This window comes from Cervus canadensis, chromosome Y (assembly GCF_019320065.1).
Source record: "Cervus canadensis isolate Bull #8, Minnesota chromosome Y, ASM1932006v1, whole genome shotgun sequence".
Lineage (NCBI taxonomy): Eukaryota > Metazoa > Chordata > Mammalia > Artiodactyla > Cervidae > Cervus > Cervus canadensis.
In genome coordinates, this window is record NC_057420.1 from 1,207,372 (window position 1) to 1,279,460 (window position 72,089).

At 43.2% G+C, this 72,089-nt stretch overlaps 1 protein-coding gene and 1 pseudogene across 1 annotated transcript; both read right to left on the reverse strand.

Moving 5' to 3' along the window:
* Positions 1 to 23,753: 23,753 nt before the first annotated feature.
* On the reverse strand, positions 23,754 to 27,219 carry LOC122436473 (piwi-like protein 1). Its single transcript, XM_043460260.1, has one exon. It carries the CDS (start codon positions 26,996 to 26,998, stop codon positions 24,413 to 24,415), a length of 2,586 nt encoding a protein of 861 aa, XP_043316195.1. The 5' UTR covers positions 26,999 to 27,219; the 3' UTR covers positions 23,754 to 24,412.
* Positions 27,220 to 35,352: 8,133 nt separating this feature from the next.
* On the reverse strand, positions 35,353 to 39,697 carry LOC122436474 (annotated as a pseudogene).
* Between the last annotated feature and the right edge of the window lie 32,392 nt (positions 39,698 to 72,089).

The window sequence follows — 72,089 nt, forward strand, 5'->3', positions numbered from 1 at the left end:
GTGCCTGTCGGCCACAAGTTCCCAGCATACCCAGGTTATGGACCCACACTGGGTGGCGCCTATCCTGCCCCCGAAGCTCGCTCTGACCACAGTGGCAGCAGTACCCTGGGCCCCCTGTTGGGAGGAGAGGGTGCAAGAGACCTAATGTTGCATGGAAGCGGGAGGGCAGTGTGAGGGTGGAGGTGTGAGAGCCAGGCATTGAGATGGGCTGAGAGATGCAGCACATCCAACAGAAACAGTGGGAGAGAGGTGGAGGTGCTGGAGCTAAGGAAGGCACACTCAGCAACACCAGGTAAGAGGGAACAGGGTACATACAGCCGTTGGGGCTCTGGCAGTGTGGAGGGGTGTGAGGAAGGAGTAAGTGCTTGGTTGGGGTAGGGTGCCAGATGGAACAAAAATCCAAGATGCCCAGTTAAATTTCAGACAAATAACCAATACTTAGGAAACATACATGTGTCCCCAGTATTGCATGGGTCATGCCCATATTAAAAAGTTCTGATTATTCTCCTGAAGTTACAGTCTAACTGGGCGTCCTGTAATTTTATCTGGCAACTCTAGCAGGAGAGGTGAGAGGTGGGAGTAGGGAGTATGGGCTACTGTTGTGGGAGCGGGGTGGGAGGAGGGGGTTTACAAGGCAAATGGAGTGGGTGTTGAGAAACACAAGAAGGGCTTGAAGTGAAGGTACAGTGACACTAGAGAGAGGACACCAACTGGGTGGCCCCTGGATTTTTACTTGTTAGACAAATGGCACCCTACCCCAGTCAAAGCTGGGGATGTGGCAGGAACAGGCTCAAACTTGGACAGGTGGGTGGGGCTGTGGGGTGGGAGTTCCTGGTGCATAGGTGGGTAATGCATTACTGTGGCCTCAGTGCCAGACTGTGGCCATAGGCACTAGGGTCTAGGGCATACTTTTTAACCAGACACCACCCACCCCCCACCAGCAGCGTGGTATCCCCCAGGTTCTGAACTTAAGAGTTCAGTTTTGTTCAGTCACTAGTGGAAATGGTTCCATTTTTGTTTTTATCTTTTTAGAAAAGTGCTTTATTTATTTATTTCTGGCTGCACTGGGTCTTCAGTAGTTGTGACACTATCAGTTAGTGCTTTGAGCAACAGTGAGGCCCGTGTCCACTTCACTGGAAGGTGGATTCTTAACTACTGGACCACTAGGGAAGCCACCTATCCTTTTTAAATTCTAGGGACAATCTTTTCACACCCACTGGAGTAGTCGTTGTTCAGTTCCCTCTGACTTTTTGCTCACCTGCAGACTGTAACCCTCCAGGCTTCACTGTCCTTTGCTATCTCCCAGAGCTTGCCCAAATTCATGGCTGTTCATGGCCACAACTTGGTGATACCATCAAATCATCTCATCCCCTTCTCCTCCTGCTATCAGTCTTTCCCAGCAGTTGGGTCTTTTCCAAGGAGTCAGCCTTTTCACATCAGATGGCCAAAGTATTGGAGCTTAAGCTCCAGCAACAGTCCTTCCAATGAATATTAAATATTGATTATTAATATTCAGGGATGTCTCCCACTGGAAATGAAAATCTAAATTCTGTCACCATGTCAAGTGGATATGATTTAACTTTGTCGGGAGAAGAGGGATTTTTTTATTTGTTTGACTGTGGCAGGTGTCAGGGAGTGCAGTAGTAAAGCATCTGCCTGCCAATGCAAGAGATGCTGGAGACACAGGTCAGAAAGCTCCCCTAGAAGAGGAAATGGAAACCCATTCCAATATTCTTGCCTAGAAAATTCCATGGGTGGAGGAGCCTAGTGGGCTCCAAAGAGTCATGTGGGCTCCAAAGAGTCAGACATGACTGAGAGACTGATCACGCAGATCTTAAACAGGTCTTATTTGCTGGAGGCGGAATCTCCCTTGTCGTGTCTCTTAGAATATTTCTATGTGGGAAGATTCATGGGGGCAGAGCCAGGCTCTCTAGTTATAGTAAGTAGGTTAGTTTCAACTGGACATATGGGATCTTTTGTTCCCCAACCAGGGTTTGAACTCACATCCCTTGCATTGTAAGGCAGATTCTTTACCTCTGGGCCAGCCGGAAAGTCCTGAGAAGAATAGTTGACTGAACCCCTCTCCCTGGAGACCTGAGGCGAACTTCCTTCAGGAACTTATACTTTAAAGAGAGTACCTTGAAAGAATTAAAAATTGAAGGCACCTAGCATTTACTGGGGCTTCCCTGGTGGCTCAGTGCTAAAGAATCTGCCTGTAGTGCAGATGCATGTTCCATCCTTGGGTCAGGAAAATTCTCTGAAGAAATGGCAACCCACTCAAAGATTCTTGCCTTGGAAATCACATGGACAGCAGAGCCTGATGGGCCACAGTCTATGGAGTTGTAAAAATTTGTATACATCTGAGCAACTGAACAACACCACTTGCTGAGCAACAGTGTACTCTGTGAGCTGAGTGTCTCATTCAGTGTGATTTCTGGTTCTCTGCCCTAGAGTAAGGTCTGTGCTCAGCTGATGGGAAGAATATAGCTCAGAGAGGTGTGGGCTTTGGCCAGCCAAGGTGACCCAGGAGAATTTGGAGATGGGCAATCCCCTCGCTTCTAACTCCATGCTTCTTGCCACAAACTTAAGTGACAAATGGTGGGAGTTCAGGTAACACAAAGGAAAAAGTAATTTTGGATGTGTGTGTGTGCTCAGTCATGTCTGACTCTCTGAGACGCTATGGAATGTAGCTCACCAGTGTCCTCAGTTCATGGGATTCTGCAGGCAAGAATACTGGAGTGGGTGATCGCTTCCTTCTCCAGGGGGTCCCCCGAACCCAGGGATTGAACTCAAGTCTCCTGAGGCTCCTACATTGCAGGCGGATTCTTCACCCACGGAGCTACCTGGGAAGCGCAATTTTGGATGTGGTGTCTTCCTAGATCATGGCAAATGAGATCCCTCCAGATTAAACTCACAGCAGGACTCTGTTAGGAATGCTTTTGAATTCGTCTGCTTACCAAGCAGAGAGCACTTACAGCCTTTAAGTCATTCAGAATGTGGGACCGAGGTTCTTGGTGGAGCTGCATCCACAGCACCCCCTGCCCCGACCACCACCCTGTCACAGTGCAGGAATCGAGGCTCAGAAAGCGGAGTAGGCAGAGCAGCCCATGGTACTTTCCCATAGTTTCACCCAAGCTCACAGAATCACACGATATTATCAACTCCCCAGAGGTTCCAACTGTATGAACAGCTCGGGCTGGTGAGCCCAGCAGCCTCAAATCTTCGGCTGTTTCTTTCAGAAGGCATCAAGAAGGCAGTAGGTCTATGATCTCCCCTCTTGTCTAGGATGAGACGAGCCAAGGCATTTTGAATAGACCCAGGAAAAGGTCAATTTTCTGCCTCCTGGGGTAGAAGAGCAGAAAGGAGACATGAGGACCTGTTAGGAGGCAAGATATATACACATATGTATATATATATAATTTCTGAGTGATTTGGGTGATAAGGTTGACTGACTTCAACAACTGGTTGTGGTAAAGAGAGGTGTTGAGGGCGGCTTTAAAAGTCCAGTAACATGTACTGGATGTTTATGTGCCCAGAGGTACTGTTTTATGTGCCTTTCTTTAAAATTAATTTTTAAAACTTTTACTTCGGGTGGTTTAAAGTAATTGTCTCCTTTCAGCCTTATAACAGCCCAGTGGAGTAGGCAGTGTTATCACGCCCATTTTAGAGATGAGGCAAGCAGACAAGAAGAGGTGATACCTAGTTCCAACTTGCTTGGCTATGAAGCAGCAGATCTTGCATTTGAAACCTGGCAGTCACTAGTGGCTCAGACAGTAAAGAATCTGCCTGCAATATAGGACAGCCTGGGTCAGAAAGATTGCCTGGAGAGGGCCATGGCAACCCGTTCCAGTATTCTTGCCTGGAGAATCCCATGGACAGAGGAGCTTGGTGGGCTGTAATCATGGTATCGCCAATAGTGGGACACCACTGAGCAACTAACACTCACTTTTACCTTTGCAGTCTGGCTCCAGAGTATGATACCATATGGTGGCTTGAGAATGGGAGGGGCTTGAATCTATTAAGGCAGGGAAGTTGATCCCACAGGTGAAATGGGAGAACTTGACATCGCCCACCCTCGATTCAGTTATATTGCTGGCTACCTGCTGTGTACCCAGCTCAGCTGGGAGCAGTAAGGGTCAGAGGGGGACTCTGGTTCCCCTCTTGTATTCTAATTTTCGGGAGAGAAGGTGGAAGTGGAAGAAAAACAAACAATCTCAGTCAGTGCAAAATGAGGCTTGGAAATGATCAGTGAGACTTGGGTGGAGGAAAGGAGAGGATGGAGCTGGAGTGGCTAGTAAATTCTTAAAGGGTAGACTCCACTGCCACATATTTTTCAAGTTCCCTACTGAATGTTTCAATTATTTTATGCCCTTTAATTCTCAGTTCAATCCTGGAAGAATCAAAGCCGCTATTTACACACTAATGTTCTCATTGTACTAGTCAGTACATTGAGGGTTGTGACAGACTCGTATTCAGTTCAGCTCAGTGACTCAGTCATGTCCGACTCGTTGCGACCCCATGAACTGCAGTATGCCAGGCCTCCCTGTCCATCACCAAGGCCCAGAGTCCACCCAAACCCACGTCCATTGTTGGTGATGCCATCCAACCATCTCATCCTCTGGCGTCTCCTCTTCCTGCCCTCAATCTTTCCCAGCATCAGGGTCTTTTCAAATGAGTCAGCTCTCCACATCAGGTGGCCAAAGTGTTGGAGTTGCAGCTTCAACATCAGTCCCTCCAGTGAACACCCAGGACTGATCTCCCTTAGGATAGATGAGTTGGATCTCCTCACAGTCCAAAGGACTCTCAAGAGTCTTCTCCAACACCACGGTTCAAAAGCATCAATTCTTCTGTGCTCAGCTTTCTTTATAGTCCAACACTCACATCCCTACATGGCCACTGGAAAAACCATAGCCTTGACTAGACAAGACATTTTTTGGCAAAGGAACGTCTCTGCTTTTTAATATGCTGTCTAGATTGGTCATAACTTTCCTTCCAAGGAGCAAGCATCTTTTAATTTCATGGCTGCACTCACCATCCACAGTGATTTGATTTTGGAGCCCAGAAAAATAAAGTCAGCCACTGTTTCCACTATTTCCCCATCTATTTGCAATGGAGTGAAGGGACCAGATGCCATGATCTTTGTTTTCTGAATGTTGAGCTGTAAGGCAACTTTTTCACTCTCTTCTTGCACTGTCAGCAAGAGGCTCTTTAGTTCTTCTTCTCTTTGTGCCATAAGGGTGGTGTCATCTGCATATCTGAGGTTATTGAAATTTCTCCCAGCAATCTTGGTGCTTCATCCATGTGCTTCATCCAGCCCAGCATTTCTCATGACGTGCTCTGCATATAAGTTAAATAAGCAGGGTGACAATATACAGCCTTGACCTACTCCTTTTCCTATTTGGAAGCAGCCTGTTGTTCCATGTCCAGTTCTAACTGTTGATTCCTGACCTGCATACAGGTTTCTCAAGAGGCAGGTCAGGTGGTCTGGTATTCCCACCTCTTTCAGAATTTTCCACAGTTTATTGTGGTCCACACAGTCAAAGGCTTTGGTATAGTAAATACAGCAGAAACAGACGTCTTTATGGAACTCGCTGCTTTTTTGATGATCCAGCAGATGTTGGCAATTTGATCTCTGGTTCCTCTGCCTTTTCTAAAACCAGCTTGAACATCTGGAATTTCATAGTTCATGTATTTCTGAAGTCTGGCTTGGAGAATTTTGAGCATTACTTTGCTAGCGTGTGAGATGAGTGCAATTGTGCAGTCATTTGAGCATTTTTTGGGATTACCTTTCTTTGGGATTGGAATGAAAATTGACTTTTTTCCAGCCCTGTGGCCACTGCTGAGTTTTCCAAATTTGCTGGCATGTTGAGTGCAGCACTTTCATAGCATCATCTTTTAGAATTTGAAACAGCTAAACTGGAGTTCCATTGCCTGCACTAGCTTTGTTCATAGACTCCTATTACTTAACCTAAGAAAGGAAAGTATTGGTACGGAAAACAATTCATGGGTTCTGGCTTCACACACAGCTGGATCCAGGGACTCCAAGGATGTTGGCAGAACCCCCCACCTTTTAGCTCTACTTGTGTTAGCTTGAATCTCATGCACGCCATCACCTGAGTATTGACAAAAATAGGATTCAGTAACTCTAGATTGGTGTCCTAGTGGAATGGCAGGTCATTTTCCTAGTTATTCCAGTCAAACCCCTCAGGATGGTTCTCATAGGCCCAGTTTGGGATGCGTGCTCGTTCCTGACCCAATAAATCCCAGCCCTAGGGTGAGGGAATACGTCAATTGGTCATGTCTGGGTCACATTCTCAATCCCGGGAACAAGAATGTGAGGTCAGGTTCGTCCAAAGTATGTGGACTGAGTGTGGAGAGGGTGGTTCTTCAAAAGCAAGCCAAAGGGATGTTACCAGAAGATGGGGGTGAGGAGGCTGGGACAGCAATGGCAGCTCCCCACTTCTGTGGGGGCCCCTGCATTTCAAGTAAAGTGAAAGTGTTAGTTGCTCAGTCCTGTCTGATTCCTTGTGACTCCATAGACTGTAGTCCACCAGGCTCCCTCTGTCCATGGGATTCTCCAGGCAAGAATATTGGAATGGGTTGCAGTGCGCCCCTCCAAGGGGCCTTCTCAACCCAGGGATGGAACTTAGGTCTCCTGCATTGCAGGTGGATTCTTTAGCATTTGAGCCACCAGGAAAGACCCAAAGTAAAAGTGTGCTGAGACATCAAATAGGAGGAGGAAGCAGGGCCTAAGTGTAGATACATTGCAAGAACACTTTGATTTTCAACCACTGGACCTGGGTGTTTCTGATTCACTATCACAGAAGACCTTTTGTGAAACCACATCAATAGGAGACAGGATCCACTAAAGAATATCAGGCGACAGGCCAGAAATGTATTACAGAAAAAAAAATTTGGTAGAAAGTGAGGAGGATGGATGGTCAGGGAAGTGGGCAGTGAAGTTCAGAGAAGAAACGGGTTGAGATTGTCCAGAAAAGCATTTCCTTATGAGCCTGGGTCGGTTGGAGTCGCGGAAGAAGGATGCAAGGGGACTGTGTGAAGTTTAGTCTGGCTCCAGCAGGCATGACTTGCATGATGTTATTTGGGTGCCCAAGGCTGGAAGGGCAACTGCAAAACCCTTTTCAGCTGTGCTGATAGGCTAGAACTCCTTTTCTTGGGAAAAGGGGGAACGGGCTTTGTTTTGAGAAACACCGCCATCTGGTGGTAGCTTTGTGCAATGACAACTATTTCCTTTGTTACTAGGGCATGATGTGCTCATTCAGAGCTCAATGACTCATCACTTACTTGGTCCCTGTATGTCAGGCAGTGTGATTGATTTGGGAACTCAGGTGGGAACAAGGCCTCTGCATCAATGGAGCTGACGTTCTTGTTTAGGAGGCTCACAAGCTATGAATATTCACATGACGGTACATCTATGATGTCATCAAGCAACATGGAAAGAATATACCCAGAGCAGTGTCTGCCTAAATTGCTGCAAAATCTCTGACCTTCCTGGCAGGGGATCACTGAGATTTTGGTGCTCCCCCTTGGTCCAGGTTCCTGGCCAGTACCTGAATATGGTCTGCAGTTCCCTGCCAGGTTGTCCAACCACTGTTTGAACACTTCCAGTGACATGAAAATCTTTTTTTTTTTTTTTTTTTACTAGCAGTATTCTTTCCTTCTTTCTTCCTGCCTTTCTTTCTTTCTTTTTCCCACTGTATGTTACTCTTTCTCCTGGACAAGTGCAGTCGCATTTTTCTTGGTTTCCCTCCCTCTGTCCAGCCCTCAGCCAGCAGCAAGAGACATCCTGTTAAAAGGTCAAATAATGATAATATCCCTTCTCTGCTTGAAACTTGGAAATGGCCTTTGTTTTCTTAATAATAAAAACAATATTTTTGCTTGCACTGAGTCTTTGTTGCTCTGTATGGGCTTTCTCTATTTGTAAGCAGGGACTTCTCACCTCTGTGGCTTTTCTTACTATGGAGAACAGGCCATAGGATGCTTAGGCTTCATTAGTTGTGACTCTCAGGCCCTGGAGCATGGGCTTAGTAGTTGTAGGGGGCAGGCTTAGTAGTTGTAGGGGGCAGGCTTAGTTTTTCCATGGCTTGCGGAATGTCCCCAGACCAGGGTTGAATCCCATGTCCCCTGAATTGGCAGGTGGATTCTTATCAACCAGGGACCACCAGGGAAGTCTGGCAATGGTTTTTCTTCATGCTTAGAATAAAATCCAAAGTCCTTTCAATAGTCATCAAGGCCCTGTAACTACCTCTCCCTCGGACATCATTTCTCATGCCTTTTCTTCTGGCTTTTCATTCTCTAGCCACACTGGGCCCCTCACTATCCTTACAGCATCTAAACTGCACCCTGCCTCAGGGCCTTTACACTGCCTGTTGTCTGTGCCTGGAACATGTCCCCTAAGACACCTACACACCTCCTCTCTCACATCCTTTGATCTTCTTTCTCATGTAGGCCCTCCTTGACCCCTCAATCTGAAATAGTTTATCACCCTACCCCACCACTCTTATTCTGTGTTGGGATTATGTACTGTTTATCAGAGCATGGATCACTAGTTGAAATTACATCATATATTGTGCTGTCTCTTTCTTTTTTTGGCCCCTTCTGTGCAACTTGAAGGATCTTGTTCCCCAACAGAGACCAAACTGTGTCCCTGCAGTAGAAGCACACAGTCCTAACCACTGGAACTCTAGGGAAAGTCCTTGTATTGTGTCTTGCCTCTTTCCTCCACTGAATGTCAGCTCCTCCAGGGCAGGGGCTTTTTCTGCTTTGCTCCTCGGGCTTCCCGGCACCTGGGTTAGTAATTGGCACTAAGTGGACCCTAAATAGTTGTAGAATAAAACAGAGAGTCCCCTGTCATACTGAGTATTTACTGTCTTCCCAATGATTCACGTCGATCATCATAGGAATCCTGTGAGACTGCAGTTGGAATCCAAACTTGACAGACTCCAGCATCTTGCTTCACCTCAGATATTCAGTCTTCTTCAGCCCCATTTGCCTCTTCTGTGAGATGTATTTGACAATAGTGCAAATGTGTGCGTGTGTGTGTGTGTGTGTGTGTGTGTGTGTGTGTGTGTGTGTTGGGGTGTTGGAGTCCTGGAGAGCAACAGATGCTATGTCCAGAAGAGCTAAATGGAGAAGAATTTGATAAGGGCTCTATTTCTGATGGTGGGGGCAGGGGTAAAGGAGAAAAGTGTGTTTTAGGAGCCTGATGAGGGCAGGACCCGTGGTTGAAACCAGCCCCTCCCCTCCATGCAGGAGTGAGAGTGAGGCATGTGTTGACAGGGAGTAGAGTGATAAACACCTGTACTGTACCGTCTCCCCTGCAGGTCTCCTCATTGGCTGAACTCAGTCAGCAGTCAGGGGGCCATGTAGCCTCTGTGATGCACAGAGATGGATCCTAAGGTTGTTGTGAAGTCTGGTCCAGCACCGGTAACACAACTGATGTTGTTATTAGGGGGATGTTGAAAACAATAGTTGATTGTTAAGCCCTGATACATGATTTCCTCCCTCCCTGGTTCCCTCCCTCCCTCCTCTGAGCATTTCAGACCTGCTAAGTGCTGAGAAACCTATATGCCGGTCAGGAAGCAACAGTTAGAACTGGACATGGAACAACAGACTGGTTCCAAATAGGAAAAGGAGTACATCAAGTCTGTATATTGTCACCCTGCTTATTTAGCTTATATGCAGAGTACATCATGAGAAACGCTGGGCTGCAAGAAGCACAAGCTGGAATCAAGATTGCCAGGAGATCCATGCAAGATGTATACAATTTCCTGAGGTTCCAGAAGCAACACTGTCTCTTTTTATAACACAATCACCTCCTTCCCTGAGTTCAAGAATGCACCCTTTTGTTTTTCTTCAGCAACATTTTCAAGTTGCTGAGCTAGGACATGAGTCCTTGCTATTGACAGCTGCCATCAGGATAGACCTGATGTTTCTTGCTCTCTGTGGTGTCTCCGACATCTAACACAGTACCGGACTCACATGAGATGCTTGGTAAATATTTGTGGGATGAGTGATTAATTCTGATGGTTGTATTTCCCTGTGTGTGCTTGAGTGTGCATGTGTGTGTGAGTGATTGTCAGTGTACCTCAAGAAAGGCCTGACATTTTCTCATCAAGAAATTTTCTCCCTGAGTAAAGCTATAAAATTCAAATCTGTCCTGGCCAGCCCAGAGCATTGCTACTATTTAACATCAGGAAAGGATACAGAGTTTTCTTTCTGTCTTCTGTCCTAGAGTTCCAGAGGGGAAATGCTTCCTGAAATGACAGGTCTTGTGTTCTGCCCAGTCTCGACAAGCCATTTGGACCTCAGTCATCATGTTTGTGAAATGGAATTGATGTTCTCTGTCCAACCTCTTTTGAAAGAGAGGATTGAGATAGAAACTTGCTGAGAAAGAAAGAGAGTTTTGGAGTAGTGGAAAATGCCAGAAGCATCAAAGGCCAGAACTATGTGTCTTGCCAAAAACAACACGCAAGCTCCTTTTACCAAGCCCTCTCATGTCTTAGAGGGAAAAGAGAGAGAGGAAGAGCTTAAATTTTTAAATTGAATTTTAAAAAGACAATTGAATTCAGCAAGTTTTATGGTGCCTAATGTAGTAAAGACTCAGCTGATCACACATAGCAAAACCCAAGTCACTTCAGCAAACAATGAAAACTACTGGCGCTTGTAGCTGAAAAGTCCATGGTAGATTTAATTTCTTGCTATCTCTTGCTTAGAATTGCTTAGAATATCTCTTGCTTAGAGCAGAGACCATGTCTGTCTTCAGGATTCACCCTAAACCCCTGGGGACCAGGCAATAAACAGCCAACAAATCTATAAACAAGAATGCTTGTGAGGGTGAAAAGGATATGAAGAAAAGAAAACAATTAGGTGTGATAGTGAAGAAGTAGGGTCAGGTAACAGAATTCTCATTCTCGAGGGAGTCACAGAAGGTGTCTCGAGGACATGACACTTGAGCTAAGGCCTGAATGATGGCAGAGGTCAGCCAAGTGCAAAGGCCCTGAGGTGAGAACGAGTGTGATGTCTTGTATTATCAGCGAGGAGGTCATGTGACTGCAGTGGGTGAGTGAAAGCAGAGAGAGATGAGCCCGGAGAGGCAGGCATGAGCCAAACACAAGCCATAAACATCAGGGTTTATTCTAAGTGCTGTGGACAACCATGGGGTGGGGAGTGTGAAACAGGAAGAGCCCTGTGACCTGGTTTATGTGTCACGATGACAAGTCTGGCTACTGCTTGGAGAACAGGCAAGAGGAGGGGGAAGGGAGAGACAGGGGAGCCAACACAGAGGTGAGTGAAGTAGCTCCCTCTTTCTGACCCTGTGGGCTGTAGCCTACCAGGCTCCTCTCTCCATGGGATTCTCCAGGCAAGAATTCCAAGCAAAAGAAGAAAAATGGGTTGGAATGAGATGAGAAGACGTGTGCTTAGGGATGGCAGTAAAGCTGAGAGGCCTTGCTCACAGGTTGGACAAGGGCTTAGGTGGAGAGTGAGGAGTCAAGAGAGACTCCAGGCCTCTGCCTGACCTGGGTGATGGTGCTGCTCTCTGTGATGGGCAACATAGGGAAGATGAAGAATCCATCCTTCTGTCCAGGGTGTCTGGGGTCTGAGATGTCTGGTAGACTCCCGCGACGATACCAAGAGTGTGTTAGTCCTTCAGTCATGTCCGACTCTTGCAAGCCCCATGGACTGTATAGCCCACCAGAGTCCTTTGTCCATGGGATTCTCCAGTCAAGAATACTGGACTGGGAAACCAATCCCTTCTCCAGGGGATCTTCCCAACCCAGGGATTGAACCCAGTCTCCTCCATTACAGGCAGATTCTTTACCGTGTGAGCCACCAGGGAAGCCTGAGCCAAACTGTCAGGAAAATACATAAGCATTTGTGACTCTTATGTAGTAGAAATGCAGATACATAGTAGGGGGCCTTGTCCACTTTGGCTGAACCTGAGATTCAGAGCCAGGTATTTAGGGGGGACCATTGTGTTTGAGTTCAAGTCCATAACTTCAGAACCTTTCCCCCTCTGCTATTCCTCACTGACTTCAAAGTGAAAGGTGCACCTCTTAGAAAATGATCTTAATTACCTGAGCTGAGCTGAGCTACTCAGGGAAGCCAGTTGGTTGTGTTTTCTTTCTTTTCTTTTTTTTTTTTTAATCTCTACACTTTTTATTTTCCTGAAATGTCCCCAGTGCCAGAAGCCCTGAAGGCACCTGGGCAGAATTGAAAGCATGGTACTCAATGGAGAAGTTAAGACTCACACAAGTGAAAACATATTGCTTGCTGGTGCCTGGGGGTGGGAGGAAGGGTAGTCAAAATCTGACAAGCAGCCTCATGGAACTCCCTAGGGAAGCTGGGCAGAGGTGTGCTGCCTGCAGGAATCCAGTGTGAGGCCTGGCTTCTGGGCTGATGGTTAAATTATGGCATTTAGGGAACAAAGTCTGATCCCTTTCTGTTTTGAGCCTGCAGCACTGTCTGTAAATTAGGAGGTCAGTTTCCACAAGCAGCAGTGATTTATGTATTCACCAGGCCCTACTTTTAAGTGCTGTGAATTCAGTGGAAAAATAAAAAGAAAGAAAGAAACAGCAAGATCCCCCACCCTGGAGTCATTGACTTTCCAGTGGGGAAACAGACTCTAAACAATTGAATGTAAAATGTTAGATAAAGTGCTCCAAAGAGAGAGTAGTAGAGTCAGAGGAGATGTTCCCAGGAGCTGTTTTACTTGGTATAACCAGTTAAGTCTTCCCTGACATCGGAGTAGAGGCCTGAAGGAGATGAAACAGAGGACTATGTGTATATCTAAGCAAAAAGTGTGCCAGACAGAGAAAATGGCAGTGCAAAGGCCCTGGGGCATGGGCAAAGTTAGCAAGTTCCAGAATAGGGAGGAGAGGCCAAGGCAGCTAGAGCAAGAGCAGGAACTATTGTGGAGGACGGTTTGGGGGAGGGGACAACTGATCCTATGGCCCATGGTAAGGCTCCGGATAACAACCTGAGGGTGATGAGAAGCCACTGGATGATTTTGAGCAGGGGAGCAACATGACCTGACTCATGGTTCAGAGGCGCCCTCTGGCTGCCAGGTGGTGAAGACCAACGAGGGCAATGGTGGAAGCAAGTGTTTTTGCATTAAATCAGTGATTCCAAGCCTCAAGGGTGAAAGTGCTCACAGGGGAAAATCCACAGGGAGGAAAAAGTGGTCAGAGACAAAATAGGTGCCGAGTTCACCTTTCCCTCAGGACATTCAGGATGTGTCTCCTGATTTTAGGGCAAACACCTGCTCATCAGTCCAGTCTGCCTTTGACTTCTGGCTCCAGCATCTCCTGGCTGTGTCACCTGAACAAGTCACTGCATCTCTTTGAATGCCAGTTTTCTCATCTGTTAAATGGGTAGCTGTAAAGGCCCTGTATTCCAGGTTTCTCGTGTTGATGGGTGATATATGGAAGCTACCAGCACAGAGCCTACTCCCATGTACATGTCCAACAGGTGGGCCTCCCCACCAGAGGGCCACATGTCCCCCTGGGACAACCCAAGAATGGGGTAACATGGTACAGGGGCAAATTGATTAATAATTGTTAGATATAAACATTGTATGATGAGCTAGAAAATACAACTAGCTTACCCAATCCTCGATTTAACCACGATCTAGTAACAAAACATGTAATACAGAGGCATGGCAAAGATATGACTGTGGTGGGTGACCTGGACTTCAGTTAACAGCCAGTTGTTGGAGCTTGGGCATACGTCTTGACAATTACCTGGCCATTTTACCTTTGTGCAAGAACTTCTTTTGCAGTAAAATCCAGGGCAGAGGACCCTCGCCTGAAACGTCAGCTGGGCTGTGGGGCGAGGGTGGAGTTTCAACTGAAATTCACACGCCTGCGGCTCTGGTGCAATCAAACCTCCTGGGCTCACAGAACTGCACATGTGCTTCTGTCATGTGGGGGCGGCAGCCAGCTCTTCATCCCAGTGAGTGCAGGCTGGGAGGCAAGCCCTCTGGAGTGTGATTTCAGGTCTCAGTGTGCAGCGGGGTGGTGATGCTCTTATTCCATGCACCCCCTGGGTGAAGAGGTGAATGAGGCAGATCCTGACTTTCCTCACCTTCTTTTGCTCTCAGGTGTCAAGTGGGGGAGAGTGACTTTGGAAATGGGAGGGAAGTGTAGGTTGTCACACAAAAGGGAAGAATGTTTGACTTCTAGCAGACGGGGCCATAGAGGCCACATAACACAGTACTTTGGACAGCCTTGTGCAATGAAGAACCATTCCACACAAAATGCCAGGGACACTCCACTGAGAAATGCTACCCAGAGCCTTTGTATTTATGTATCACCTAGTCAACCCTACCATATTTATGAATCACCTGGTGGTGTTCAGCATGACCTGGGATTCATGTAACTTATTTATACTTGAAAAAAATTTTGTTGTTGTTGTTGTTAGACTTATTTTTCTTTCTTTCTAATGTTTTAGAGGGTAAATGACTAGCGTATTATGCCAGTGATGTCATGGTGCTATTGCTTAGAATGAAACTAAAGTTTTATTTATTGTTTGTTTTATTGAAGTATAGTTGGCTTACAACGTTGTGTTCATCTCTTGCATACAGCAAAGTGATTCAGTGATACACATATTTTTTTAATATGCTTTTCCACATGATTTGTTATATGATATTGAATACAGTTCCCTGTGCTAAGTATAATTTTTGTTTGTTTTATATATAGTGTTGTGTATCTGGTCATCCCTAATTCCCTTTCCCCTTTGGTGATGTAAGTTTGTTTCTTACGTCTGTGAGTCCATTTCTGTTTTGTAAATAAGTTTATTTGTATCATAATTTAGACTCCACATGGAAGTGATTTCATATGTTATTTGCCTTTCTCTGACCTCACTCTAGGTCCACCCATGTTACCGCAGATGACGTTATTAGATTCTTATTCATGGCTGAGTAATATTCCTTTGTGTATATGTACCACTTCTGATTTAGCCATTCCTCTGTTGATGAACACTTAGGTTGCTTCTGTGTCTTGGCTATTGTAAACAGTGCTTCAATGAACATGGGATGTAGTGTCATTCCGAATCAGGAGTGTTTTCTCTGACATATGCCCAGGAGTGGAACTGCTCGGGCATATGCCAACTAAGTTGTTCTTCAGAGTGTCTACACCAATTTATGTTCTCGCCACCAGTGTGGCAGGTTTTCTCCACAACCTCTCCAGCATATGTTATTTGTGGACTTTTTAATGATGGTCATTCCTACGTCCACCAATGTGGGATGATACCTCATTATAGTTTAGATTTGTGTTTCTCTAGTAATTAGAAGCCAGGTTTTTAAACATTTAAAAAGGAGAGTTGACTGAAAGAGGTATGGTAAGAGGGCATCACAAATCATGGTAGTGAATACTGTTTGAGAAATTGTTTCAGGGAGATCAGTTCTGTTTCAGTAATCTAAATCTCTGTGCAACAGAAAATGTATCTCTTATGGAAGGACCCAGTCAAAACCAGTTAAAACCAATATTCTAGAGCAGTGCCAGCCAACAGAATTTTCTAAGCAATGTTCTATTCTGCACTGTCCAGCACAGTAGCCACTGGCTACCTGAAATTACTGAGCACTTGAAATATGTCTAGTGTGACCGAGGCCCTGGATTTTTATGGACTTTAAGTAGTTTTTATGTAATAAGCCACATGTAACTGATGGCTATCATATTGGATGGGACAGAACGTTTACCTCGTATTCATTGTGTTAGGCTTCCATGGTGGCTCAGTGGGTAAGAGTCTGCCTCCCCAGCAGGAGAGGAAGGTTTGATCCCTGGGAGGGTGAGATCACCTGGAGTAGGAAATGGCAAGCCACTTCAGTATTCTTGCCTGGAGAATCCTATGAACAGAGGGGCCTGGCAGATTATAGTCAATGGGGTCAAAAAGAGTTAGATGCGACTTAGCAACTAAGTAACAGCTCACTGTAGAAAGTTCTATGAGACAGTTCGGCTCTGGAGTGCTAAATATGTGTGATATGACCTACGCTTTCAGTGAGGATGGTGATGACAATAATAATAATAACGACAATAGTCATAATTGGCATTTACTGAGCACTTACTAGTTACCAGGCACTATTCTGAGTAGCTTACATGTATTAACTTCTTTAATTCTCATTATTGTTATCTCTACTGTCTCAGTCTGTTCACATTGCCATAGCAAAACACCACAGACTGTATGGTTTACACAACAGAAGTGAATTTGTGTCTTTCCTGATGGCTCAGATGGTAAAGGGTTTGCCTGCAGTGCAGGAGACCCAGGTTCAATCCCTGGGTTGGGAAGATCCCCTGGAGAAGGGAATGGCAACCTGCTCCAGTGTTCTTGCCTGGAGAATCCCATGGACAGAGGAGCCTGGCAGGCTACAGTCCATGGAGTCACACGTCAGAGACTGCTGAGCAGCTTTACATTTCTGATGGCAAAAAGTCCCAGATTAAGAGTCTGGCAAGTGTGGTTTCTGGTGAAAGGTCTTTTCCTGGCTTGTAGAGATCACCTTCTCGCTGTCTCCATATGAGCTTCCCTTGATTTGTGTACAGGAGAGACAGAGAGAGAAAAGAGGGAGAGAGAGAGTATGTGTGTGTGTGCTAGCCAGTTTTGAGTCTCTTCTTGACTGTTATGAGTGCATGTGCCCAGTTGTTAAGTCCTGTTTGACTCTTTGTGACTGCATGGACTATAGCACACCAGGTTTCTCTGTCCATGGAATTTCCCAGGCAAGAATACTGTAGTGGGTTTCCATTTCCTCCAGGAAATCTTCCTGACCCAGGGATTGAACCTGTGCCTCTTGCATTGGCAGGCAGATTCTTCACCCTAGAGCCACAAGGAAAGCCCAGATGAGCACACCAATCCTATCAGGTCAGGGTCTTACCCATATGACCTCTCTTAACATTAATGACTTCCTTAGATGTCCCCTCTCCAAATAGAGCCACGTTGAGGGTTTGCACTTCAACACATGAAATTTGGGGAGGAAACAAACATTCAGTCCATACAATCGATTTTAAAAATGAAGGGCTAGAAGTACAGAGAGGTGAAGTGAATAATCCAAAGTCACAAAGTTGGCACTGGCAGTATTCAGACCCAGGCAGCCTGGCTCCAGAGCCCTTACATGTATCTGCTGTGCTGTGCTGTTTCTCCCAGGAGAATACTTGCCAGCTGGCTGACAGCAAAGATTTAATTCTCCACTTGCACAGGGCTGTAGACAGTGGGTTCAGAGAATTAAATCTCCACTTGTATAGGGCTGTAGACAGTGGGTTCAGAGGGAGAAAGAAAAGAGGGAGGATAGACGAGCCAGGAAGCCTGGGGAAGGACTGAGAGCAAGATAATAAATTTCCGGGGTAAGTGAAGAAAGTGAAGATGAAAAACTCCTCTGTGAATTAGAATGTCATCTTCTCATTGTACATGCAAAAGTCACACAGATAACAGCAGCCTAAACCACACCACACTACTACAGCACCCTCCCTCCCTCCCACACCTGCAGTGGGAACAAAGCAATAAACAGGATTTGAATGCATTTCTACAAAGTAGGACCTGCACAGAGGTTGGAGTTGGGTAGGGTGGGAATAATAAACTCAATCACAGTGACAGCTGACATGTCCTGACTGCTCATCTGTATGCCTGTATTTATAGCATCCACAGAAGTAGATTCTGCTCTGTATCCCCATTTTAGAGGTGGGAAGACTGCAGCATAGAGAGGTTAACTTACTCAGGGATGACTTGTATTGAGCTCTAACACTGTAATGGCATCACACGTGCATTTTCTCACTGAAATCTCACTAGTACCATGCAAAGGAGATGTTTCTTTTTAAGTCTATTTTATGGATGAAGAATGCAACCCAGAGAGGTCACTTTTCGAGGGTCACAGAGCTAGTAAGGACAGAGTGGAGGTCTGATCCCAGGCCAAGCTGACTTCTAGGCTAGTACATTTGTTTTTCATAGGAGATACAATTTTGAGATGAATGTTGTCTTGGAGAAGAACAGGTCCACAGAGTGGATTGAAGAAAGAGTCCTTCATAAGAAACGAGATCAACTGAAAGGTTTTGGCAAAAGGTAACCCTGGTCCAACCCAGACATGGCCAGGCAGGTGAGTGGGCCAGAGGGAGACTATTTCTAGATGCTGCTGGAGCTTTGGGAAGGCTCCTGCTGGACGGACTCAGAATGGTTGGAGTCTGGGCAGGCTGCCTACCTAACACATGGGCCTGATTGCTTAGCGTCTGCTTTATAGTTCTGCAGAAGCTATCAGGGAGGATAATATTTCAGTGTGTCAGCGCTGAGCTGCTCTCCAAGATGTCTTGCCTAACTGGTCATTAATGCAACATGGGCCACAGCCTCTTTAATGCTCTTCAGAGAAGTTAAGCATGCAGACAACACGCCAAAGATGGCCCTGGTTTACCTCCCAGGAAGCAGGCCTCTCACTAGCTAATCTATAGGCAGGATTAAGCAAACCCACGCCTAAAATATCCCTGCCTTGGAGGAGAAGGAGTGAGCAGAGGGTCCATCTGCACTCTGAGTCACTTTTCTAAAGCCAGTGCATCAACAACTTCATTTCTGCATTTGTGTCTCCGAGCAGCCAAGGACAAAAAGTAATGGGATTGGACCACAGCAGAGCAGGTCAGCAGGAAGAGCCCAGCTGTCGCCAGCTTTATCAGAAAGGATTTTGATGGGTATTTGTCAGCAGGCTTACTGTTCAGAAGTTGTTTGTCGCTATGTCATGTCCAACTCTTTGAAACCCCACAGACTGTAGCTATCAGATTCCTCTGTACATGGAATTGTCCAGGGAGGAATACTGGAGTGTATAGCCATTCTCTTCTTCAGGGGATCTTCCACATCCCGGGATCAAACCCTGGTCTCCTGCATTGTCTGCAGATTCTTTACTATCTGAGCCAACAGGAAAGTCCCAATGAGGAGAATGCCAAGAGCAATATTATACCAGTGAACTTGAAAACCTGGATGAAGTTGACACTTTTCAGGAAGGTACAAATTATCAAAATTAACCCAAGGGGCAATTCTTTTAAAAATATGATAAATCAATGATCATGAGAAACTGAAATTGTGTATAAAGACATACATTTCTACAAAGGCACCAAGTCCAGATTGTTTTAAATAGGAGTTCCACCAAACAGTCACGGAAAGGATCAGTAAATCCCATCCTCCACAAATTGCAGAGCAAAGGAAAAAAGGGGATGCTCTCCCATGCATTTGAGGAGATTGATGTCAACCTGAAATTAACTCTGAACTTTGACCACAAGACAAAAGGATACATCACTGTCATTGATGATGAAAGGTGAGGCACTCCTGCAATCCTGTAACACCTTTTCCCAGGCCCTGTGACTCTTTATGTAAGTTCCACTGATCCTGCCTGAACTTCAGGTTCCATGCTGGTGAAGAAAGGGGTCTGGACTATAATTGATATCCTTTATTAGGCCAGCCACATGCCACACTACACATCTACAAATGGATGCAATAACTGTATATCATGATTTTAAGATCCTGGAGACCTTGAAGGCCCAGAAGAAACAGTCCAAGAGGGTCCAGAAGCAATGACATTCCTGTAGCAACTAGCATAGCTAGCACCCAGATCTTGACTTCTCAACACCGTTTTCTGGTGCAAAGAATCAGGGCTCCTTGGATAAGTGACTGATTCTAGGGCTGGACAGGGAAGACACATAGCATGGAACATCTTACAGTACCCCAAACTAAGGACATACTCACAAAACCCCATGATGATGTGTCATCTCTTGTCACAGGGATGCAAGAGTTGACCAGAAGAGTTCCCAACGGTTGGAGCTGGAACAATTTGAGTATTAAAATAGCATAGCATCTAACCCTAAGTATGGGCTTCCAGGTGGCACAGTGGTAAAGAATCTGCCTGCGGATGCAGGAGACACAGGAGATGCAGGTTTGATCCCTTTGTTAGAGAGAGTTCCTGGGGATAGGAAATGGCAACCCACTCCAGTATTCTTGTCTCAAAAGTTCTATGGAGAGAAGATCCTGGCAGGCCACAGTCCATGGAATCATAAAGAGTCAGACATGACTGAGAAACTAAGGAAACACACAACCTTAAGTGTAAAGTAAGTACCCACGAGTCCATACTGACACAGTTCACTTCACTTCAGTCGCTCAGTCATGCCCAACTCTTTGTGACCCCATGAAATGCAGTATGCCAGGCCTCCCTGTCCATCACCAACTCCCAGAGTCCACACAAACCCATGTCCATCGACATGGTGATGCCGTCTAACTATCTCATCCTCTGTTGGTCCCTTCTCCTCCTGCCCTCAATCTTTCCCAGCATCAGGGTCTTTTTGAATGAGTCAGCTCTTCACATCAGGTGGCCAAAGGATTGGAGTTGCAGCGTCATCATCACTCCTTCCAATGAACACCCAAGACTGATCTCCATTAGGATGGACTGGTTGGATGTCCATTAGGTCCAAGGGACTCTCAAGACTCTTCTCCAACACCACAGTTCAAAAGCATCAATTCTTCAGTACTCAGCTTTCATTATAGTCCAACTCGCACATCCATACATGCCTACTGGAGCAACCACACCCTTGACTAGACAGACCTTTGTGGACAACGTAATGTCTCAGCTTTTTAATACGCTGTCTATATGGGTCATAACTTTCCTTGCAAGGAGTAAGCGTCTTTTAATTTCATGGCTGCAATCACCATCAGCACTGATTTTGGACCACCCCCAAAAATAAAGTCAGCCACTGTTTCCACTGCTTCCCCATCTATTTGCCAAGAAGCAGTGGGAACGGCGGAGAAGGCAGTGGCACCCCACTCCAGTACACTTGCCTGGAAAATCCCATGGATGGAGGAGCCTGGTAGGCTGTGGTCCATGGGGTCACTAAGAGTCAGACACGACTGAGCAACTTCATTTTCAATTTTCACTTTCACGCACTGGAGAAGGAAATGGCAACCCACTCCAGTGTTCTTGCCTGGAGAACCCCAGGGATGGGGGAGCCTGGTGGGCTGCCGTCTATGGGGTTGCACAGAGTTGGACATGACTGAAGTGACCTAGCAGTAGTGGCAATGGGGCCGGATGCGATGATCTTAGTTTTCTGAATGTGGAGCTGTAAGCCAACTTTTTCATTTTGCTCTTTCACTTTCATCAAGAGGCTCTTTAGTTCTTCTTCACTTTCTGCCATAAGGGTGGTAATTTCTCCCAGCAATCTTGATTCCACCTTGTGCTTTGTCTACCCCAGGATTTCTCATGATGTACTCTGCATATAAGTTAGATAAGCAGGGTGACAATATACAGCCTTGACCTACTTCTTTTCCTATTTGGAACCAGTCTGTTGTTCCATGTCCAGTTCTAACTGTTGCTTCCTGACCTGCATACAGGTTTCTCAAGAGGCAGGTCAGGTGGTCTGGTATTCCCACCTCTTTCAGAATTTTCCACAGTTTATTGTGATCCACACGGTCAAAGGCTTTGGCATAGTCAATAAATCAGACATAGATGTTTTTCTGGAACTCTCTTGCTTTTTTGATGATCCAGCAGATGTTGGCAATTTGATCTCTGGTTCCTCTGCCTTTTCTGAAACCAGCTTGAACACCTGGAAGTTCATGGTTCACGTATTTCTGAAGCCTGGCCTGGAGAATTTTGAGCATTACTTTACTAGCATGTGAGATGAGTACAGCTGTGTGGTTGTTTGAGCATTCTTTGGGATTGCCTTTCTTTGGGATTGGAATGAAAACTGACCTTTTCCGGTCCTGTGGCCAATGCTGTTTTCCATATTTGCTGACATATTTAGTGTGGCACTTTCACAGCCTGCATCGTCTTGGCAGCTGAAGATAGAGAAGCACTATACAGTAAGCAAAAATAAGACTGGGAGCTGACTGTGGCTCAGTTTTGAACTCCTTATTGCCAAATTCAGACTTAAACTGAAGAAAGAGGGGGAAACCAATAATCCATTCAGGTATGCCCTAAATCAAATCCCTTCTGATTATACAGTGTAAGTGAGAAATAGGCTTAAGGGACTAGATCTGATGGACAGAGTGCCTGATGAACTATGGACGGAGGTTCGTGACATTGTACAGGAGACAGGGATCAAGACCACCCCTGAGGAAAAGGAATGCAAAAAAGCAAAATGGCTGCCTGAGGAGGTGTTACAAATAGCTGTGAAAAGAAGAGAAGTGAAAAGCAAAGGAGAAAAGGAAAGATATACCCATTTGGATACTGACACCAATAAATGAATAAATAAATAAGTAGGGGAGGAGAGACAAATCTCATACAGAAAAAAAATCAAAATAATTTATGTAAATATGCTACACTTCATTGTGAGCCTAGCATGATTTCTTCCTTCCAAAGAGAATAATGTGAAAAGCTGGAGGTCCTCAGGTTTCTCCACTCAGCCTGACAGTGGAGAAACCTACAGATCACTACATGAGCCAGGTGATCAAGGTCAACATCACCAGTGTGAAGTCATGTTGATAGAATGTATCCTTGATGTGCTGTGTTGAGACTGGCACTTTTAGCTCTGTGATCTTCCTCACCAAAACGCCTAGCTCCAGTCTAAACATGAGAAAAGCCTCAGATAAATCCCAGTTGAGGGACAGTCTGCAAAATGCCTGACCAGCATTCCTTTCAACTATAACCAAAACCAGGGAAAGTCTGAGAAAATATCACAGTCCAGAAGAATCAAAGAGACAAGATGAAAAAAATATAATGTGGTACTACAGATGGGATCCTGGAAGGGAAAATGGATGGTAGTGGAAACAACAGAATTAAAATTAGCTAATACTAATATAGTGATATTTGTTTTATCAGTTGTGACAAACTGAATATATGATTTTAACAATAAGGGAAACTGGGTAGTATATGGGAATACCCTGTACTATAGTCACAACTTTCTGTAAATCTAAAACTGTTCTAAAATGAAAAGTTTGTTAAAAACAACAACAAGAAACTGAAGACTCATAAGTATCTAGTAATTTGCCCAGGATCACACACCTAGGAAATGTCAGGGCTGGTACTGTTGCCCAGGGATGAGCTTTTGAAGACCAGTTACAAAGTCAAGGCCACCTGAAACTGAATGTGTCTCCTCCAGTTCTCTTCCCCTCCCTGTTCCCTGAGACGTATTAACATGTAACATCCTGATGTGCCCATGGGATTAGGACTGAAGACTACAGTGTTCTGCTTTGCTTCATTGTTTCATAAACAGAACTGACCATCCATGAACCTCTTGCAGTGGTGAACTCAACTCAGTTTGAGGCAATGGAATTCCCCATAGTAATACTTGCAATAATCAAAGCAAGCATGTATGTGGTATTTTCTACAGTCGAGAGACTTTTAAAAGTGCTTCATGTGTGCTGATTCATTCAATCCTTAAAAAACCCTATGTGAGAAGTACCATTCTGCAGCTCAATTACAGAAAGAGCCTTACAGCTCAATACTTGTCCAAGTTCATTCTGTTATTCAGTACCAGAGTCAGAATTTGACCCAGACCCCAGACTCTGCTGTACTCTCTGCACTTGCAAAAACCAGTTAAAAAAAAAAAAAGACACTACCTTTCTGATTTCCCAGTTTAGTAGATGAAAGAAATCAGCCAGTGTGTCAGGCCCAGATTAATCCTACAGGCCCCACAAACTGCAGAAACAGAGAAGCATTTGTCCTGAAATGGGCAGAATTCTTAGGGCAGTTTTTTTTTTTTTTTTTAAGATGACAATCATTGTAATTTTATTTTATAACAAATGGAACGATGTCCCAGTTGCAAAAAAAAAAAAATAGTAATGTTAATACAGACTACTGGTCTCTTTTATTAAACAGTATTAAAATATTTCTTTGGACAGAAATTTAAAATTTTCAACTATCTTTTTTAACCCCCATAATACTTAGCCCCCAAAATGAAATTAAAAATAAGCACACTTCTCCACAGTTGCACACTTCTCCTACACCTTGTATAGGCTATTTAATGGCAGCTTTTCCTATAAAATGAGATCATCAGACACTCAAGTAAAATCCTACCTTACGACTGTAGTGAGCCCTCCACTTTATTCCTTTTCTCTCCTTTAAATTCAAACTAAGTATTTCAAAAACAAGGCCACTGTAGCTTTACAAGTAAGACTTGCTTACTCCTGAGAACATTTTCAAGTAAATCCCTACTTTTCAAATAGTTTAATAAGAGATTCTGCTTATAGTACAAAGCATCTTCTCCACACTTTTTCAAAACAAAAAATCCTCACATTTATGAGAACAAGATAAAAGAGTAAATCCTAATTTTTACCTATGAAACAAGTCAATTAATAGCAAAGTTAGAAATGACTCTAGATTTCCTAGTTTCCTTCCCAAGCTTCATCTAGAAAGATAACGGTTAAAAAAATAAGAGCTTAAAAAAAAAATCCTGAAGATACAATTTCAAAAAGAAAAATGCAGCCACATCTTGTCGTCTTCTGTAGGTTAGAGGTAGTAAAGACGGTTTGACAGTGACAGATTTGGTTCTCTATGAATGCTCTGGCCGACAAGGAAAGCCAGCTTGTGGGCATACTGGCAAGGAGCAGGGACACGAATGACACCTGGCCAGTTATAATAGACGTGACATAGCTTGTAAGTTAACCTCTGTATGTGGTCTGGCTTCAGGCCACTGTTGTCATAGATGACATTATAATGTGTGGGAGAAACACTCCCACTTCTCACTGCCTGGCTCACGATAAAAAAATCATACCATTCTGGTCTGGTAACCTCTACATCAATAACTGTTCCAGGAAGTGGATTCTGAAGTCTTCCTCCAGACTGAGCGAAAAATCTGGCATTGACACGTTTCTTCACCACAATTACCGTTAGTCTTGGGTTGTAACCTCTACCAAGAGATTTCAGGCAATCCAAAAACTGTGGAACTTCATAGTTCACCAATGTTTTAAGCTGACCGTCTCCAACACCATCCCGATATACAATAATTCGACTAGGCATGTATTCATTGCAGCTATTCCAAGCCCTTAGAGCAGCTTGCAAGCAGACCTTAAGCCCATCTACTAGTTCTTGTCCTCTATCTTGAAACACACAGCGAGAGAACCAGCGAGTCATCCCTTCATTGATGCTTGCCACAAATCCTGCAATTGACCTCCGTCCAGCTGTGGTATCATGGTAACAGTCAATGCCAACTATCATCGCTAGCTTCAGAGGCATATCAATCCTCCAAAGCTCTCCTCCCATCTTGCAGTTCATCTGCAGCGCAATCTTTGTAGCAATAGCCATGACAGTCTGTTGTTTGCCTAGGGTTCGGGCCACCACACACTGACTCGGAGTAGGGCAATCTGTACATAAGTATTTTTTAATAGCATCATATTTGTCTTTCCGATTACTTGATAACAGACAAACAACTATCTGGGTATCTGACGTAACCTTTTGCTGTAAGACTCTTAAATAGGCTTCAGTTCTATTATCCACTTCAATCATTATTGCTTTTTTCATTTGTATGCCCATGGCTGGTGTAACTTTAAATAGATTTTGTATCAACGAATTGGCTGCTTCATAATTTCTTCGAGTATAGATCAACAACCAGTTATCTAGTGGCTTAACACTAATTAATGGTGCACCTCTTGTTTCTTTTGACCAATCTGCAAATTGTGGATTGTAATCAAATGTTTTTCCACCTTGATGAATCTTTTCTGCTTGCAAAATTCTTCCTGAGAAGGACAGTAAGTTGGAGTCAAAGCTCAAACCCCAGTCTCGAAGCTCCCTCTGCACATTATCATCTTTATGAATATAATCAATCAGTCTTCTGACTTCACGCTGCCTTTGCTCTGGAGTTAGTCTTGTATGAACAGCCAGGTCTTTCATCACATTAAAATCATTACGCATTTTATCAGTTAAACCTGTGAGGTAGCAGAGCTCTGGGATAAGCATGGCTGGACCTGGCAGCGTGCCGCCAGGGCCTCTCCTCCTCTTAGGCTGACTGACCAAAACCGGCTGCTTCAGGTCAGTGATTTCTTGGTTATATTGCTTCCTGTAGTACTCTAAGAAGCTGACTTCAGAGCCATCTGCTTTCTTAAACGTACTCTTTGGATTCTGGTCCCAGTCAATATCATCTACTCTGTATGTTTTGTTATTATACTTGGTGAGAACAATTAAACCAATCAGTTCCTTAGACACTTGTTCTTGAAATTTGTGCTCTTCGATTTGATGAAACAAGTTGAACATGAAATCTAAAACGGTTTCACTTCGGAGGACTTTGTGACTGACATCAGTGCAGAGCATGATGTTGTTTTCATACTGAAGAATGGAAGTGGTGAAGCCAGGCCAAATCACCAACCTATGATTTGGAATATCAATTGGGTCACTTGGGTTATAGTAATTCCGTCCAATTTGTTGCAAATTCATGATCTTCAAAAGCCTCCTGAAAATAATATTATAGAACTGCAAACAAGTTGGTGACGTAGGTGGGAGTTCATTTGTCAGGGTGATTGTTATCCTCACATGCTCTCCATTTCGAGTCTGACTAAAAACTTCAGTAACCTTGCGCTGTAGTCTTTTAGGTAAAAATAATATCGTTCCATCAAAAGCATGACACCTTCCAATTAAATCCTCATGTTGAAAAAGAAGAGCTGAGCGGAGTCTTCGGGCTTCCATCAACGGATTATAGTCAATGTGATACTGATATAAGGCCCACTGGGGACGGGATGTCAATCGGAAATGGTTGGTGCTTAGCCTTACGATAATACCTGAAGAACCTGTTTTTGATTCTTTCACATGATCTAGGTTCTGTCTTGTATTCACACCAAGATCATGAAAGTCTCTACGACGACCTCCTCTCTCTGCTAATGATAACTCCTGGAATCCAGCAGATATCTGGAGTTCTTGAGACTTCGCTGTTGCTCCTACTGTTCCTCTCAGTCGTCCACGGCCAACTAATTCCCCCTCTGCAGGCGGCTGCTGAGGTCGAGACTGAATGTAACCAGGCTGCTGACTCGCAGAGGCGCCCACATGCTGCACCATCTCCTGACCACGAGCCCTTCCTCTTGCTCTCGCTCTGGCTCGCCCAGTCATTTTCCTTTTTCTGTAAAAACTTTAATGATCTAATCAGCAATTTCCAAAGCAGGTTACACAATATAATATAACTTGGGCCTCCCCAGGTGGCTCAGTGGTGAAGAATTCGCCAGCCAATGCAGGAGCCCCAGGAGACGTGGGTTTGATCCCTGAGTCAGGAAAATCCCCAGGCCCGCAGGCCGGAGCCCGAGGGTAACAACCGTGCCGGCGCTGGTCCACAGCTACGCCTTAGGGCAGTTTTACAAAGGCAGTGACATCAACAATCCTTTGTAGGCTTTAGATAGTTGGAAATAGAGAAGGATTCAGAACAGAAGGAACAGCAAATGCAAAGGCCCTGAGGCAAGAGGATGAGGGTTGTTGAAGGACTAGCAGAAGCTATGTCTGCTGTACATTGGGAGAATGGGGGTGAGGGGGGTGGAAGGTGATGAGTGGAAGCATACACAGAAGAGTGGGGCCTGACTTGTGGTGGGAGGTGGGAGCCATTGTGGGGTTTTGAGGAGGGGAGAGCCAGGATCTGACTTAGTGTTTAATAGGATCCCTCTAGCTGCTGGATGAAAACTAGGCTAGAAGGAGGGAGGGTAGAAATGAAGAGGTCAGCAAACAGCTTCTCTAAGGAACCAGAGACCAGATATTTTAAGTTTTTCAGGGTCAAGACTGTCGCTGTGTCAACTACTCAGTCCTCCCATTGTAGGACAAAATCAGCTACAGAGTATAAGTAAATGAATGAACATGGCAGTGTTTCAGTAAAACATTATTTATACAACAGGTGGCCAGCCAGATTTTGCCCCCAGGTAATAGTTTGCTGTCCCCGGGTGTAGGTAGGAGGTAATTGTGGCTTAGGCCATGGTGGGAGCTGCAAGGGAGGCTCTTTGCCAAGACTCGCTTTCCCATTGACATAAGTACCTGATTCCAGTCAGATCTGTGATCTTCCAGATCTTTCCATTTTAATTTATGTGTATGGAAATATTCGGTTTTTGTGTGTACATTCTCATTTTGTTTTCAACTGGTTTTTAATCACTTTAGACCCCTGTGATACTGGCTGTCTCATTCTCTAGTCTGATGCTTTTGCACTGCAGGATATGTTTGTGCTAATTTAAAAATCTCCATCTGCCTTCTGAGCTGCTGGGTTGCAGCCCCCTGAATAGATATACCACAGTTCATTCCTCCATGACGCAGTTGAGGGAACTACAGATGTTTCCAGTTTTCTCATCGGGATGACCGGCTTCCTTGCACAGGACTGTTTGTGTGTGTTTCTCTGGGTCAGAAAGTGTTCATTCCTTAGCACCACTGTGCCTCACCAATGGTGAGGCTACAGGTAAACCCACCCTCTGTCTTGGCCAAACATTCCCCCTCATATCTCTTCCACCCCCAACACACAGACAGGATTATAGTCACGCTTTGAGTCCAGAGAGGTCAGAAGCAACTTGGGCAGTGAGGAGTTGTCATCCTCAGCCTGAGAGGGCTTCCCCCCACGCAGCAGAGTTGTGGAGCATAGGGTCCTCGCCCCCAGGGCCCAGTGTCCTTGTGTCCTCCACCTCCTACCGTTCCCCTCCGTGTCGGTTCAGCAGGTAACTTGATCCAGGTCAGCTGGCGGAGTATGAGGTAGTATCTAGCTGAGCATTGTGGTCTTTTATTAATCCAAAATGTGCTCACTACTGTTGTCCCACTTTAGCACCCCCCAACAATCCCCTGGCAGATGAGAAAACCAGATCCTTCCCACATGCCTTACTCTGATGTCAGGGAAAGTGCAGGGAACCCTGCTCAGGGGCCTAAGAGACTGGTGAACCCCAACAGCAGCTTTAAAGCTTTAGGGGAGGACTGGGGGCCACTGGGCAGTGGTTTTTCAATTTCAGGCAAAGCAACTGACTGGGGGGAAATTCGCTATTAATTTCTCCTCAGTGCCTGGGTCTCTGAAGTCAGCACTGGCTTTTCAGTACAGTTCTTGTTAATGTATTAGGATGGTGGGCCCTAGGATCCTCCCATCTTGATGACATTGCTCTGGATCAGGGGTCTCCCAACTAGGATGCCCATGGGGGCCCAGATAAAGTAAAGTAAGAAAAAACCCAATAGAGGCTATGGAGGAGTGCAGATGGAGCTTGAGGCTGTGGATGGTCAGCATAGAGGAATGTAAACCCTGCATTGCTAAAGTATGTAAATTCTCAAAGTAGCAGAAATTCTAGAGAGACAGAGAAAGAGGGAGAAGGAGAGAGAGAGAAGAGAAGAAGGGGAAGTGAGGGAGAGAGATGATAGTTGTTCCAGAATCATGATTTACTGTTTTAAGACAGCTTGGGTTAAAGGAGATATGTCTCCTGGCCAGCTTGCAAGATCCTCCCTAATTGAACCTGTCAATACAGCAGTGAATTTGTTTGCCCTTCGAACCTGTGTTGTCTGATGGAATTTTGTGCAATGATGCGAGATGTGCAGCGTCCAGTATGGTATCTGTTGGCTCCATTTCGCTGTGGAGCCCATGAAATAGACATAATGAGCTGAATTTTCTACTGAATTTTTAAATTTATTTTATTTATTTTGGGCTGCACTTGGTCTTCACTGCTGCACACACACTTTCTCTAGTTGTGGCGAGCAGAGACTACCCTCTAGTTGCAGCGTGTGGCCTTCTCATGGCAGTGGTTTCTCTCATGGTGAAGCATAGGCTCTAGGGTGCATGGGCTCAGTAGTTGTGGCACACTGGCTTAGTTGCCCCATGACATATGGGCTCTTCCTGGAGCAGGGACCGAACCCTTGTCCTCTGCATTGGCAGGAAGATGCTAAACCACTGGACTTCCAGTGAAGTGCTCTATTCAATTTTAATTGTCTAACTATAAAGAACCACATGTGGCTGATTGCTACTCTAGTAGATAATGTGATTATGGAACAGGAGTCTTTAGGAAAGGACATGCCATCTCAGGGATGGGGATCAATTTTACCACTAAGAGATAAGAATCCTGGGTGCAAGGAAGGAAAGGAGAAATGCAATCATAAGTAGAAATGGTTTAGGCATAAACCAGATGTCTGCTGGCTCAGAGAGTGGTCATCCAGTGCCCTCCCAAGTTTCTTTTTTCTTTCCACCACTACCCAAAGAGTCTCTCAGTTGGGGTCACCACGGATCACCATCATGTTCTTTGCCCTCTGGTCTGGCTGCCCTCTGCCTAGGGCTGACCCCAAGGAAGCCCCTGGGTGAAGCTACCTGCTGTTGTTGCCATTCAGACGTGTCAGAGCACACCACCCACCCCCAGGGGCCACGGACATGCCAGGTCCCATGCCGCAGGACCCCAAGTCCTACTTTGTCACTGCCACAGAACTGGGGGGCAAAGCAGGCCAGGGCCTCTGGGCACAAACCTCCTTCCAAACCAAAGGCTCCAGCAAACCCCCTTCCAGCCCACAGCCCCTTGAGGAGACCAGGGAGGGATCAGCACCACACCACCCTTTCTTCTAGGTTCTGACCTCGAATCCCACAAAGCCAGCCCAGGCTTCCTGTATCAGGGTGACTGTGCCCACCCTACTCCCTGACTCTGTATATCTTCAACAAGTGATGGGAAGGTGGTCCCATTATCCCCCAGCAAAGCTCCTGTCCTCAAAGATAAATTCCAGCCTCTTCCTTGTGTAAAAAGAACTCTGTTCAAAATGTTGATCAGTCAGTCAGTTCAGTTGCTAAGTCATATCTTACTCGTTGATAGCACCATGTTCTTTCCCCCAGCGTGTCTCCTCCTTTCAGGAGTCCAGGGATGTTACAACCAGTTTTCCCCCAACCCTGCACCCAGAGGTCTATCTCAGAGTTCCATATGTCTCCTCTCCCTAAAAGTCTTTACTAGGAGGTCTCCACCTCCTGAAATTGTCTTGCAAAAGCCAAAACATGGATGTTTACAAATCTTAACACAATAATCAGAGCTAATATTTATGCAGCACCTACTGTGTGCCAGGTGTTTCTTCTCTCATCAACTGTGTAAGCAGGTTCTGTTGTTATCTCTACTTGCCAGTCTGACTGCTGAGGTTCATGGTGGCTGTATCATTTGCTCAAGGTCACACATCTAGGGAAGTGGTTGGATCCAGGATTCAAACCCAGGCAGTCAGACTCCAGAGCCTGAGCCCTAATCCGTACCATGATAGCAAGCACAGCACACTCATGATTTTTGCCTTATGGATCCTTCACCTGAATGCACTTTATGATGGAAGTGGAGCTCTTCACAGGGTTGGCGGGATTTGCATGTGGCTTCCTTGGGGGCACTGCATCACTCTTGCCTTTTGGTTGCCAACTGCAGGAAACCCATCTCCACTCCCTTAAACAGAAAAGTCTGTGCCTTCCTTTCCTGTGACTGTTGTACAAATTACCACACATTTAGTGGCTGAAAACACACAGTTCTAAAGGTTAAGTGTCCAAAATCAGTTTCACTGGGCTGAAGATGTCAGCAGAGCTGGTTTCTTCTGGAGGCTTTGAGGGGAGCATCTGTTTCTTTGCCTTTTTTGGCTCCGGGAATATGCCTGTATTTCTTGGCTTCTGGCCTCTTTCTCCACCTTCAATGCATGTCACTCCAGTACCCTTCTCTGTCATCAAATAACACCCCTCTGCCTCTTACTTGCAAAGACCCATATAAGTACATTCAGGGTCCAACTAGCATACGCTACCCATCATGAGGTCTTTAACTCAGTCACATCTACAGCGTTCCTTTTGCCCTGGAAGGTTCCTGGGATTAGGACATGAGATATCTTTGAGGAGCTGTGTTTCAACCTACTATAGTGCTCAGGGTGGCCTACCCTCAGTTGTGGGTGGATAGAGTGAGTCACATGATCTGACCTCATCCCTCTCTCCAGCTCCCAGACCTGCTTTCCTCTAACAGCCCCAGGCTTAACCCCACCATCCAGCAGCCCCAGGGAAAGGAGAGCTCCTCTTTGTCAAAAGTCCCAGGGCTGGTCCTCATTGGTCCTTCTGAGACTACAACCTCACCTTGGAAGTAATCACTGTGGCCAGAGGACCCTGAGTCTCTCTGATTGACTGAACCTGGGTCACGTGCCCACTGATGCCATCCCCTCCTCTCTGTCTTAATCACCGTGTGTTAAGGTATTTCTGCAAAGAGAACTGAGAGAGGGATGTGTGGTAGCAGGCAGCATGTTATTAGAATCCATTGAATGGCCAGCACTTGAAACGGTAGCCTGGCACATAGTAGAAGTGAAGATGCTCAGTCGTGTGTGACTCTTTGTGATCCCAAGGACTGCAGCCCACCAGGCTCCTCCATTTGTGGAATTTTCCAGACAAGAGTACTGGAGTGGTTCGCCATTTCCTTCTCCAGGAGATCTTCCCAACCCAGGGATTGAACCCAGGTTTCCCACATTGCAGGCAGACAGACACTTTACCCTCTGAGCCACCAGGGAAGCCCAAACTATATGCTTGGCAAATAATAAGTGCTCAATAAATGATGGGCACAGATCGTGGGAAACTTGGGCAGGGGGCACCTCTGGAAGCTAATGCTTGAAGAATACAAGGTTTACTAAGCAGATGAAAGCAGAGAGCCCTCCAGACAGAGGAAACACCTTGAACGAAGCAAAGGCTTCCGCTGTATGGTCATGGTGACCACACATCCTAGTGTACCTGGGGGCAGAGGGAGATTGAATTGATCCTATTTTCTGCCTGTCTCCCCCAATGTATTACTAACAACAGCCCCCTTTACACTGAAAAACTGTCAGGGTGTGATGATAAATTATACAGTTATCACCACCTTAGAGCCAACCAGCTCCTTCGTAAGGAAACCAAAGGCAGAAGAGAATGAGACTTACCAAAGAGCATCCAACTTTTAGTGGCCACCTCCAGACTAGAATTCAGGACTCCTCACTCCGAGGCCAGTGCTCTTTCACCCTCCAGCTTATGAAATCACCTCTCAAAGTTTGCATTGGCTTCAACAGTCACGTATCTCCCTTTTTCTCTTCTTGCCAAATTCTCCATAGGACTGTGACCAGATCCACGTGGATGATGTCTCATCTGATGACAACGGGCAAGATTTAACGTAGGAATTTGGGGAGTCAAAAATGTCCCTTCTGGTTGAGAATCAAGCTCTCCTGTCACTGGGATGCAGAGAGGAAGCTGGCTCTCAGGGCAGGGTGTGCTTCCCTCCACGATAACAGGGACTTGTGTTTCTCTGAACTCAAAAATCACAACCATGCCCCAGACCCTGCAGCTTCTTCCACATCACCTCAAATCACTGAGGCTGAGCTTTCCACAAACTCCCTGTAACTTGGTTTCTGCTTATCTCTTTGTGGGCCTGTTTTATCCCTGCTTACTAAAGTCATGAATGCATGAGTGCATGGGTTCAGTCCCCGATCAGGGAGCTAAGATCCCACAAGCTGCAGATGCACAACAAAAAACAGATAGAGCATGAAAATGTTATATAAAGCATAATAAAATGATGCATGCATAAAGACTGTCATACACCACTTCTAATCTTGCCTCCCAGAATCACCACCCTCAAGAGTCTAGTAGACATCTTCCCAAGAATTGACTGCACTCATTAACATATATGTGTGTGTGTGTATACGCACACATAAAATTTGATATTAGAGCAGCTCAGTCAATACTCAAAAATATCTCCTGAATGAATAAACAGTACGTTGTTTTCTAGTGAAAACACTCAACACTCCTAGGACATGAATTTCAGAAATAAGGTCCCCAACTGCTCAAAATGAGACAGCTTTCTGAAGAGTATGGCTGAGGAATGTTCCAAGCCTGTCCATTGTAAAAACAGAACCCTCATTAATCTGTGCTTATTAAAATGATCACAGTTGAGCACCTCTAGGCCCAGCAAAAGGATTGGGAGACCAAAACAACGTTTTGCTTGTGGGCCATTTGTGGTAACCTCATTTAGCATTGGATTCCAACTTACTCCAAAAAAAAAAGAAAGAAATCAAAGTTTCTGTTACTGAGTCCTGCAAGTCTTTTTAAAGCCCAGCACAATTAGAGGTGATCAGTGGGTGTCACCTGCTTTGTCTTAATTAGCTGTTCAGAAAATACTCTGCAGTCAGGCCTGGCCAGGACCAGGCTCCAGTGCCCACCAGGACTGCTCAATTTATGGAGTAAATAAACCCCAGATCAAGGTTAATTGTGTCCTTTCCATGAAGTCATCCCTGGGAACCACTCTCCCTTTCAGATCAATAAGTGACCAGTGTTCCATTTTTAATCTTTTCTGCTGTAGTGGCTAGCTTGAATCGAAAGCAGTGCCCCTCTATATCCTGACCTGAGCTGAGCTACTGGTACCTCACCTTCAGAATCCACAATCCAAGGGTGTTTTTTTGCCCCTAGAAGCCAAATTACCCATGTGTTCATTTAGGAAGTTTCTGTTAATGACCTACTGTGAGCTAGGCATCAAATGTCCCATATATATATATATATATGTTTTCCCTCAGTTAATAGTAGAAACTGAGACTGACCTGGTGGACCAGTTGTTAAGACTTTGTGATTCCAAGGCAGGGAGTATGGGTTTGATCCCTGGTCAGGGAACTAAGTTCCCACATGCCACACAGGTAGCCAAAAAATAATTAATTACAAGAAGAAAAAACCCAAAAAGCCAAAAAAGCAAAACAAAACAGTAAAAACCATCAGTGTCACGGCTCTTATCTTGTGCAATTCCCTGTTCCGGATGGTTTATGCAGCTTATATCATTGCACCCTCACAGCAATTAGGAAAAAGTGGCTTGCATCATCCTCATTTTACACTGGAGAGCGGGAGGTACAGAGAGGTTAAGTAACCTGCCCAACATGACACAGCTGGTAAGTGTGGGAGCAGGATTCATGGAGACCCTGCCCTGTCATGCCCTTCATCTCTTGGCAGAACATCCAGCCATCTCCCAGGAAACTCAGTCCTCTGAGTTTCAAGTCAGTGTTTTTCAAAAGTAAATCCTCTAGCCTTTCTGCACTAGCCAGGGAAGGGTTACTGGTGGCTACTGATCCCAGAGCTGATACCTGCCTCTCCCAGAGGCTCTCACTTTAACCAGCCCACCCCTGCTCTGTGTAGCAAGACTCTTCTCTGTGCCGTTCCTGCAATACCAAGGGGAACTTCCCCAGTGGGTCAGATGCAGTGGATGCTGGTCCAGGAAGTCCTACACATGTGTGGTACCATCTGCCATGAGTACCCAGGAGGTCATGCCTGATCTCTCCTTCTCCAGTGATCCAGACGAGTTTGAAAAAGAAGAACAAGTCACTTTTGAAAAGGAGGAATGTTAGGGTGAATGAATGCTCCAGCACCCAAGTTCATTGGCACTCAACCAAGGTCACAGACTCGTCTAAAGGCACACAGATGTCCTCTGCTGCCCAGCGACTCCCTGCTGGAGACTTCAGTGCTCAGATCACTGGATGGGAAGTGGTCTGATGCTGTCCTTCCACAGAGGCTTAAAAAAAAAAGTGGAAAGGAGGTTGATAGAAATTAAATTAAAAAACAAAACAAAATTATGTAGCAAGATGAGAACCTTGACAGTAGAGAGGAAGGAGCATGAGGCAAAAAGCAGGAGTTCTTGGGGCATATGATTCTCCTTAGTAACAACAATTGCATTTCAAACCTTCCCTCTTATAATTTGACATTCCCGCTTATAATTTGTCTTCCCAGGGACATGGTAATTGTATTGTAATTTAACAAAATCCACTGACTTTCATAAAAAATATGAATTTTTGCAACATATGCTAAAGAATTTTAGTCAAATATCACTCATTAGGCTAGTCATATCAGTGGTTTTAAATACCACTTCAAAATATAAAACTTAAATTTTAGGAAAAAGTGCTTGAATAGATTTTATAAAGCATCAGGAAATATCCAAAATATTTTCCCTTACTGTGTCGACTGAAAAAAAACTCTTCTGAAATTTCCTCTACTTGATAAAATAATGAGTTAAAAATGAAAAAAAAATCTAGAGCACATGGGCTTATATACAACAAGCTATGTAATGATTTCCATTTAACATTAGTCATAGTGGTGGTCACTCAAATAGGAAGTAAACTTGTATTTATCCAAACACCCAATAAAGCAAAATTCTCAGGTCAAAAAATAAAAACAGGGGTTCTGGAAAAGAGGAACCCTGATGGGATAAAGTCACATAGCCCCATTCTCATCAGGTTAAGAATGTGCTCGAAAAGTGACCAGCACACTCTCATCCTTACTAAATGGCTCTCTGTCCTTTTGACTAGACAGTATCTAGTTAGGGGTATTTTATTTCTCTTTGGCCCCCGATCACCACAACCCAAGGCAGGGTCTGAGAAAAAAAAAGCGACAGCAAAATCTCTGTGTAAGGACCTGCCCAAACAATACATATACATACAATTATTTGATGCTCTATATTTATCCTTTGGAATTATTTCAGGTTTACTTGTATCTCCCTCTCGATCCATTTCCCTCGATCCAGGCCACTCTTCATTACTTTCCAGTCCAAGAGCACTGTGCTGGCCACTGATCTGCATGTGAAGCAGCTTATTAGGTATCCTATTTTAGGTCAAGGGGGACACTCCATCATTAAGTTTCTCAAAATCAGGGGGTTCCTTTCAAAACAGACTAGAGACACACATATGTAAACCTACCCTCTCTGAAAACACTAAAGACAGCTTTAAACTTGCAAGACAGTTCCCAGGAGAGAGTGTCTGTGAACTTTCACATGTCCTCTAAGCACATACCAAACATCACGCACCCCAGTCTTCACTGTACAACTACTTACCATAGCTAGGACATGGAAGCAACCTATATGTCCATCGGCAGATGAAGGGATAAGGAAGTTGGCATACAGATACACAATTGTATGTTACTCAGCTCTAAAAAGGAACGTGGCCAAGTCAGTTCTAATGAGATGGGATGAATGTGGATCCTATTATACTGGGTGAAATGAGTCAGAAAGAGAAAAATAAACACTGTATGTTAACACAAATATATGGAGTTGAGGACCATGTAGGAGGTACTGCACATCCAACATGCAGGGCAGCAAATGAAGACACAGACATATAAAGAACAGACTTTGGACTCAGTGGGAGAACGTGAGGGTGGGTTAATTTGAGAAAATTGTTCTAAAACATTTACATTACCTTATGTAAAATAGATGACCAGTGCGAGTTTGATGCGTGAAGCAAAGCAACCAAAGTCATGTTGAGGGGAAACCCAGAAAGACAGGCAGGGGAGGGCAGTGGGTGGCACGTTCAGCATTTGGGGGGCACGTGTATACCCATGGGTGATTCATGTTGGCCAGTGTACAGCAAAACCTGTCTCGGTACTGTAAAGTAATTATCCTCCAGTTAAAACAAATAAAAGACTATTCTCCATAATCCTGCACAGTGGTCAGTATTCTCAGAATGAGGGTGGCAGGTGAAAAAGATGCAGAAGAAAATTAAAAGCAACAACACCAACAAAACAAGTGTAATGATCAGAATGGAATCAAAGGATGGTCAGTGGGCCACAGCCTTGCAGAAAAGAGACTCACAAACCTTTGTGGAAAGGGGACTTCATACGGAATAGCAGGTGGGTCCCAATTTAAGAGAAGCCTGAGGGTAGACTTGTTGGCCATGGAATGACAGTTCAGAGATGTGCAGCCAAGCCAGATATAAATTGGAGTGACTTTGGCCTCACCAGGCCACTTCATCTACCTCAGCTTCTCCAGTTAGAACCTGGTTTTTACTAGAGTTCTCTACCACTGCTATCTCTTGCCGACTCCCTCAGGCCCTGGTGTCACTCTGGATTCCACGGAGTCTCACTTTCTCCACAAGTGAAAGAACGACCCAATTTCCTGGATAACAGCTATGCCAGTGCTCAGCCCTTGGGCTCCTCACCTCTCATCCTCCCAGTACCTCTCATGCTGGAGCCTTCCTCCTCACATAGTACTGCAAAGGATTGGGCCACAGATCCTTTATGTTAACCTGCCAGGGCAATGAGCAAGGTCAGCACAGGGCCGGCTAGGCCCTGAGCCCTCCCGTGCACCGCCAAGAACTCCAATATAAATCACCAATTCTGGCCCAGTGCCCACGTGGGACCCCACCTCAGCAATCTGGTCAGATCCTGTGAAGCTGTGGTCAGAGAGCCAGTTGAAGAAGTTAACGCTGCTGTTATGGTTCCTGCGACTGTATGCCTTACGTTCAAACCCCTGGTGCCACTGAATTGGAGTGGAACGGGATACTCGGTATCCTGCAGGAGAAGGAGTATGGGAGAAATACCTAAATCCCTTTCCAATTCAACCGCCACTTTCCTGCCCCCACCCCCCAAATCCAGGGAGCTGCCTCTTACCAGTGATGTTAATGAGATACTTCTTAACAATTACTTCATTTTGGAAATACCTATTCCTCTGAAAGGACAATGTGATCATGCAGTGATGAGTGGGATGCCGGAGTTCCTCCACCTGCCAGGACAAAGGGTGGCAGGTGAGGGGTGGGTGGGTGTGAAACCTCTTTACAGAAGAGCTGCCTTTTCCTGTCTTCAGGGATAAACCACATCCTCTCCCCTCCCCAGTCACCTTCCCTCCACATTGATCAGTGTCAGCAGGCAGCCTGACCTTCAAGTTGGTCATGAAGTGAAGCATGTCTCGGTCTTGTTTGGTCATAAGACATGACATTTGGGGGTGGTTCATAAACTGCTTTAGGTCAAGGAGCCTCTAGATGCTCGAGGTAAAAGCGCCAGAAGAACAAAGCTAGCCTAAAGTGTAGAATGGCTCTCTATGTCTTCAACTTGCTCCTAATTAACTCATCACATTTCTGTTGATGAAGACTGTCTGAACACCAGACAAGGCTGTGCCTAGGAATGCACTACCAGAAGGAGGTTCTCTTCCTAACAGGAAGGCCCTAAGCTCCATCTCAGCCCCCTGAAAGTTAGCTTACTTCTGGAGAACACACACTGCTAGCTACAACCAGTATGAGCACATACACATGCCAACCTCCCCCCAAATACACTCAGCTTTTGGAAGAAGACCTGGATTCCTGATAAGCCTTTTCTCTGAAGAGTCCCTGGTGCTAAGGACAATTCTGACTGGGACCTCTGCAAGAAAAGCCCAAGTACCAATTTGTGCTAGCCAGAATAGCAAGGACATCACACCTAATATCAGGAATAGATATGCAGAACGGTCACCAATACCATCCAAAAATAAAAATTTTATACCAGAACTCTCAGATCTATAAACTGCTCCTGCAATAGCACAGGTTAAAAAAAAAAAAAAAATCACAAGCACCACAGCAAGGCATACAACTTTAATCCAGAAACCACAGATTCCCTGGATGATGGCACTTCTCTGTTCTAGAGTCAGCGTCCGCCTCTGACAGTTCTTATGTTTTAGGCGAGCGTGCACCCTTTGGGCTTTCTTATTCACAGGGCCCAGCTCCAGCTGCAGGGTCGCCAGCGCCTCCAGTGCAGGCTGGTCACTTGGAGCTCCGGGCCTTGGATGTTCCTGGCACTGCTCCTCCGAGGAGACCTGCTCTTGCTCCTCGTACACCACCACCTCCACCTCCTCCATGACTTCTAACACCAGCAGCTGGACTTCCTGCCCGATTCCTGATATCTCTCCCTCCTCCAGGGTAGCACCTACCTCCACTGCCTCCACCCAGTAGAGGGTGGCCTCCTCGCCTGGCACACCACCTGGGGCCTGCATCACCTCTGTCACCCCACCAGGCTGCTAGGCCCCAGGGCCCCTCCCTCGTGAAGACCCGGGCTCACAAGATCCAGGATCCCGGGCTGATGCCGCCTTCCCCTGACCCCGTCTCACTCTCCATGGTGTTCTGGCCCTAGCCCAGAGAGGCGAAGAAGCTGGCCATGAGAACACAGTAGGCAGCCTGCACAGCCTGCCCACCAACTGCAGTCTATGTGGCACTACCCACAGCTTCCTTGCCCACAGCCAATGAGCAGGGGAGGGGAGACACTCATGCGCAGAACTGTGCGTCCCCACGCACGCATAGGATGGTGGCCGGAAGGGGCCGAACTCCACACCCTGACCTCCAGACACCAGGACACGCCCCTTGGAATTCTGGGCACTCTGGCCGCAGGTGACCCAGTGGCCAAACTCGGCCCTGCGCAGAGTGCGCCGGTCCACGCAAGCCCTTTGCCTGACCAACAGTGCAGAAGTGCCTGACCAGCGACCGGGAGAGCCAGGCCAGTTGGAGGCGAAGGCAAAGAACCTGAACCTGATGCTGCAACCATCCTCAAGCTTGACATTGCCTCTGGGGCAGCGGGCGACTCCGTGTGCTCCACACAGGTGAGACAGGTTTCCTGGGTACCTCAGGGACAGAGGGGCGCACCTGGGATCCAAACTACAAGCCCTGGGCAGGGCGTGGGGCAGGGGGCCGGGGGGCGGTGCAGGGGATCGTGGTGGCTCGGGGAAGCGGGCGGGGCTCATGCCGACCTCACCGACGTGCACCCGCTGCAGAGTGCATCCCTCAGCTTGTGCCTTAGGCTTGAGCCGTGTCAGGAATGCAGCCATCCTCTGATGAAGAAGCAGAGCACTTTCCTCAGCTCGCTGTCCAGGCCCCACAACGCAGCCCCAAGCCAGACACCCTGGAGCCCCTGACCTGCGGGCTTTCAGCTCTTGGCCTGTCCCCCGGCCTGGCTTAGAGCAGGCAGCCTGGTGGCTAAGGATGTGCACCTGCGGATGTGCTTCCCAGAGGAACAGAGCTTCTCCGGGAAGTGTTTGAAGTGGAGCAACATGCTCCTCCTGACCATTAGTTACTCCTGCCTCCCAGCTGAACAGCTAAGGTGGGCACACTTAAGTGCCTGGACAGATGCCACGCTCACACTCTGTCTCCTAGGATGTCTGGTGTTTCACACTGAGCACATGCCTTAGACCAGACACACACACACACACACACACACACACACAGAGGTGACACTAGCACACACAGGTACACACACACACACATACAAGGAACAGTGACACAGATGCAAACAGGTGTTTCAGAGACTGAAGAACCAGTGGTTAATATGAAAGACACAGACCTCCTTATTTCTCTGAGGAAAATGTCCATTCTGATCTTCAGATATGAAATATAGAGAAATCCAACTTTCATGAAGGAAAGTTTTTCATACAGGCAATATAGATTTTCATACATGCAATGTAGAGAACTCTATATTTCATGGTGGACAGTCATTGCTTTATATTTGGGAAATACAAAGAATTAAGTATTTCACAAAGAAACAGTGGTGCCGAGAATATCATTTATAAAATAGAGGTGATTCCAATTCCATATTCGTTCCCCATATCTTAATTACTTAACTTCATGTCAGTAAAATTTCATTGAGGTTTCCATATAGGCAAGGCATACAGTTTCACAATTCAAGCAGGAAAGCATATGCTCAATTTTTCATATCTGAAATATATAGATTTCCCCATTCATGTAGGAAACAGTGTGCACAAATATTTATATGTGAAACAGACAAGATTCAATATACGAGGAAGAAACTTATACAAGTACGGTTTCAAACATGAAATACAGATTTCCTTTTTCATGTTGAAACATCTGCATCCATGTTCTCACAAGTGAAATAGAGAAAATTCCATATTTCATGCAGAAAAATCATCTCTCAGGTTTTCATCTGCACGAAGCAGGGCATGCATAGCAAGGGCTCTGGCACAACCCAGAAGCATAGCGTAGGAAGGGATATGGGAGTGGTTCCAGGATGGGTGGGACCCCTACATACTTATGGCTTATTAATGTTGATGCATGGCACAAACCATCACGATACTGTGTATTAATTAACCCCAGTTAATTTCTTTCTTAATTACGTTTTGAGAAAAGGAAAAGAAGAAGGGGACTCTGCTCTGCTCCGTGGTGACATAAATGGGAAGGAAATCAGAAAATGATGGGAAATATGAACACCTAAAATTGATTCGCTTTGACATATGTACAGCAGAAACTAAAGCAACCTTGTGATGCGACTATAGTCCAATAATAATTCTTTGAAATAGATTACATGTCAACTAATTCCAGCAGTGAATAAATAATCGATGGCCCCGTTGGCAATATATGACCTAGGGAGTGTTATGCTAAGTTAAATAGTTGAGTTAGAGGAAGGCGAAAGCTTTTACATCACATGACATTGTTAAGTTGAAATCTCTGCATTATGAAAACAGAGTAGAGTGTGGACATTGGGCTAGTGGAAATGGCCCATGATGGTCCAGGTTACCAAGTTTTAGTCACGGGTTGAATAAGCTCATCAAGGAAGATACTGTAATAGAGGCAGGATGTAAGAGAGCTGTAGGCCTCAGCCCAAGACCATTAGCGAAGCTAGAAAACCCAACACCGCCAACAGAAAGCCTCTCAGCACAATGCAGTGAAAGCTACATTACAGCCTTCCCACAGGGCCCTCCAGGCCCTCGGGCCTCAGGCTGGGTAATGGACTGTGGAGCTTGGGGACAGGCTGTGTCTTGCAGAGTCCCAGAGCCCTTGCTGGAGCCACTCACTGGCCTGGCCCAGGTTTCCAAGCAACGGCCAACGTGGCCCATCCCTACCTCCATGTCTGAACAGTTGTGGCAATCTGCATGGGTCACAGTCTACAGGACCCAGCTCCCCATTAGGGTAGACTGAGGAGGCTGAGGGCCAGCTGCATGCTGGGTACCTGGCTCCCTCATTGATGGCGGCTGGGCAGGGTATGGGGGCCTTGGTAAGGGGAGGGCACAGAGAACTGAGAACTGCCTCTTCTAGCTGGGACCAGGCACTGCTGGAAGTAACAAGACTGGGTGCTAGATGAATGCTCCTGACAGGATAACTGGCCTGCATAGGGACCCCCTCCTTGCAACCAGGACCTTAGAGGATGAAAGTCAAACTTGGGGCTTTTCCTTTTAGGGAATAGGGAATAATATTTATTTCCCTTGAGGATTACAGGAACACAGCTAACCACCACCTTACCTCAAGCACACAAGATCTGACAGCAAGAAGTTTGCACCAGCTCATCACACCCCTCTCTCACGTTTCCTATACGTGGCCTTTGCTGAAAGCTTTGAGGGAGTTTGCATTTTTTTCCATTGGCTTAGGCTTTTATTCTTTTTTAATGCTAGCATTTAACATTATAAGCGCCTCTAGACATGCATCTCATGAGTTCTCATACGCTGATTTTTTTTTTTTTGGGGGGGGTCACTCAGCTAAAGCATCTTTTAATCTTTATATTTTACCTCTTTGTTTAAAAATTTTTTTTTAATTGGAAGCTAATTACTTTACAGTATTGTGGTGGTTTTTGCCATACATTCACATGAATCAGCCATGGGTGTATATGTGTTCCCCATCCTGATCCTCCCTCCCGCCTCCCTCCTCATCCCATCCATCAGGGCCATCCCAGTGCACCAGCCCTGAGCACTCTGCCTCATCCATCGAACCTGGACTGGTGCTAGGTTTCACATATGATAATATAAATGTTTCAATGCTATTCTCTCAAAGCATTGCACCCTTGCCTTCTCCCACAGAGTCCAAAAGTCTGTTGTTTACATCTGTGTCTCTTTTGCTGTCTCGCATATAGGGTCATTGTTACCGTCTTTCTAAGTTCCATATATATGGGTTAATCTACTGTATTGATGTTTATCTTTCTGACTGACTTCACTCTATATAATAGGCTCCAGTTTCATCCACCTCATTAGAATGGATTCAAATGCATTCTTTTTAATTCCCAAGTAATATTCCATTGTGTATATGTAGCAGAACTTTCTTCTCCTTTCCTCTGTCGATGGACATCTAGGTTGCTGCTATTGAAAACAGTGCTGCAATGAACACTGAGGTGCACATGTCTTTGAACTCTGGTTTCCTCAGTGTGTATGCCCAGCAGAGGGATTGCTGGGTCATATGACAGTTATCTTTCCAGGTTTTTAAAGGAATCTTCACATTGTACTCCATAGTGACTGAACTGGTTTGCATTCACACCATCAGCGTGAGAGGGTTCCTTTTTCTCCACACCCTCTCCAGCATTTATTGTTTGTAGACTTTTGGATAGCAACCATTCTGACTGGCTTGAGATGGCACCTCATTGTGGTTTCGATTTGCATTTCTCTGAGAATGGGTGTTGGTGAGCATCTTTTCGTGTGTTTTTTAGCCATCTATATATCTTCTTTGGAGAAATGTCTGTTTAGTTATTTGGCCCATTTTTTGATTGGGTCACTTAATTTTCCAGAATTGAGCTGCAGGAGTTGTTTGTATATTTTTGAGATTAATTTTTTGTTTGTTACTTCATTTGCTATTATTTTCTCCCATTCTGAATGCTGTCTTTTCACCTTGCTTATAATTTCCTTCTGTGCAAAAACTTGCTTATAGTTTTCCTCCTGTGCAAAAGCTTTTAAATTTAATTAGGGCCCATTTGTTTATTTTTTTCTTTTATTCCCATTACCTTGGGAGGTGGATCATAGAGGATCCTGCTGTGATTTATGTCAGAGAGTGCTTTGCCTATGTTTTCCTCTAAGGGCGTTGTAATTTGTCGTCTTATGTTGAGATCTTTAATCCCTTTCAAGTTTATTTTTGTGTGTGTGGTGTTAGAAAGTGTTCTAGCTTCATTCTTTTGCAAGTGGTTGATCAGTTTTCCCAGCACTGCTTGGTCAATAGATTGTCTTTTCTCCATTGTATATGATTGCCTCCTTTGTCAAAGATAAGGTGTCCATAGGTGTGTGGATTTATCTCTGGGCTTTCTGTGTTGTTCATGGCAAACAGATGGGGAAACACTGGCTGACTTTACTTTTCTGGTCTCCAAAATCACTGCAGATGATGATTGCAGCCGTGAAATAAAAGACACTTACTCCTTGGGTGGAAAGTTATGACCAACCTAGAAAGCATATTGAAAAGCAGAGACATTAGTTTGCCAGCAAAGGTCTGTCTAGACAAGGCTATGGTTTCTCCAGTGGTCTTGCATGGATGTGAGAGTTGAGGTATAAAACAAGTTGAGTGCAGAAGGATTGATGCTTTTGAACTGTGGTGTTGGAGAAGACTCTTGAGAGACCCTTGGACTGTGAGGAGATCCAACCAGGCCATCTTAAAGGAGGTCAGTCCTGGGTATTCATCTGAAGCTGCAACTCCAATACTTTGGCCACCTGATGTGGAGAGCTGACTCATTGGAAAAGACCCTGATGCTTGGAAAGATTGAGGGCAGGAGGAGAAGGGGACGGCAGAGGATGAGATGGTTAGCATCACTGACTCAATGGACATGGGTTTGGGTGGAGCCTAGGAGTTGGCGATGGACGGGGAAGCGAGGCCTTGGGTGCTGCGGTCCATGGGGTCTTAATGAGTCAGACGCTACTGAGCTGAGCTGAACTGAACTGCCGTCAGTTCGGGCCAATGGTGCTGTCGCAGTGCCCTTTGGTGGTCACTGGCGAGCACAGCTTCACGGGTGCTGAGCCGGTGGCATCGTCGGTGCTGTGGGCACTGCGAAAGAATCGCTGAGCCTGCTGAACTCAGATTTCGCTTTACCCAGAACGAACAGTCTGTCTACCCTACATCCTGGGAGTTTCCCCACATCCTTGTGAGTAAAGAAGGTAGGCTGCATCCTTATATGGGTCCATTTATAGGAGTTTGGAGATCTGTGGTGACAGAAATCAGGAGAAAAGTGGAAGACCGGGGAGAGGCTAGCAAACGACCACGAGGGGCCCTTTAGGGGACCTGGGGACATCCTCCCTTCTCATCTGCGTTGGAGAGAATGGTTTCCAGTGGGAAGGCTAGAGGCAGTGTGTCTGGCCAAAAACAGCTGGCTTTCTCATGAACGTGAAGGTATTTTCTCATTTTGTAATGTACACACAGTTTACGGAACCAAGCTCAAGTGTGCATCATGATATTTTCTTACAGAGGATTATACTCGGGTACCCATCCCCCAGATCAGGATGATTCTTAAAGGTAGAAGTCAGATTATGCCCATCTCCTGCTTTAAAAAGCAGGCGTCTGTTTGGCATCTTCTCACTGGATTTGGAATAAGATCCAAACTCCAACGGAATAAAAAGTCCCACAGCCAGTAAATATTAGTCCACTGCTGATGGAGATTCGGTTTGTTTTCATTCTTTGCTATGACAGACAGTATTGTCGAAAATAACTCTATATAGAATATGCATGCTTATGTAAATGTATCTGTAGATAGATTCTCAGAAGTGGAATTGACGAGTCAAACTTACAAATAAGATAAATGTTGCCCACTTTCTCTTCTTACAAGTTGTACCAATTTCAGCTTCCACAAGCAATGCACGAAGTCCCACAGCTCCACCAGCACTGTCATAAAACTTTCAAACTTTTGTCAAGCCAATGCAAAAACTGGTATCTCAATATATATGCATTTCTCTTATTATGAGTGAACTTGAACATCTTTGTATAAGTTTGAGAACCAGTTGCACTTTTAAAAATACAGTAAGATATCTGTTCATGCCCTTTGATCATTTTTTATTTGGGTTGTTGAATTATTATTTATTTCTAAGAGTTTTTTTATATATCAAGGGGGGTTAACACTTATCATTGTCTGTGACTTCAATTTCAACTTGACTTTGGTATCATGTCTTTATTTTTATAATAAGTATCCATTTATGGCTGTGCTGGGTCTTCACTGTTGCCAGGGCTTCTCTCTAGCTGAGGAGAATGGGCCTCCTCTCTAGTTGTGGTGCACAGTCTTCTCATTGCAGTGGCTTCTCTTGTTGTGGAGCACAGGCTGTAAGGGTAGGTGGGCTTCAGTAGTTGGGGCTCCTGGGCTCTGAGCACAGGATCAGTAAGTTGTAGTGCATGCGTCTAGTTGCCCCTTGACACGTAGTAACTTCCCAAACCAGGTATTGAACTGGCATTTCCTGCATTGGGAGGCAGATTCTTTACCACTGAACTACTAGGGAAGGCTTACTTATAATTTTTGGTATGTTTTTTAAGGTGGTCAAATTTCTCAGTTTCTTTCTTTCTTTCTTTCTTTTTCTTTTTTTTTTTTTTCTGAGCAAGCACCTTGTCTTATTCAGATATGTGTCTATTGTGCCTGGGACACTGCCAGGGCATTGTAGGTGCTCAATTAATATCTGACGGAGAGAATATCCACTCCACTTGAATGATTGATTTCCTGAGTAGACATCTGAGTCCATGTGATATAATACTATTACTACTGCTTATTATGTGCTATATATGTTGAGATGCTTTTGGCTGCAAAAACAAAGCAAGAGGAACTCAAAATATTTCAACCATAAGGACATTTTAATCTCACATAAAAAATTTAAGCCATCTTTCCTAAGCAATTATCCTTCTAAGAATTAACCAATGTTCAATCAATAGAAATCTTTGTTGAATCACTCCTGCCACATCTTTTACCCCATGTAGATTATTGTCTACAAATGAAGCCAAGTTAGAGGAAACAGTGTCCAGGGATAGAGACAAACAGACTGACTTCAAAAGAATTTAAAGATACTTGTTAAATTCTGCCTTTGGGGTGTTGGTGGCCATGGGGTCTGAGATCACACATTCCTGAACCTTTCAGTCAAGTGGCCAAATATCTTTTTCTTTTTTAAAGTCACTTTGATGGTATTTATGCTATTTGCAACTGAAAATTCCCAGGTTAGATCTCTGACTTTTGAGTCCCTTGTGAAACAAATACCTCCAGGCTTGGAGGTTGACCTGAAAATTTCTTTGATTTTCTATCCTTCTCCTGAACTGGCCAGGAAGTTCTGGTGTTATGCTCAGATTCCTAGAAGGCCAAGGGTCTTTGTTTGGGAGTATTGCATAGTCCAGCTACTCTACTTCTAAGAGGGTTTCAGAGGGCTGCAAGATCCTGTTGGATAAACAGTGAAGGCAAGGTCACAAGACACCTCTTGGCTGGAGGTCACAAGACACCTCTTGGCTGAAGGTCACAAGACACCTTGCTTGGTGTCCAGCATCTGCTGGGGGAGGTGTGAAGAACCAGGGACCTGGGCTGGTGGGCTGCATCTCTGATGGCAGGTGGTGAGGCCATGGGTGCTGCTATAAAGAATCCAGCTCCAGGGTGTGCCTCAGCACCTTCAGGTCCGCATGGCAGGAGAGCCTCCAGAAAGAAATGTTGTGCTGGAACACAGAACGTCGGACACATGGTTATGGCTGCAATGTGCTGGCACCTCCTGGAGGCCCCCTGGATCCCATTACTGTGGTGAGATCCTTAGGAGAAGTCACCAAGTCAAAACATCATAGTGGAAACCCCATAGGGTCAGTACCCACTGGTCTGGTCATCCTTTCTGTTTCTTTGGAGCCTGTTTTTTTTCTTTTTCTTTCTTTCTTTTTTTTTTTTTGGCTTTGCCCAGTGGTATGGGGGAATCTTTCTTCCCCAACAGGGATGGAACCTGTGCCCCCTGTTTTGGGAGTGTGGAGTCTTAATCCTTGGACCACTAGGGAAGTCTGCTTCTGAGCCTATTCTGATGGCTTATCCTGCACTGTCCAACATGTGGACTGACTGACCCCTTTTCCCCTCCATTGTGACCACTGTGTGCTGAAAGTCCTGGTGTGCTGAAAGTGAAAGTCACTCAGTTGTGTCTGACTCTTTGCAACTCCATGGACTATATCCTGTCAGGCTCCTCTGTCCATGGAATTCTCCAGGTGAGAATACTGGAGTGGGTAGCCATTTCCTTCTCCAAGGGGATCTTCCTAACCCAGGGATAGAATCTGATTGAGTCTCCTGCATTGCAGATGGATTCTTTACCATTTGAGCCACCAGGGAAGCAGTGTACTGATGTGGCATCAAACCACACAGCAGGAAAGCTATCCCATCTTAAAAAATGTGTTCTCAATCATGATATTTCAGATAGAAAGTCTTGGCTAGATGCTACTGTGTCTTCAACCCCTCCCTAACACTGACTAATTTCCATGTGAACAAATAGGGCTGGTCCCAGAGACTGTTTTTTTATCTTTTCTTTACAGCAGGTGATGCTTGCTGTGTGTTACTGTCATGCAATGAAGCTTTTCATTTTAAACATAAATGTGTTTACTTAAAGGGACACATGAAGTAGATGATATACAGGCAGCATGCAGATACAGATACAGCAGAAGTTGTAATTGGTATAAAAGAGTGCTATGTTGACTATGGAAAGAAATCACTCATGTGAAAGAAGAAATCTGTGAAACACTGCCATAGTGTGCAGGTTAAATATAGTGCCCTTGTCAAAGCTCTGTTGTACTTTCATTAGCTGGGTGACCTTAGGTGGTTTTCTCCACTGCTTGCCTATAAAATGGGGATAATACTTGCTGTATACCATGTGTATCTTGTTTTACAAATGAGGAGACTGAGGCACATTGAAATCCTGTCTGACTCCAGAGAAAATACTTGACTGCATATTCGTCACCAGAAAATGTAACCACTGACTAAAGCTATTGCCTTTCCAACAGCCATCCTCCTTCTTCCTACTTCCAGAACCCTTAATTTAACAGCACTGTGCCAGAGAAGTAGATAAGAGGTGAATTATGATCACATAAGTAAGCTATGAAACGGCAACCCTGTTTGTCAGGGATTTGTCCTGTATCCCTCCTGACTGTAGAAGGGAATGGCAAACCACTTCAGTATTCTTGCCTTGAGAAACCCATGAACACTATGAAAAGGCAAATAGATAGGAAACTGAAAGATGAACTCTCCAGATCAGTAGGTGCACAATATGCTACTGGAGATCAGTGGAGAAAGAACTCCAGAAAGGATGAAGGGATGGAGTCAGAGCAAAAACAACACCCAGGTGTGGATGGGACTGGTGATAAGAAGCAAGGTTTGGTGCTGTAAAGAGCAATATTGCATAGGAACCTGGAATTAACAATTGCCATGAATCAAGGCAAATTGGAAGTGGTCAAACAGGAGATGACTGAGTGAACATCGACATTCTAGTAATCAGCGAACTAAGATGGACTGGAATGGGTGAATTTAATTCATATGACCATTATAGCTACTACTGTGGGCAGGAATCCCTTAAAAGAAACGGAGTAATCATCATAGTCAACAAAAGAGTCCCAAATGCATTAATAGGAGGTGTTCATTTTCAAGGCAAACTATTCAATATCATGATAATCCAAGTCTATGGTCCAACCAGTAATGCTGAAGAAGCTGAAGTTGAGCGGCTCCATGTAGACTTACAAGACAACTGGTGCACTGGGAAGACCCAGAGGAATCGGGTGGAGAGGGAGGTGGGGGGGGGGATCGGGATGGGGAATACATGTAAATCTATGGCTGATTCATATCAATGTATGACAAAACCCACTGAAATGTTGTGAAGTAATTAGCCTCCAACTAATAAAACAAAAAAAACAAAACAAAACACCCCTCCCCCAAAGATGTCTTTTTTCATTATAGGGGACTGGAATGCAAACGTAGGAAGTGAAGGGGTATCTGGAATAACAGGCAAAGTTGGCCTTAGAGTAAAGAATGTAGCAGGTCAAAGGCTAATAGAGTTTTGCCATAAGATTGTACTGGTCATAGCAGACACCCTCTTACAGCAACACAAGGGAAGAGTCTACACATGGTTATCAACAGATGGTCAATAGCAAAATCAGATTGATTATATTCTTTGCAGCCAAGGAGAGGAAGCTTTATATAGTCAACAAAAGCAAGACTGGGAGCTGACTGTGACTCAGGTCATGAACTCCTTATTACCAAAACCAGATTGAAATTGAAGAAAGTAGGGAAAACTGCAAGACCATTCAGGTATGACTTAAATCAAATCTCTTATGATTATACAGTGGAAGTGTCAAGTAGATTCAAATGATTACATCTGATAGACAGAGAGCCTGAAAATCTATGGACAGAGGTTCATGACATTGTACATTGTACATGTACAGTGATCACAACCATCCCCAAGAAAAAGAAATGCAAAAGGGCAAACTGGTTGTCTGAGAAGGTCTTACAAATAGCTATGAAAAGAAGATAAATGAAAAGCAAAGTAGAAAAAGAAAGGTATATGCATTTGAATGCAGTGTTCCAAAAAAATAGCAAGGAGAGACAAGAAAGCCTTCTGCAGGGATCAATGCAAAGAAATAGTGGGAAACAATAGAATGGGAAAGACTAGAGATCTCTTTAAGAAAATTAGAGATACCAACTTTGCATGCAGGAACTGTTCATGCAAAGATGGGCACAATAAATGATAGAACAGCATGGACCTAACAGAATCAGAGGCTATTAAGACTCTGAGGTGGCAAGAATACACAGAATAATACAGAAAAGATCTTCATGACCCAGATAAGCACGACGGTGTGATCACTCCCCTCGACCCGGACATCCTGGAATGTGAAGTCAAGTGGGCCTTAGGAAGCATCACTACAAACAAAGCTAGTGGAGGTGATGGAATTCTAGTTGAATTATTTCAAATCCTAAAAGATGATGCTGTGAAAGTGCTGCACTCAGCAGGCCAGCAAATTTTTCCACAAGGCCGGAAAAGATCAGTTTTCATTCCAATTCCAAAGAAGGGCAATGCCAAAGAATGCTCAAACTACTGCACAATGGCAGTCATCTCACACGCTAGCAAAGTAATGTTCAAAATTCTCCAAGCCAGGCTTCAACAGGATGTGAACCATGAACTTCCGGATGTTAAGCTGGATTTAGAAAAGGCAGAGAAATGAGAGATCAAATTTCCAACATCCACTGGACCATCGAAAAAGCAAGAGAGATCCAGAAAAACATCTACATCTGCTTTATTGACTATGCCAAAGCCTTTATGTGGATCATAACAAACTGTGGAAAATAATTCAAGAGATGGGAATACCAGACCATCTGAACTCCCTACTGAGAAATCTGTATGCAGGTCAAGAAGCATCAGTTAGAACTGGACATGGAACAACAGACTGGTTCCAAACAGGAAAAAGGAGTACGTCAAGGCTGTATATTGTTACCCTGCTTCTTTAACTTATATGCAGATTACATCATGAGAAACACTGGACTGGATGAAGCACAAGCTGGAATTAAGATTGCGGGAGAAATATCAATAACCTCCGCTGTGCAGATGACACCACCCTTATGGCTGAAAGCAAGAACAAAAGAACCTCTTGATGAAAGTGAAAGAGGAGGCTGAAAAAGTTGACTTAAAAAACCACATTCAGACAACTAAGATTATGGTATCTGGTCCCATCACTTCATGGCAAATAGATGGGGATACAACAGAAACAGTGACAAATGGTATTTTGGGCTCCTCAATCAATGCAGATGGTGACAGCAGCCATGAAATTAAAAGATGCTTGCTCATTGGAATAAACGTTATGACCAGCCTAGACAGCTTATTAAAAAGCAGAGACATTACTTTGCCAACAAAGGTCCGCCTAGTCAAAGCTATCTATGGTTTCTCCAGTAGTCACGTGTGGGTGTCAGAGCTGGACTATAAAGAAAGCTGAGCACTGAAGAATTGATGCTTTTGAACTGCGATGTTGGAGAAGACTCTCAAGAGTCCCTTGGATTGCAAGGAGATCTAACAAGTCCATCCTAAGATACATGAGTCCTGAATATTCATTGGAAGGACTGATGCTGAAGCTGAAACTTCAATACTTTGGTCACCTGATGTGAAGGACTGACAGATTAGAATAGACCCTGATGCTGGGATAGATTGAAGGTGGGCAGAGAAGAGGATAACAGAGGATGAGATGGTTGGATGGCATCATCGAGTCAATGGTCATGAGTTTGAGTAAACCCCAGGGGTGTTGGTGAGGGACAGGGAGCCTGACTTGCAGCAGTCCATGGGGTCGCAAAGATTCAGACACAACTAAGCCACTGAACAGACTGACGGAACTCGAAATCAAAGAAAGGGATTCTGGGAAATGTAGTCCCAGCCTAGCCAAATTAACACAGCGGAGCACAGCCCACATGACTAAGCCCCTCTGCTTTAATTAGTAGGGTGAATTGAGCTTTGGAAAACTGACCTGACTGATAAAGAGACTTGGGACAGGTCTGCAGTGGGTAGACTTTTTAGTCAATGCTTTAACTTTCCATCTTACAAACCTGCACTGGAAACAGCCTGAATCTCATTTTCCCCAACCTCCCTTGCAGTCAGAATGTAACCATGTGACCTAGGCTCAATCGATTAGATGCCCCCAGATGGTACCCAGGCTCAGCCACTCAAATATATCCAAATGGTACTTAAGACTCAATTAGCTCCAGCCACATGGAATGTAGGCTTAGCCAATGGATACACTGACAGGTGAAAGCAATGCAAGTGGATTCTGATGCATAGAATTCAACCTAGAGGAGATGGAAGAGACATAAGCCATGTCACTAGTGACAGCCGCTGTGTCTGGAGCCAGTGGTAGTGACAGAAGATCCTGAAATTAATTTCTATATTGTTCATGGCTCTCTCCAGCCCTCCCTCCCAGAGACCTGAGCCACTTAATATCCTTTAATAAGTTTCTTTCCTGTTCAAAGTTACCCGTAATGCATTCTATTCTTTTCAGGTAAAAACCTGACACCCCTCTAACTTCATTTAGCCATCAAGTCTGTTCCCAAACCTAGATAAAGTGAGGAACAATGTCCACCCCCACGTGCAGTGGAGTCAGGGAGAGGCATTTTGTAAAATTACTGCAGTGCCACAGACTCTGGTCCAGTGTCACCTAAGGGGGTCACTGGCCTGGGTTGTGAGTCAGGTAGACCAATTTGAATCCTGGCTCTGGCGCTGACTGACCTGTTGTGTGACCTTGGGCATATCACTTTCCTCATCTGGGGAATGGACTGTGATTAGTGCTTATCTCCTGGGGTTATCATGGATACCAAAAGGTTCCAGTATGGAGCAATCTCTTAAGCACACAGCTCAGTACGTGGGACACACCCACATCAGTGATGCTAGAAGGGGTGTTAGTGACCTTTGCTTAGCTGAATTAAAGAAAATAAGTAATAATAGAGGTGGTGTGCAGATGTATCCAAGATGAAGATGGTCTGTGAATGCGAAGTGTAGAAAACATTTACATTTTATTTTATGTTTTAGCTTTATTTAGGGCTTCCCTGCTGCCTCAGAGGGTACAGTGTCTGCCTACAATGCAGGAGACCTGGGTTCAATCCCTGGGATGGGGAGATCCCCTGGAGAAGGAAATGGCAACCCACTCCATTACAGTAGCCTGGAAAATCCCATGGATGGAGAAGCCTGGTAGTCTACAGTCCGTGGGGTTTCAAAGAGTCAGACACGACTGAGCAACTTGGTCAGGCCATTCAAGATGGTCTGTGAATGCAAAGTTTAGAAAACATTTACATTTTGTTTTATGTTTTAGTTTCATTTAAAGTTAATTTATCTTAATCGGAGGCTAATAACTTTACATAATTATAGTGATTTTGCCATACATTGACATGAATCAGCCACGGGTGTACATGTATTCTCCATCCTGACACCCCCCCCCCACCTGCCTCCCCTTGCTATCCCTCTGGGTCATTCCAGTGCACCAGCCCTGAGCACCCTGTCTCATGCATTGAACCTGAGCTGGCGATCTGTTTCACATCTGATAATATACATGTTTCAATGGTATTCTCTCAAATCATCCCACCCTCGCCTTCTCCCACAGAGTCCAAAAACTGTTCTATACATCTCTATCTCTTTTGCTGTCTCGCATATAGGGTCATTGTTACCATCTTTCTAAATTCCATATATATGCGTTAATATACCATATTGGTGTTTTTCTTTCTGGCTTACTTCACTCTGTATATTAGGCTCCAGTTTCATCCACCTCATCAGAACTGATTCAAATGTATTCTTTTAAATTGTGGAGTAATATTCCATTCTGTAGATGTACCACAGCTTTCTTATCGTTCGTCTGTTGATGGACATCTAGGTTGCTTCCATGTCTTGGCTCTTATAAACAGTGGTGCAGTGAACATTGGGGTACATGTGTCTCTCTCATTTCTGGTTTCCTTGGTGGGATTGCTGGGTCATATGGGAGTCCGAGTTCCAGGTTTTAAGGAATCTCCACACTATTCTCCATAGTGGCTGTACTAGTTTGCATTCCGACCAACAGTGTAAGACGGTTCCCTTTTCTCCACACCCTCTCCAGCATTTATTGTTCCTAGACTTTTGGATAGCAGCCACTCTGACCAGAGTGAGATGGTACCACGTTGCGGGTTTGATTTGTATTTCTCTGACAATGAGTGATGTTGAGCAACTTTTCATGTATTTGCTAGCCATCTGTATGTCTTCTTTGGAGAAGTGTCTGTTTAGTTCTTTGGCCCATTTTTTGATTGGGTCATTTATTTTTCTGGAATTGAGCTGCAGGAGTTGCTTGTGTAGTTTTGAGATTAATTTTTGTCAGTTGCTTCATTTGCTATTATTTTTTTTTCCCATTCTGAAAGCTATATTTTCACCTTGCTTATAGTTTCCTTCATTCTGTACAAGGTTTTAAGTTGAATTAGGTCCCATGTGTTTAGTTTAGTTTTTATTTCCATTACTCTGACACGTGCATCAGAGAGGATCCTGCAGTGATTTACGTCAGAGAGTGTTTTGCCTATGTTTTCCTCCTGGATTGTTATAGTTTGTGGTCTTACATTGAGGCTTTACTCCATTTTGGGTTTATTTTTATCTAATGTGTTAGAAAGTGTTCTAGTTTCATTCTTTTACCAGTGCTTGACCAGTTTTCCCAGCAGCACTTGTTCAAGAGATTGTCTTTTCTCCATTGTTGCCTCCTTTGTCAAAGATAAGGTGTCCATAGGTGCCTGGATATATCTCTGGATTTCTATCTTGTCCCATTGATCTATATTTCTGTCTTTGTGCCAGTACCATACTGTTTTGATGACTGTAGCTTTGACGTATAGCCTGAAATCAGGCAAGTTGATTCCTCCAGGTCCAGTCTTCTTTGTCAAGATTGCTTTGGCTTTTCTAGGTTTTTTGTATTTCCATACAAATTGTGACATTATTTGTTCCAGTTTTCTGAAAAATTCCATTGGTAGCTTGATAGGGATTGCATTGAATGTATATATTGCTTTGGGTAGTATACTCATTTTCATTACATTGATTCTTCCAATCCATGAACATGTTATATTTCTCCATCTATTTGTGTCCTCTTTGATTTCTTTCATCAATGTTTTATGGTGTTCTATATAAAGGTCTTTTGTTTCTTTAGGTAGATACATTCCTAAGTGTTTTATTTTGTTTGTTGCAGTGCTGAATGGAATTGTTTCTGTAATCTCTTTCTGTTTTCTCATTGTCAGTGTATAAAAATGCAAGGGATGTCTGCGTGTTAATTTTATATCCTACAATTTTACTATATCCATTGATTAACTCTAGTAATTTTCTAGTGGCGTCTCTAGGGTTTTCTAGAGATCATGTCATCTGCAAACAGTGAGAGTTTTACTTCTTCTTTTCCAATCTGGATTCCTTTTATTTCTTTTTCTGCTCTGACTACTGTGGCCAAACTTCCAAAGCTATGTTGTATAGTAGTGGTGAGAGTGGGCACCCTTGTCTTGTTCCTCACTTTAAAGGAAATGCTTTCAAGTTTTCACCATTGAGGATAATGTTTGCTGTGAGTTTGTCATATATAGCTTTTATTATGTTGTGGTATTTACCTTCTATTTCTGCATTCTGGAGGGCTTTTGTCATTAATGGATGCTCAATTTTGTCAAAGGCTTTCTCTGCACATCTTGACATAATCATATGGTTTCTATCTTTCAGTTTGTTACTGTGGTATATTACATTGATTGATTTGTGGACGCTGAAGAAACCTTGCCTCCATGAAATAAAGCCCACTTGGTGATGATGTATGATCTTTTTAATATGTTGTTGGATTTTGTTTGCTAGAATTTTGTTAAGGATTCTTGCGTCTATGTTCACCAGTGATATTGGCCTGTAGTTCTCTTTTTTGGTGGCATCTTTGTCTGGTTTTGGTGTTACAGCGATGGTGGCCTCATAGAATGAGTTTGGCAGTTTACCTTGCTCTGTAATTTTCTGGAAGAGTTTGAGGAGGATAGGTGTTAGCTCTTCTCTAGATCTTTGGTAGAATTCAGCTGTGAAGCTGTCTGGTCCTGGGCTTTTGTTTGCTGGAAGATTTCTGATTACAGTTTCAATTTCCGTGCCTGTGATGGGTCTGTTCAGATTTTCTATTTCTTCCTGGTTCAGTTTTGGAAGGCTATACTTTTCTAAGAATGTGTCAATTTATTCCAAGTTGTCCTTTATATTGGCATATAGTTGCTGATAGTATTCTCTTTGCATCATTTCGATTTCTGTGTTATCTGTTGTTCTATACTGTTTTCTCCAATTTCATTTCAAATTTTGTTGATTTGAATCGTCTCCCTTTGTCTCCTGATGAGTCTGGCTAATGGTTTGTTGATTTTATTTATCTTCTCAAAGACCCAGCTTTTAGCTTTGTTGATTTTTGCTATGGTCTCTTCTGTTTCTTTTGCATTTATTTCTGCCCTAATTTTAAACATTTCTTTCTTTGACTAACCCTGCGGTCCTTCATCTCTTCCTTTGCTAATTGCTTTAGGTATAGAGTTAGGTTATTTATTTGACTTTCTTCTTGTTTCTTAAGGTAAGCCAGTATTGGTATGAACCTTCCCCTTAGCACTGCTTTTACAGTGTCCCATAGGTTTTGGGATGTTTTGTTTTCATTTTCATTTGTTTCTATGCATATTTTGATTTCTTTTTTTTTTTTTTATTCCTTCTGTGATTTGTTGGTCACTCAGAAGTGTGCTGTTCAGCCTCCCTATGTTGGAATTTTAAATAGTTTTTCTCCTGTAGTTGACATCTAATCTTACTGCACTGCAGTGAGAAAAGATGCTTGGAAGGATTTCAATTTTTTAAAAAATTTACCAAGGCTAGATTGATGGCCCGGGATGTGATCTCTCCTGGACAAGGTTTCATATGCACTTGAGAAAAAGATGAAATTCATTGTTTTTGGGGTGAAATGTCCTATAGATATCAGTTAGGTCTAATTGGTCCATTGTATCATTTAAAGTTTATGTCTTCCTGTTAATGTTCTGTTTTGTTGAACTAACCATAGGTGTGGGTGGGGTAGTAAGTCTCCCACTGGTATTGTGTTATTGTTCATTTCCCCTTTCATACTTGTAGCATTTGCCTTACACATTGTGGGGCTCCCATGGTGGTTGCATATATATTTATAATTGTTATATCTTTTTCTTGAATTGACCCTTTGATCATCGTGTAGTGACCTTCTTTGTCTCTTTTCACTGCCTGTATTTTAAAGCCTATTTTATCTGGTATGAGTATTGCTACTCCTGCTTTCTCTTGGTCTCTATTTGTGTGGAGTGTCTTTTTCAGCCCTTCACTTTCAGTCTGTTTGTGTCCCTTTTTTGAGGTGGGTCTCTTGTAGACAAAATATATAGGAGTCTTGTTTTTGTATCCGTTCAGCCCGTCTTTGTCTTTTGGCTGGGGCATTCAACCCATTTACATTTAAGCGGATTATTGATAAGGATGATCCCGTTGCCATTTAAGTTGCTGTTTTGGGTTTGCATTTATACATCCTCCCTGTGTTTCCTGTCTAGAGGAGATCCTTTAGCATTTGTTGGAGAGCTGGTTTGGTGCTGAATTTGCTCATCTTTTGCTTGTCTGTAAAGCGTTTGATTTCTCTTCCTAGTTGAATGAGATCCTTGCTGGATACAGTAATCTGGGTTGTAGGGTTTTCTCTTTCATCACTTTAAGTATGTCCTGCCATTCCCTTCTGGGGGATTGAAAAGAGTTCTTGAAACTCGGGAACTCTTCTGTCCTGAAGAGTTTCTATTGAATGATCAGCTGGTATCCATCTGGGAATCCCCTTGTGTGTTTTTTTGTTGTTGTTGTTGCTGTTCCCTTGCTGCTTTGAATATTTGTTCTTTGTATTTGATCTTTGTTAATTTGATGCATATGTGTCTTGGGGTGTTTCTCCTTGGATTTATCCTGTTTGGGACTCTCTGGGTTTCTTGGACTTGGGTGACTATTTCCTTCCCCATTCTAGGGACGTTTTCAACTATTATCTCCTCAAGTGTTTTCTCATGGCCTTTCTTTTTGTCTTCTTCTTCTGGGACTCCTATCATTCGAATGTTGGGGCATTTAACATTGTTCCAGAGGCCTCTGAGGTTGTCCTCGTTTCTTTCCTTTTTTTCTTTTTACCTCTCTGCTTCATTCATTTCTACCAGTCTGTCTTCTACCTCACTTATTCTATCTTCTGCCTCATTTACTGTACTGTTGGTTGCCTCCAGAGTGTTTTTAATCTCATTTATTGCATTATTCATTATTGACTGACTCTTGTTTATTTCTTCTAGGTCCTTGTAAAACCTTTCTTGCATCTTCTCAGTCCTTATCACCAGGCTATGTATATACATATATAGTTGCATGACCAGGGATCAAATCTGGGACCCCTGCATTGGAATCATGGTGTCTTAGCCACGGGACCAGCACGGAAGTCCCTGCGGTGGATATTTTTTAAAGGATGGCCATTGGAAAGGTGTGAGGTGATACTTCTATGTAGTTTTGATTTGTGTGCCTTTGTTAAGTTGAGGTATGTTTTGCTATGTTCAGTTTCTGGAGAGTTTCAATCTCAAACGCTTGTTGAATTATATCAAAGTTTTTTCAGCATCTACTGAGGTGGTAATATGGTTTTAAGCCTTCAATATACATACAATATACATACAATATGCAATATATATTGCTATGCAGATACTAAAGAATGTTTGCATACCTGGAATAAACCCCATTTAATAATGGGTGTTGTTCAATCCTTTAAGATATTGGCTCGTATTTTGTTCAGGTTGTTTGCTTCTGTTCATCAATGTGATATTGGTCTCTAACTTTCCTTTTCTGTTATCTTGGTGTTGGTATTAGGGTGATGGTGACCTTGTAGGATGAATTTATACATTTTCCTTCCACTCTAGAATTTTGGAAGAGTTTCAGAAGTGCATGTGTTAACAGTTCTCTGAATGGTTCATAAAATTTGCTTTAATTTTGTTAACTGGGAATTTTTCATCACAGTTTCAATATTAGTGCTTGTAATTGCTGTGTTCAGATTGTTTGTTTCTTCTTAGTTGAATTTCTGAGCATTTGTTCATGGATTTCAGATTCTAAATTTTATTGACTTATGGCTGCTTGCTGTAGTCTTTTATGATCCTTTGTTATTTCTAAGGTATCAGTTATATTGTCTTTGTCATGTCAAATTTTATTGATTTAAATATTTGCCCCCCCCCCCCCTTTTTCTTTCCTTGATAAGTCTGGCCCATGATTTATCTATTTTGCTTACGCTTTCCCAGAGCCCCCTTTCAGTGATATTGATTTTGGCTAATTTTTCATCATCTTTTTCTTTAGTGTCTGCACTGACTTTATATCAGTTTTTTCACTTCTACTCACTTTGGGGGTGTAATTTTGTCTGATTTTTCTTCTTTCTCTAAATGCTTCCAATTTAAGGTTAGAATGATTACCTGAGATGTGTAGTACTTATCAACTTCACTCTTTTACTGCTTTAGCATACTCTATAAATTTTGGATAAACATGCTTTTAATACTATTTGACTCCAAACTTGTTTTTCTGTTATTTTCTCTCTGATTTCATCAGCGATCTCTTGGCCATGTAGAGGTGTATTTGTTAGCCTACATGTATTCATGTTTTTTACAGTCCCCACGCCCAAAGTCTGGTATGTAAATCATAGCATTGTGGTTAAAAAAAAAAAAAAAAATTCTTGATATTATATCGATCATCTTAAATTTACCAAGGCTTGATTTGAGATCCAGGCTTGATGTATCAAGGCTTGATTTGTAATTTAACCAGAAGTAGAAGCTGAAACTCCAATTCTTTGGCCACTTGATGCAAAGAGCTGACTCATTTGAAAAGACCCTGATGCTAGGAAAGATTGAGGTCAGGAGGAGAAGGGGACGACAGACGATGAGATGGTTGGATGGCATCACCGACACAATGGACATGGGTTTTGGTTGACTCTGGGAGCTGGTGATGGACAGGGAGGCCTGGCATGCTGAAGTTCATGTGGTCACAAAGAGTCAGATAAGACTGAGCGACAGAACTGAACTGGAGATGTTTCATTTTCACGTTAGAAAAATGTATATTCGGCTGTGTTTGGGTGAAATGTCCTATCCTGTTCCTCTGTTCACTCAGTCGTGTCTGACTTTTTGAGACCCTATGAATCGCAGCACGCCAGGCCTCCCTGTCCATCACCAACTCCCAGAATTTACTCAAACTCATGTCCATTGAGTTGGTGATGCCATCCAGCCATTTCATCCTCTGTCGTCCCCTTCTCCTCCTGCCCCCAACCCCTCACAGCATCAGGGTCTTTTCCAAGGAGTCAACTTTTTGTATGAGCTGGCCAAAGTATTGAAGTAGAGGTGGCAAGAATACACAGAAGAACTGTATAAAAAAGCTCTTCATGACCCAGATAATCACCATGGTGTGATCACTCATCTAGAGCCAAACATCCTCAAATGTGAAGTCAAGTGGGTCTTAGAAATGTCCTATAAGTATCAATTAAGTTTGTCAGGTCTGTTGTGCCATTGAACGCTTGTGTTTCTTTTTAAACTTCATTTTTAAATTGGAGGATATTTGCTTTCCAATGTTGTGTTGTCTTCAGCAGTACAACAATGAGTTTTAGCCTGTAGTATACCAATGACAGATTTTGTGTTGTTAATTATTTGTTGTTGCTTATTCATTTTTCCCGGCCCTTCAAAAATGTTTCTCGTCTTTTCTCCATTCTATTTCCAAAATGTTTGGTCATCTTTACTATCATTACTCCCAAGTCTTTTTCATTTCCTCTTTAATTAAGTTTTGAATTTTTACCATGTTCCTTTGCCCACAACATATTTCTCTGTCTTCACATTCCCCTACTTACTGTGTTAACAAACATTTCTTCCCAGGCTGCTGGGATATAGTTATTGCCCCTATCTCTACTCCGAGTTGATTAGGTTGGTCGAGTGGCTAGTGTGGGCTTTGGAGTGGGAGAGACTGGGGACTATGTTCTTGAGCCTGCAACTGAGTCTTCCCTCTCTTATGGTGGGACCATGTCTGTTCTTGTCATTTGCATGTGTCTATGGGATTTGTCTGATGTTAGGGAGTCTATCTGCAAATGATTTCATTTGTGTTTCTGTCTTGCATGTTTTGTGGCATGAGGCATCAGCTTTGCATTGTGCAAACAGTTGGATGGGGTGCATCTTAGATTAAGAAGAAGGCCCTCATGGAGACTGTCACCAGTTAATATTCACTGTAGAGAGGAATTTTCTGGTGCCCCATGATCCTGGTCTCAGTGCTGACACCCTAGAAGACCAGGCCAAATTTCTGCTCAGAGAACCATGATACTATATATTGAGGAGATTTTAAAAAGTAACAAAGATAAATGGCAAGAAAACAAAATCAAACAAAACCAAAAGTAGCACAAGCAATAAACACAACAGATTCATAAAGAGAATTAATCAAATCAATCTCAAGGCAAAACAGAGCAGAGTGTCAACGGAAAAATAAAGAAAGCAAATCTGGCAAGAAGATCAGATACATCCCCCACAGAATAATAGAAGATCACAGTTAATACAGAAGTACATACCTATTTATAAAAATGAAGAGATACAACATCAATGAAATGTACGGAAAATAGGAAAGCAAAGTAAAAGTAGAAATCTATATATACAAAAAATAAAAATATGGTTGAAATAATCTTAAAAGACCAAATCAAGGTTCTGTAACCAAGAAGCCTACAACTGAGAAAAGTAGTGCATCGACAACACAACAATTCAAAACATCAGAAGAATAATACCTATTTCCTAGTGTTTCATCTGTCAGTGTCCTAGTCCCCAACATGAGTCACAGGACAACTACACCTCTTTGGGAAGCTCTCCAAAGATGAAGAGAACTGACTCTGGATCTCTCTAGGGACAGCTCAAACTCATAATTGCTATAACTCCTGGTCATTCTTACAGCTGCCTGAGCCTGGGCATTTTCTTTTGTTTGAACTCTTATTGTCTTTTGATGTATTCCATAGACACAGGTTTTGTGTCATTAATCATGTGTATTTAATTAGCAGCATGCTCAATTTATTGGAGGATTTCCAATCCTCTTCTTTAATGACTCTGTCCCTGGGTCAGGATATAATTTTCATCCTTCTTTTACATGTGATCACCAAAGGAGTCTGCTCTGACACACTTGTGGAGCACTGGGGTCTGCCTTATTGAGCACAGGAGGTGGTACAGCTGCTTGGACTGCTTGAACCCTGGTGGTGCCAGGTATGAATAGGAGCCAGCAGCCATGGACATGGACAATGAACTCGTTCAAAATCAGAAAAGGAATATGTCAAAGCTATATACTGTTGCCCTGTTTATTTAACTTTTGTGCAGAAAACATCATGAAAAATAAAATCATATATGAAGCTCAAGCTAGAAACAAAATTTATGTGGGAGTTATTCATATCTCCCAGGTGTCCAGATGAAATCATCCAAATAAAGGAAGACCAGTAGGAACTACGGAGCCTCTTAATGAATGTGAAAGAGGAGAGTGGAAAAACTAGATTGAAACTCAACATTCACAAACCTAAGATCATGGCATTAGGTCCCATAATTTCAAAGCATAATAAAGAAGAGAAAATGGAACCAGTGAAAAATTTTATTTTCTTGACCTAAGACACCACTGTGGGCATGGACTGTAGCCATGAAACTAAAGACCCCGTCCCTTGGACAAAAAAGCTTTGACTAATCTATTCAAAATATTAAAATGTGAAGACATTACTGGTAAAGATCCGAATACACACACTCTTGTTTATCCAGTAGTCATGTATAGAGGTGAGTGAGGGACCACAAAAACTGACTGCCAAAGCATCAGTGCTTTGCAACTGTGGGGCTGGAGAAGAATCATGAGAGTCCTGTAAAGAGTAGAGAGGTTAAACAAATCAACCATGAAGGTCATCAACCCTAACTAATCACAGAAAGACTGATGCTGTACCTGATGGGCCAATATTTGGTCCCCTGAGGCCAACAGCCGATTCACTGGAAAAAACCTGCTGCTGGGAAAGATTGAGGGCAGGAGGAGAAGGGAAACACAGAGGACAGGATGGTTGCAAGACACCAATGAATCAGTGGACATGAATTTGAGCAAACTTTGGATGATTTGAACGACAGGGAGCCCAGTGTGATACAGCAAATGGTCTCAGAGTGTCAGACACAACCGAACATCAAAAATTACGTGTAGGCACAGCTTGGGAGGTGGTTCATAAAGCATATTAATCTCTCATTGTACATGGGGTGATAAGTGAGATTGAGGACAATGAGAAAGCACACAACTCTTGTCAGTTTCATTCCTATCTTCCCTCAAAATGGGCTTTTCATAAAGTCTTTGGAGAGCTTTCTGGGGATGGAGGATTTCTGTAGAGTCATGTGGAATGCTGATATGGAACCCTTAGCCCACATGCTACTTTAATGTACAACCTTGGTCTTATGCAGCAGCAGGCATTGTCTCTAAATACTTCCTAGACCTCCCCATTTTTGGAGGTGTTAACATGCCTGGTATGTGACCCAAGGAAGGAGATGAGAGGTAAAATGAAACTAAAGCATCTCAATCAAGCTCTGTAATCCTAGAAGCAGCATCTTTGACCTGTGCATCCTAGGAGCCCTTAGAAATATTTACATAGGGTTACTTTGCTGAGGATATAGGGAGGTAGGCTACCTGCTCCATTTTGACTTTCCCACTTGCCTTCTCTGTGAATAAGCCATTTCCCTCTTCTTAATGTCGCAGTTTTTGTCTACTCATGAAGGATGGGAGAGTAAGTGAATGCATATGGAAGCCCCATAAAATTGAAGACTGAGAGTACAATTTTTCCACTTTGATTCTGCTCTCAAGAATTGTGGCCTTTTTTAGACATGCACTATCAATGCATATCAAAATATATTATCTTCATAAACCTCCTTTTGGCTGGTTGCCACAGACAGTTGAAGCCAGAAGTCCTGTATAGTGGCAGCTTAGCAGTGGGGCAAGTCTTTGAAAGATATACCTTTGTTCTACATCTCAAGGTATCTTAGAATATTTTGTATGTAAGACTACTCTGTGATCTGGTTACATAAAATTATGCTGTTGTGAAACAGTATTGAAGTCACACTGATCTTTGTGTCCTGCATTTACCCATTTGCTTGTTACACTTTAATCATCAGATTCCATCCTCTGATCTTACCCGCCATGTTATCTTTCTTTTTACCCAAACTTCTGCATTTTCCTCCCTGAAATTTTCTTTTTCACTTTTACTATTTTAGGCACCAGACTTAAAAAAAAAAGAAAAAAAAAAAAATGTGAACTCATGTACAATGTTTAACTAATATACTGAGTTATATTTTCTTAACCTTTTCAGAATTGTCAACACTGATACAATAAAAACATAAGGGAATAGATTAACATTGCAATGTGTCATGAAATGTGAGAATGTAACCAGGTTTCCCTAGGTAGGATAAAATGAGGAACAATTTGATAATATCTATTCAGGAGAGGATGGAACAGAGGCTTGTTAACCTGAGATATCTTGGTGCCCGTATCCATGTCTTTCATTAGCTATCTCAAAGGACTATGGGGATTAGTCTTGTTCTCTTTGGGAAGGAACTCCACTGAGGGCAGAATATGAAAAGAATCTGAAAGGGAGTCAGAAGGAATATTCTGTACAAGATAATGAAATAGAAGGTGCAATCGTGTTTATGTTGATACTGCTCAAAAAATGTATATTTGCCTACACAGCAAGATGCCTGAAATCTAAACTGAGGCCATTGAACTTAGTGCTTAAAATTATAATTAAAGACACCAATTTCAGTAACCTCAGATTTGCTGCAAAATGCTTACATCTCTAATGCATAGTATTCTGACCTGCATTTTAAAGAACACTTTCAGTGAAAGAAGAATGTGCTGCTGTGAACAACTCCCTCCTCTACAAAAAGACTCCACAGATCTCATTGTCCATTAGCTGGAAGAATGAGAATGATGTCTTTAATTTGGTGTTACCCTATAAGTACCACACAAACACATGGACATGACTCGATATGGCCACCACTGTCTACAGGAATGGCTACAAGTTGAGATTACCCAAAGTTCTAAATAGAGTTCATAAAAGTCTGGATAGCAGAGGCCAGCAAGCAGATACTCTGCCTAGAGTATTTCATTGCACAATATATTAAGGAGCAGCCATTTTGCACCATGCTTTCTCCATGACTTTGTTAGGTGATTAGATTGAATGTTTGCTATTGTTTTTTATATTTCTCTATAATTACTACTGAATTTTAGGTAAGCACAGACTGAAACAACATGCTTAGAATGGGTTCTAATATACTGTAAACTTCTTGAGAGCATACAATCATTTTATAATTTGAATTACCTCATTTGCATTTCACATAAATATAATAAATATTTTTGACAAGGCAAAAAATTATCAATCAATATTAGAGGTCAATTACAACAACACTGGAGGATATGGGATGCTGTTGAATAGTGAATATAGCTTTTGCTTGGTTATTACATTTCTTTATTGCTAACTCAACAAGTACTTAAAATACATCATTTGGCAGTCACTGTGTGTGTTTGCTGATGTGCAAGATAGATAAGGAAAAGTGTGTAAACACACAGGAGGCCTGATATCTGTGCTTACCTTGGTAGGTAGGCTAACAGAGTTTCCTTCCAACCACAGGAAAGGGTTGAAGCAAAGTTGTGAGATGGGGCTTAGCATGACTGAAAGTAGTTTGCCTTCTGTAGCTACAGAAAGACAGTGAAAGAGGAACTTAATTAAGTTACTAAGGCAAACTTGGATGTCATGTCTTCCAAGAATATCTTAAACAAGTTGAGGTGTTACATTCCACAGAAGGATGTAAATATGTCTTTGCAGGAACAGCCAAGCAACATCAAAATATGCATTTGGAAATATAGGGTGGAATACTGTTGGTAGGCAATAAAGATGTGCATTAAAGACAGAAGAGCAAAAGTGACCCTTTATAATACCAATCATAAAATACCCATTTTGTGCTGTTACAATTTTTCACTCTGTCTTGTTCTCTCTGATATGCCACTGATATTATGATCCTGATCATGATTACTGAGCAGCCTGCACCATGTATGTTTTCAAGTGTTAAACATAGTTTTTAATGGAGACAACCTCCAGCTGTTTTTCTTTTAGGTCATAGAATAGGATGCAGCTGAGACAGCAGTAAGGTACATACTATGCATTTGCTTTGTATCAATAAGATTTATTATCTGTTCTTTCTCCCATACCATCCTAATTTTGATATCCATTCAGTAGCCTGTATTTTGAAATTCACTTTATCCATTCCATTTTTTCTCTTTGTTTTCATTTTCTTTTTTTTCCCCAAACAACTGATTAGTTGTAATTTACATAGGATACCTATCAAAAGTTCCCTTGAACTGAAGTGTTTATATTAAAGCCAGGCATTGTCCAATAGCCAGGCATTAAAGAAAAGTCCCATTTTACTCTTATTTCAGAATAAAAAATGAAACTATGAAGAAGATGAGCATATACCTTATTGCTCAAATAAGAGAAATGTAGGAATTTGATGACGTATACCAACATTGATTTTACTCTTCATTATCCTGCACAGTCTGACACCTATTTGTTAGATGGGTTGTAATTAGGATAATTTTCATATAAGGAAGGTGGCTGATGAATTAATTTGAGAGAATCAGCAGCTGTATCAGCACTGATTGTCACTGGGAACCATGAATTGCCCGCATGTAGCAGCTTAGAAAAAGGACTGTAATGGACTGACATATTGCCATACCTAACTGGAAAGGTAGACGTCTCCACTGTTAGTCCAAATTATCTGCTCTGTCATGGAGATATGATGTGATACTGTGGAGTAGAGGTAGTCATAGTAGCAAAAAAAAAAAAAAAAAAAATTATCCTTGTGGTCCTTTGCTTAATGTAGCTATGCGAGTGTTGATGAAAAAAATGCTCAAGTGATTGAAAACCATACGTTGATCTATCACAATTTGCTCTGTTGGTCTCACTAACATTTTGATGGAGAGAGAAGTCATTTCAAGTTGGGACACTTGTATTACCAACTATCTAGCTAGTAGAAGGTTTTAGTATGAAAGGCACACTTAAACTTGTGGAGGCTGAAAATACACTCTCTAGTTTCAGAGAGAAAACCAGAGTTATGACAATCCATATTACCCGTTGCTTTAACATGCTTCTTGTGGTAATCATGAATTAATGAAGATACTGGAGAGACATTTTTAATGCCAGTTTTTTCTTTTCATTCTTACAAGAAGCTGGGGATATCCTCGTTTAAAATTCAGACTATGATAGACCTGCATCTGAATGAATCCAAAAAGAAAATTAGTGACATTTTATTTTATTTTTTCAATTATTTGTATTAGTTGGAGGCTAATTACTTCACAACATTGCAGCGGGTTTTGTCATACATTGACATGAATCAGCGATGGAGTTACATGTATTCCCCATCCCGATTCCCTCTCTCACCTCCCTCTCCACCTGATTCCCCTGGGTCCTCCCAGTGCACCTGGCCTGAGCACCTGTCTCATGCTTCCCACCTGGGCTGGTGATCTGTTTCACCATAGATAATATACATGGTGTTCTCTCGAAACATCCCACCCTCGCCTTCTCCCACAGAGTCCAAAAGTCTGTTCTGTACATCTGTGTCTCTTTTTCTGTTTTTCATATAGGGTTATCATTACTATCTTTCTAAATTCCATATATATGTGTTAGTATGCTGTAATGATCTTTATCTTTCTGGCTTACTTCACTCTGTATAATGGGCTCCAGTTTCATCCATCTCATTAGAACTGATTCAAATGAATTCTTTTTAACAGCTGAGTAATATTCCATGGTGTATATGTACCACAGCTTCGTTATCCATTCATCTGCTGATGGGCTTCTAGGTTGCTTCCATGTCCTGGCTATTATAAATAGTGCTGCGATGAACATTGGGGTACACATGTCTCTTTCAGATCTGGTTTCCTCAGTGTGTATGCCCAAGAGTTGTATTGCTAGGTCATATGGCAGTTCTATTTCCAGGTTTTTAAGAAATCTCCACACTGTTTTCCATAGCGGCTGTACTAGTTTGCATTCCCACCAACAGTGTAAGAGGGTTCCCTTTTCTCCACACCCTCTCCAGCATTTATTGCTTGTAGACTTTTGGATAGCAACATCCTAACTGGTGTGTAATGGTACCTCATTGTAGTTTTGATTTGCATTTCTCTGATAATGAGTGAGGTTGAGCATCTTTTCATGTGTTTGTTAGCCATCTGTATGTCTTCTTTGGAGAAATGTCTGTTTAGTTCTTTGGCCCATTTTTTGTTGAGTCATTTATTTTTCTGGAATTGAGCTTCAGGAGTTGCTTGTATATTTTTGAGATTAATCCTTTGACTGTTGCTTCATTTGCTATTATTTTCTCCCAATCTGAGGGCTGTCTTTTCACCTTACTTATAGTTTCCTTTGTTGTGCAAAAGCTTTTAAGTTTCATTAGGTCCCATTTGTTTATTTTTTTTCTTTTATTTCCAATATTCTGGGAGGTGGGTCATAGAGGATCCTGCTGTGATTCATGTCGGAGAGTGTTTTGCCTATGTTCTCCTCTAGGAGAACATTTTGAGTTTATTTTTGTGTATGGTGTTAGAAAGTGTTCTAGTTTCATTCTTTTACAAGTGGTTGACCAGTTTTCCCAGCACCACTTGTTGAAGAGGTTGTCTTTTTTCCATTGTATATCCTTGGCTCCCTTGTCAATGATAAGGATAGGTTCGTGGATTAATCTCTGGGCTTTCTATTCTGTTCCATTGATCTATATTTCTGTCTTTGTGCAGTACCACACTGTCTTGATGACTGTGGCTTTGTAGTAGAGTGTGAAGTCTGGTAGGTTGATTCCTCCAGTTCCATTCTTCTTTCTCAAGTGTACTTTGACTATTCGAGGTTTTTTGTATTTCCATACAAATTGTGAAATTATTTGTTCTAGTTCTGTGAAAAATACCGTTGGTAGCTTGATAGGGATTGCATTGAATCTATAGATTGCTTTGGGTAGAATAGCCATTTTGACAATATTGATTCTTCCAATCCATGAACACGGTATGTTTCTCCATCTGTTTGTGTCCTCTTTGATTTCTTTCATCAGTGTTTTATAGTTTTCTATGTACAGGTCTTTTGTTTCTTTAGGTAGATGCACTCCTAAGAATTTTATTCTTTTTGCTGCAATGGTGAATGGTATTGTTTCCTGAATTTCTCTTTCTGTTTTTTCATTGTTAGTGTATAGGAATGGAAGGGATTTCTGTGTGTAAATTTTATATCCTGCAACTTTACTATATTCATTGATTAGCTCTAGTAATTTTCTGGTAGAGTCTTTAGGGTTTTCTATGTAGAGGATCATGTCATCTGCAAACAGCGAGAGTTTCACTTTTTCTTTTCCTATCTGGATCCCTTTTACTTCTTTTTCTGCTCTGATTGCTGTGGCCAAAAGTTCCAACACTATGTTGAATAGTAGTGGTGAGAGTGGGCACCCTTGTCTTGTTCCTGATTTCAGGGGAAATGCTTTCAATTCTTCGCCATTGAGGGTAATGCTTGCTGTGGGTTTGTCATAAATGGCTTTTATTATGTTGAGGTATGTTCCTTCTATTCCTGCTTTCTGGAGAGTTTTAATCATAAATGAATGTTGAATTTTGTCAAAGGCTTTCTCTGCATCTATTGAACTAATCATATGGTCTTTATCTTTCAATTTCTTAATATGGTGTATTACATTGATTGATTTGCGGATATTAAAGAATCTTTGCATTCCTGGGATAAAGCCCACTTGGTCATGGTGTATGATTTTTTTTTAATATGTTGTTGGATTCTGTTTGCTAGAATTTTGTTAAGTATTTTTGCATCTATGTTCATCAGTGATGTTGGCCTGTAGTTTTCTTTTTTTGTGGCATCTTTGTCTGGTTTTGGAATTAGGGTGACGGTGGCCTCATAGAATGAGTTTGGAAATTTACCTTCTTCTGCAATTTTCTGGAAGAGTCTGAGTAAGATAGGTGTTAGCTCTTCTCTAAATTTTTGGTAGAATTCAGCTCTGAAGCCATCAGCTCCTGGGCTTTTGTTTGCTGGCAGATTTCTGGTTATGGTTTTGATTTCTTTGCTTGTGATAGCTCCGTTAAGATCTTCTATTTCTTCCTGGTTCAGTTTTGGAGAGTTATACTTTTCTAAGAATTTGTCCATTTCATCCAAGTTGTCCATTTTATTGGCATAGAGCTGCTGGTAGTAGTCTCTTATGATCCTTTGTATTTCAGTGTTGTCTGTTGTGATCTCTCCATTTTCCTTTCTAATTTTGTTAATTTGGTTCTTCTCTCTTTGTTTCTTAATGAGTCTTACTAATGGTTTGTCAATTTTGTTTATTTTTTCAAAAAACCAGCTTTTAGCTCTGTTGATTTTTGCTATGGTCTGTTTAGTTTCTTTTGCATTTATTTCTGCCCTAATTTTTAAGATTTCTTTCCTTCTACTAACCCTGGGGTTCTTCATTTCTTCCTTCTCTAATTGCTTTAGGTGTAGAGATAGGTTATTTATTTGGCTTTTATCTTGTTTCTTGATGTAAGCCTCTAATGCTATGAACCTTCCCCTTAGCACTGCTTTTACAGTGTCCCATAGGTTTTGGGTTGTTGTGTTTTCATTTTCATTCATTTCTATGCATATTTTGATTTCTTCTATGACTTGTTGGTTATTCAGAAGCGTGTTATTTAGCCTCCATATGTTTGAATTTTTAACAATTTTTTTCCTGTAGTTGAGATCTAATCTTACTGCACTGTGATCAGAAAAGATGACTGGAATGATTTCAATTTTTTTTGAATTTTCCAAGAGCAGATTTATGGCCCAGGATGTGATCTATTCTGGAGAAGGTTCTGTGTGCACTTGAGAAAAAGGTGTAGTTGATTGTTTTGGGGTGAAATGTCCTATAGATATCAATTAGGTCTAGCTGGTCCATTGTGTCCTTTAAGGTTTGTGTTTCCTTGTTAATTTTCTGTTTAGTTGATCTATCCATAGTTGTGATTGGGGTATTAAAGTCTCCCACTATTATTGTGTTACTATTAATTTCCTCTTTCATATTCGTTAGCATTTGCCATACATATTGCGGTGCTCCTATGTTGGGTGCATATATACTTATAATTGTTATATCCTCATCTTGGATTGATCCTTTGATCATTATGTAGTGTCCTTCTTTGTTTCTTTTCACACCCTTTATTTGAAAGTCTATTTTATCTGATATGAGTATTGTGACTCCTGCTTTCTTTTGTTCTCCGCTTGTGTGAAATATTTTTTTCCAGCCCTTCACTTTTAGTCTGTATGTGTCTCGTGTTTTGAGGTGGGTCTCTTG

What these genes read in the sequence shown, in the direction of transcription:
- LOC122436473 (XM_043460260.1), bottom strand. Translation starts at nt 26,998, where the DNA reads ATGACTGGGCGAGCCAGAGCGAGAGCAAGAGGAAGGGCTCGTGGTCAG.